We start from the raw sequence: 72089 nt of genomic DNA, 5'->3' as shown, positions 1-72089 counted from the left end.
TAAATAGCTAATACAACTCATCATCACAAAAACAAACAGCTAGATTAAAAAAATGGGCAGAACGGAATAGACATTTTTCCAAAAAGGAAATGCAGACAGCCAACAGGTACATGAGAAGATGCTCAACATTACTAATCATCAGGGAAATGCAAATCAAAACCACAATTAGATATCACCTCACACCTGTCGGAATGGCTATCGTCAAAAAGAACACAAATAACAAATGTTGGCGAGGACGTAGAGAAAAGGGAACCCTCCTACACTGTTGGTAGGAATATAAATTGGTGCAGCCACTGTGGAAAACAGTATGGAGGTTTCTCAAAAAACTAAAAATTAAAAAAAAAAAAAACACCTAAAAATAGAACTACCATATGACCCAGCAATTCCACTCCTGAGTATATATCCAACAAAAACAGAAACACTAATTCGAAAAGATACATGCACCCCAATGTTCATAGAAGCATTTTTTACAGTTCCCAAGGTAAGGAAGCAGCAAAAGTGACCATCAACAGATGAATGGATAAAGAAGAGGTGGTATATATATACACAATGGAATACTACCCAGTTATAAAAAAAGAATGAAATTTTGCCATTTGCAGCAACATGGATGGACTTGGAGGGCATTATGTTAGGTGAGATAAGAGAAAGACAAATACTGTATAACATCACTTATATGTGGAAACTAAAAAATACAACAGACTAGTGAATAAAACAAAAAAGAAGCAGACTCACAGATATAGAGAACAAACTAGTGGTTACCAGTAGGAAGAGGGAAGTGGGGAGAGCCAATATAGGAGTAGGGGATTTTTTTTTTTTTTTTTTTTGCGATATGCGGGCCTCTCACTCTTGTGGCCTCTCCCATTGCGGAGCACAGGCTCCGGACGCGTAGGCCCAGCGGCCATGGCTCACGGGCCCAGCCGCTCTGCAGCATGTGGGATCTTCCCGGACCGGGGCACGAACCCATGTACCCTGCATTGGCAGGTGGACTCTCAACCACTGCGCCACCAGGGAAGCCTGGAGTAGGGGATTTTTAAAAAAGGGTTATTATGGGATTATATGAAATCATGTGTGAGAAACTTTGGGAAACTGTAAGCAGTATAGAATTTAAAGACTCCTTCATTCAAAAAAAAGTTTAAAAAAATAATAAAAAGAGACCCCCTGCCTTCATTGGGCTTAAATCTAGTGGAATTCCATTATATTACTGACAGCAAGTTGTTACTATTGGTTTTTAAGTTGTTTTGGAGACTTGTCTATATTAGTCAGGGTTCTCCAAAGAAACAGAACTAACAGGAAGTGTGTATATAGAGAGATTTATTTTAAGGAATTGGCTCACGTAATTGTGGGGACTTGGCAAGTCCCAAATCTGCAGATTAGACAGGCAGGCTTTAGGGCAGGGAAGAGTCAATGTTGCAGTTCAGGTTCATTCTTCTGGATGAATTTTCTCTTCTTGCAGGGAAGCCAGTCTTTCCCCCCACCCCTTTATTTCTTTCATTATGTCTTTGATTTCTCCTTTTTTTTTATTTTAATAGATCTTTATTGGAGTATAATTGCCTCACAATATTGTGTTAGTTTCTGTTGCACTGCAAAGCGAATCAGCCATATGCATACATGCGTCCCCATATCCCTTCCCTCTTAGGCCTCCCTCCCATCCTCCCTATCCCACCCCTCTAGGTCACTGCAAATCACTGAGCCGATCTTCCTGTACTATGCTGCTTCTTCCCACCATCCAACTATTTGATATTCAGTAGTGTATATATGTTGATGCTACTCTCACTTTGCTTCACCTTCCTTCTCCCACCCCATGTCCACAAGTCCATTCTCTATGTCTACCTCTTTATTCCTGCCCTGCAACTAGGTTCATCAGTACCATTGTTTTTTCTTTTTTAGATTCCATATATATGTGTTAGCATATGGTAATTGTTTTTCCCTTTCTGACTTACTTCACTCTGTATGACTGACTCTAGGTCCATCCACCTCACTACAAATAACTCAATTTCGTTTCTTTTTATGGCTGAGTAATATTCCATTGTATATATGTTCCATATCTTCTTTATCCATTCATCTGTCAATGGACACTTAGGTTGCTTCCATGTCCTGGCTATTGTAAATAGTGCTGCAATGAACACTGTGGTATATGTCTCTTTTTGAATGATGGTTTTCTCAGGGTATATGCCCAGTAGTAGGATTGCTGGGTCATATGGTAGTTCTATTTTTAGTTTTTTAAGGAACCTCCATATTGTCCCCCATAGTGACTGCATCAATTTACATTCCCACCAACAGTGCAAGAGGGTTCCCTTTTCACCACACCCTTTCCAGCATTTATTGTTTGTAGATATTTTGATAATGGCCATTCTAACTGGTGTGAGGTGATACCTCATTGTAGTTTTGATTTGCATTTCTCTAATGATTAGTGATGTTGAGCACCTTTTCATGTGCCTCATGACCACCTGTATGTCTTCCTTGGTGAAATGTCTATTTAGGTCTTCCACCCATTTTTTTAACTGGATTGTTTGTTTTTTTTGATATTGAGCTCCATGAGCTGTTTGTATATTTTGGAGATTAATCCTTTGTCTGTTGTTTCATTTGCAGATATCTTCTCCCATTCTGAGGGTTGTCTTTTTGTCTTGTTTATAGTTTCCTTTGCTGTGTGAAAGCTTTTAAGTTTAATTAAGTCCCATTTGTTTATTTTTGTTTTTATTTCCGTTATTCTAGGAGGTGGGTCCAAAAAGATCTTGCTGTGGTTTATGTCAGAGTGTTTTTCCTATGCTTTCCTCTAAGAGTTTTATAGTGTCTGGTCTTACATTTAACTCCTTAATCCATTTGGAGTTTATTTTTGTGTATGGTGTTAGGTAGTGTTCTAATTTCATTCTTTTACATGTAGCTGTCCACTTTTCCCAGCACCATTTATTGAAGAGGCTGTCTTTTCTCCATTGTATGTTCTTGCCTCCTTTGTCATAAATTAGGTGCCCATATGTGCATGGAGTTATCTCTGGGCATTCTATCCTGCACCATTGATCTATATTTCTGTTTTTGTGCCAGTACCATACTGTCTTGATTACTGTAGCTTTGTGGTATAGTTTGAAGTTAGGGAGACTGATTCCTCCAACTCCATTTTTCTTTCTCAAGCTTGCTTTGGCGGACTTCCATGGTTGCTCAGCGGTTAAGAATCTGCCTGCCAATGCAGGAGACACAGGTTCGAGCCCTGGTCCCTGGTCCAAGAAGATCCCACATGCTGTGGAGCAACTAAGCCCTTGCACCACAACTACTGAGCCTACACTCTAGAGCCCGCGAGCCACAACTACTGAAGCCCGAGTGCGTAGAGCCCATGCTCCACAATGAGAGAAGCCACCACAATGAGAAGCCTGCGCACCTCAACGAAGAGTAGCCCCCACTCGCCACAACTAGAGAAAGCCTGTGCACAGCAACGAAGACCCAATGCAGCCAAAAAAAAAAAAAATTGCTTTGGCTATTCAGGGTCTTTTGTGTTTCCATACGAAGTGTAAACGTTTTTGTTCTAATTCAGTGAAGAATGCCATTGGTAGTTTGATAGGGAGTGCATTGAATATGGAGATTCATTTGGCTAGTATACTCATTTTCACAATATTGATTCTTCCAATCCAAGAACATGGTATATTTCTCCATCTGTTTATGTCATCTTTGATTTCTTTCATCAGTGTTTTATAATTTTCTGAGTACAAGTCTTTTGCCTCCTTAGGCAGGTTTATTCCTAGGTATTTTATTCTTTCTGTTGCTGTGGTGAATGGGAGTGTTTCCTTAATTTCTTTTTCTGATTTTTCATTGTCGGTGTATGGGAATGCCAGAGATTTCTGTGCATTAATTTTATATCCTGCAACCTTACCAAATTCATTGATTAGTTCTAGTAGTTTTCTGGTGGCATCTTTAGGATTCTCTATGTATAGTATCATGTCATCTGCAAATAGTGACAGTTTTACTTCTTCTTTTCCAATTTGTATTAATTTTATTTCTTTTTCCTCTCTTATTGCTGTGGCTAGGACTTCCAAAACTATGTGCTGTTGGATTCTGTTTGCTAGTATTTTGTTCAGGATTTTTACATCTATGTTCATCAGTGATATTGGTCTATACTTTTCTTTTTTTGTGGTATCTTTTTCTGGTTTTGGTATTAGAGTGATGGTGGCTTCCTAGAATGAATTTGGGAGTGTTTCTCCCTCTGCAATTTTTTGGAAGACTTTGAGGAGGATGGGTGTTAGCTCTTCTCTAAATGTTTGATAGAATTCACCTGTGAAGCCATCTGGTCCTGGACTTTTGTTTGTCCGAAGATTTTTAATTATGGTTTCAATTTCATTACTTGTGATTTGTCTGTTTCTATTTTCTAATTCTTCCTGATTCAGTCTTGGAAAATTGTACCTTTCCAAGAATTTGTCCACTTCTTCACAGTTGTCCATTTTATTGGTATACAATTGTTTGTAGTAGTATCTTATAATCCTTTGTATTTCTGCAGTGTCTGTTGTGATTTCTCATTTTTCATTTCTAATTTTATTGATTTGCGTCCTCTCCCTTTTGTTCTTGATGAGTCTAGCCAAGGGTTTATCAATTTTGTTTATCTTCTCAAAGAACCAGATTTTAGTTTTACTGATCTTTGCCATAGTTTTCTTCATTTCTATTTCATTTATTTCTGTTCTGATCTTTATGATTTCTTTCCTTCTACTGACTTTGGGTTTTCTTGTTCTTCTTTCTCTAGCTGTTTTAAATGTAGGGTTAGATTGTTTATTCGAGATTTTTCTTGTTTCTTGAGGTGAGAGTGAATTGCTATAAACTTCCCTCTTAGAACTGCTTTTGCTGTGTCCCATAGGTTTTGGGTCATCATGTTTTCGTTGTCATTTGTTTCTTTGTGTTTTTTATTTCTTCTTTGATTTCTTCAGTGATCTCTTGGTTGCTTAGTAGTAGTGCACTGTTTAGCCTCCATGTATTTGTGTTTTTTACAGTTTTTTTTCCTGTAATTGATTTCCAATCTCATAGTGTTGTGGTCAGAAAAGATGCTTGATATGATTTCAATTTTCTTAAAATTTTCTGAGGCTTGATTTGTGACCCAAGATGTGATCTATCATGGAAAATGTTCTGTGTACACTTGAGAAAAAAGTGTACTCTGCCACTTTTGGGTGGAATGCTCTGTAAATATCAATTCAATCTATCTGGTCTCTTGTGTCATTTAAAGCTTGTGTTTCCTTATTTATTTTCTGTTTGGATGATCTGTCCATTGATGTAAGTGGGCTGTTAAAGTTCCCTACTATTATTGTGTTACTGTCGATTTCTCCTTTCATGGTTGTTAGCATTTGCCTTATGTATTGAGGTGCTCCAGTGTTGGGTGCATAAACATTGATAATTGTTATATCTTCTTCATGGATTGATTCTTTCATCATTATGTAGTGTCCCTCCTTATCTCTTGTAACAGTCTTTATTTTAATGTCTATTTTGTCTGATATGAGTATTGCTACTCCAGCTTTCTTTTGATTTCCATTTGCATGGAATATCATTTTCCATCCCTTCACTTTCAGTCTGTATGTGTCCTTAGGTCTGAAGTGGGTCTCTTGTAGACAGCATATATATGGGTCTTGTTTTTATATCCATTCAGTCAGTCTGTGCCTTTTGGTTGGGGCATTTAATTCATTTGCATTCCAGGTTATTACTGATATGTATGTTCCTATTATCATTTTCTTAATTTTTTTGGGTTTGGTTTTGTGGGTCTTTTTCTTCTCTTGTGTTTCCCACCTAGAGAAGTTCCTTTAGCATTTGTTGTAAAGCTGTTTTGGTGGTGGGTGCTGAATTCTCTTAGCTTTTGCTTGTCTGTAAAGTTTTAAATTTCTGTGTCAAATCTGAATGAGATCCTTGCTGGGTAGAGTAATCTTGGTCGTAGGTTTTTTTCTTTCATCACTTTTAGTATATCCTGTCACCCCCTTCTGGTCTGCAGAGTTTCCATTGAAAAATCAGCTGATAACCCAATGGGGATTCCTTTGTATGTTATTTTTTGTTTTTCCCTTAATGCTTTTAATATTTTTTCTTTGAATTTTTGTTAGTCTGATTAACATGTGTCTTGGTGTGTTTTTCCTCGGGTTTATCTTATATGGGACACTCTGTGCTTCCTGGACTTGGGTGACTATTTCCTTTCCCATGTTAGGGAAATTTTTAACTATAATCTCTTCAAATATTTTCTCCGACACTTTCTTTTTCTCTTCTTCTCCTGGGACCACTATAATTCGACTGTTGGTGTGTTTAGTGTTGTCCCAGAAGTCTCTGAGGTTGTCTTCAATTCTTTTTATTCTTTTTCCTTTATTCTGCTCAACAGTTATTTCCACCATTTTGTCTTCTAGCTCACTTATTCATTCTTCTGCCTCAGTTATTCTGTTATTGATTCCTTCTAGTGTATTTTTCATTTCAGTTATTGTGTTGTTCATCTCTGTTTGTTTGTTCTTTAGTTCTATATCTTTGTTAAATATTTCTGGTATTTTCTCAATCCATGCCTCCATTCTATTTCTGAGATTCTGGATCATCTTTACTATCATTACTCTGAACTCTTTTTCAGGTAGATTGCCTATTTCCTCTTCATTTATTTGGTCTTGTAGGTTTTTACCTTGCTCCTTCATCTGTGGGATGTGTTCCTGTTTTACTGGTTGTTTGACCTGAAGCTTCCAACACCGGAGTTTGTAGGCTATTGGGTAGAGCTGAGTCTTGGTGCTGAGATGAGGAACTCCATGAGACCTCACTCCTTTGAATATTCCCTGGGGTCTGAGGTTCTCTGTTAGTGCAGTGATTCGGACTCAGAGCTCCCACTGCAGGAGCTTCGACCCAACCCCTGGCTCATGAACCAAGATGCCGCAAGCTGTGTGGGGCGGCAAAAAAAAAAAAAAAGAGAACAATAACAAAGTAAAAAATAAAATTAGGCTAGGAAACTAACAGATATGTTAGAAAGAATATAAAAATAAAAATATAGATGAATCAACAACTGGAAGGTACATCAGTGCCACAATAGTAAAAAAGAGGAGGAGGGAAAAGAGAAAAAGAAAGGGGGGGGAAAGGCCTTGGCTGTGTAGGTTAGGGCCTAAGCAAGGGTGTGGTTTGGGTGGTGGGTGGGCCTACACTTAGGACCCACAGGGCTGGAGAAGGCCCTAGGGGCTGTGGGGGGTGGGGCTTAGGCTCAAGGAACAGAAGGGGCCCAGGTGTGCCCCCTACCCCTGGTCTCAGAGGACAGGGGACCTCACCTGGGAGCCCAGCAGGCTTCCTAGGCTCAAGTGGGCAGTGCAAACCCTCCTCTCCTCTCCTGCTCCTCTGATCTGGGAGGCCCCTCCCGCCTGCTTCTCCAGATCTATCTGGCCTCCCTCCTATGTCCCCAAGGACCCATGCGACCTGGTGGGGGTTTTGGAGGGCAGAGGATCAGCCTGGGAGCTCAGCAGGATCCGTGGGCCTGAGTGGGCGGAGCAATCACCCTCCTCTCCTCTCCTGCTCCTCCCGCCTGCCTCCTGATCTCCCTGGCCTCAGGGGCACTGATCCTGTCTGGCCTCAACTTCTCCTCCCTCCTCAGTCCCCCTATGTCCTACCGGTTCACTTTGGGGTTCATCCTGTCTCCTTGGGTGTCAGAGTCCCCCACCAGTGGCTGGCAGGCACCCTGGTTGTGGGGAGACACTAACTCCACAACTTCCCACACCACCATCTTGACTCTGCCTCCAGTCTTTTTCTATTAAGACCTTCAAGTGTTTGGATGAGGTCCAACCCACATTATGAAGGTTTATTCAATATCTATTGACTTAAATGTTAATCTCATCTAAAAAAATCTTCACAGAAATATACAGAATAATGTTTGAACAAATATATGGGTACTGTGGCTTAGCCAGGTTGATCCATAAATTTAACCATCACAAGTTCACCTCTTGTCAACTTGGCATCTAAACACATATCCTTAAACCACACTTAATCTTCAAATAAAGACAAGGTCATCATACTTCCACCTAACATGATACAAGTATCCCTCATACAACTGAAAACACACTGAGCTTTTCCTCAGAAGAGGAGGTAAAGCACTTGGGTAATGTTTACTCTCTCCTTGATATCTCATAACTTAAATACTATGATGTAAAATTAATAATACTTAAATACTATGATATAAAGCTAATACATCTTGTTACATGGTAAAGAAATTTAAAAAGGAAGAAGATAGATGTATTTGCTTAATCTGTGTGTGTGTATATACAAACATATTCACAACAAAATAAGGAATAAATTCTCATGAAAATTACACTCCTCATTTCTGTAACTGGTCAAGTGGTCATAAATGCTATTTATAACAACCTTCCACTACTCAATCTGTATTCCCTTTGCCCTCAGCAAGTACATCAGATGGTGTAATTCTCTCCTGGTGTGATGACCCAAACTTTCATTCTTGAAGAGTCTAGGACATTAGTAATCCTGCCTGAATTGAGTTATAGTTGTTCATTGATTTTAATCACAAGCCACAGTACTACCAAGAGATACTCTAAAGGATCTCCTGTATTCCACACTTACTCTTTCTTACTTCCACTGTAGAGTAGTACTCCAGTTTCCCTTTGGTAGTCATGATCAATCACTCTAGCCAACAGAGTAACTCCTTTCTTTGACTGTTGATTCAAAGGAATGAGAAGCCCAAAGTGGCCAGAAGACAGTCATAAATTCCAATTCAATGGAATCATTGTTGTGTCTCCTGGTGGAAGCATTCCTCCTTTTGGAACTAAGATCTGTAGGCAAGCAGAGCATAAACTTACAGAAACAGGAAGCAATAATGTTGGTAGTGTGTCACTAAGGGTAATAGTGAATGGTACCACCTCCATTTCCACCCCTTGATTCCTAGACCTGTGAATCCTGGCTATGGGAGAAACAGCACCAGATATTGGATGCTGACTCAGAGCATATACAGCCTTCTAGAGAACCTGGCCCCTGTTCTGCAAGGTATTTCCACCTAGCTGGTGTTTAAACTGAGTCTTCAAAACGCCATTCCACCATTCTACTAAACCAGCTGCTTCAGGATGTCAGGGACATGATAAGACCAGTGACTTCCATAAGCACTGGCCCAATGCCACATCCTACCTTTTGATAATAGATTCCATTTTTTCACAGTAGTTTTGGTCTTACTCCAACCTTTTTTTTAACTTGAAAGTTATGTAGTTGGATAAATGCACTTACTATCTCAACACTGCACTAAATTTTGTGAATCTCAAGAAAATGGAATAAGATGATTTATACCACAACAAGAAGAAACCAAGTATTTGGAATAATAGAGTTCATTGAGCTCTTTTGAATAGAAACAGCTTAAGTTAGTCAGGAGATCTGACTTTAAATCCCATAACCAGGCAACTTAAAGACCCTCCATATTTATCTTCTGTGAAATATGAATTCTGAGGAGTTCCTCCAAGTCACCATATCATTTTGAATGCAAATTGGGTTTAATAAATAAAATAAATAAAAATCATGGGGTATCCAGGTTCTTTCACATACTGTTTTATCACAAACAGAAATAAAATGTATGCTGTTTAAAATCATTAAATCACTTGCATTAAATAGTCCAATTTATTCATAAAAGACAATCATTGTGTAACTACAGGAAAAGAATCTGTTGACACACTACCTTTTGCTCAGAGAAAATTTTAATTCTAAAGGTCACATTCTTTAAATATTTTCTGTGAACTAAATGCAGACTTTTATGAACCAAAGCAAATTAATAGAACCTCTGACGTGAGCAAAAATAATCTGTAAACTGAGATTTTAACCACAGGGTGTGTGCAGTATATACCTATAAATACAGAGTAAGGAATATGAACTGCAAAATAAAATAAACTCACTGTGACAGAAAGAAACTTGCATGAAGACTTACACAAAGACATTTTAGATGTTAACCACTGAGGTACTTTTGCCTAGAGGGTTAGCCACAAATATTTTCCACTTAGCCACAAGATGTGTGTATGTGTGTGTGTACACATCTTGAGATAGAGAAAGAATCAGAAGAAAAAGACAAGAAGTTATCTAATAAAAGTATTAGATCTGTTTCCCTTTCAATATAATAGTAAAAATTTAAAAAATTCTAAAAGGCAGCTTATTACTGTCTCTATTTCATAAGTGGCAATGAAGCATGACAGGGGAAAATCTTGATGAAGATCATAGAGCCTTTTATTGTTGGAAAGGGAACTGAATTCAGGTCACCTAACTGCAACTGCCCCAGACTTTATCCTTCCACTGACACTTGCATATTATGAAAGATGGAATAAGAGAAAGCCCCAAAGCTCACTGAACTAAAGTCAACAGCTGTTTAGCCAATCATCAGTTTAATGAGAAAATGTTACATTTCATGGGAAGTCTGTTTTCAAATTTCATATAACATTTCCAAAAATCTGGCCTTCAGGTTTCTTCCTTTCTTGCTCTGCAGGGTGAGATAGCTTATCCTTGAGCCCGGCAGGAACTGAGCCCTGCCCTTGTACCTGCCTGGCCTCTACTTCTGCCTTAGCAGACATCAGCTTTCCCTGAGAATTAGCAAGATTCCCACTCAAGCAGCCATTCTATTACTTTTGAGCCTAATTTTGTGTGACTTCCAGAAATTAAATGTAGATATTACAGACAGGATTTGACATTAAACATCCTATGGACTTCCAAGCAAAATATTCAGAGGATATAAATTGCAGATGTATGACTATGGAAAAGCATGCTTGACATGCAGGTTAGGTTGGACATGTGGTCCAAGGGATTAGATTTACTGAAGGAGCTAGTCTCTTGTTAGTTTCCTAACAAGGAGAAGTTTGAGGATTCTATTTAAAAACAAACAAACAAACAAAACAACTTCTCAGTGAAACAGTGAAATGCAACAAAGTTTAATTTATTGTATTTCATATAATAATGTGTCTATAGAAGGCCAAAATGAACATTTCAGCGTTTCTGTTCACATCTGTCTCACACATTGCCAATAGTTTTGATTTTTCTCCTGGCTGATTTGTGTGGTTGCTTTATCAGGTTATCAGTTTTTATCACACCTATAATAATTCAACAATTCCTTCAGCCATAAAAAAGTATGAAATAGGGAAGAGCTTCAAATTGGCGGAGGAGTAAGACGTGGAGATCACTTTCCTCCCCACAAATATATCAGAAATACGTCTACATGTGGAGCAACTCCTACAGAACACCTACTGAACGCTGGCTGACCTCAGACCTCCCAAAAGGCAAGAAACTCCGCACGTACCTGGGTAGGGCAAAAGAAAAAAGTTAAAACAGAGACAAAAGAATAGGGATGGGACCCGCACGAGACTTTCTTGCCGCTTTGTTTCCCGGTGTGCGAGGAGACGGGATCAAGAGCGCCTCTTAAAGGAGCTCCAGAAATGGGTGTGAGCCACGGCTATCAGGGCGGACACCAGAGACAGGCATGGGATGCTAAGGCTGCTGCTGCCGCCACCAAGAAGCCTGTGTGCGAGCACAGGTCACTCTCCACACCTCCCTTCCGGGGACCCTGTGCAGCGCGCTACTGCCAGGGTCCCGGGATCCAGGGACAAATTCCCCGGGAGAACTCACGGTGCGCCTCAGGCTGGTGCAACATCACGCCGGCCTCTGCCGCCACAGGCTCTCCCCGCACTCCATGTCCCTCCCTCCCCCCCGGCCTGAGTGAGCCAGAGCCCCCGAATCAGCTGCTTCCTTTAACCCCGTCCTGTCTGAGCAAAGAACAGACGCCCTCAGGCGACCTACACGCAGAGGCGGGTCCAAATCCAAAGCTGAACCCCGTGAGCTGTACGAACAAAGAAGAGAAAGGGAAATCTCTCCCAGCAGCCTCAGGAGCAGCGGATTAAATCTCCACAATCAACTTGATGTACCCTGCATCTGTGGAATACATGAATAGACAACGAATCATCCCAAATTGAGGAGGTGGACTTTGGGAACAAGGATATATATATATATATATATATATTTTCCCTTTTTCTCCTTTTCCGTGTGGAGGACAGGCTCTTGGTACTCCAGCCAGGGGTCAGGGACGTGCCACTTAGGTGAGGGAGCCAAGTTCAGGACACTAGTCCACAAGAGACCTCCCAGCTCCACATAACATCAAACGATGAAAATCTCCCAGAGACCTCCAACTCAATGCCAAGACCCAGCTTCACTCAACGATCAGCAAGCTACAGTGAAGGACATCCTATGCCAAACAACTAGAAAGACAGGAACACAACACCATCCATTAGCACACAAGCTGCCTAAAATAATAATAAGGCCAAAGACACACCAAAACATACCACCAGACATGGACCTGGCCACCAGAAAGACAAGATCCAGCCTCATCCACCAGAACACAGGCACTAGTCCCCTCCACCAGGAAGCCTACACAACCCACTGAACCAAACTTAGCCACTGGGGACAGACACCAAAAACAACAGAAACTACAAAACTGCAGCCTGTGAAAAGGAGACCCCAAATACACTAAGTTAAGCAAAATGAGAAGACAGAGAAACACACAGCAGATGAAGGAGCAAGGCAAAAACCCACCAGACCTAAGAAATGAAGAGGAAATAGGCAGTCTACCTGGAAAAGCATTCAGAATAATGATAGTAAAGGTTATCCAAAATCTTGGAAACAGAATGTAGAAAATACAAGAAACGTTTAACAAGGACCTAGAAGAACTAAAGAGCAAACAAACAGAGATGAACAACACAATAAATGAAATTAAAAATTCTCTAGAAGGGCTCAATAGCACAATAACTGAGGCAGAAGAATTCATAAGTGACCTGGAAGATAAAATAGTGGCAATAACTACTGCAGAGAAGAAAAAAGAAAAAAGAATGAAAAGAACTGAGGACAGTCTCAGAGACCTCTGGGACATCATTAAACACACCAACATTTGAATTGTAGGGGTCCCAGAAGAAGAAGAGAAAAAGAAAGTGACTGAGAAAATATTGAAGAGATTAGAGTTGAAAACTTCCCTAATATGGGAAAGGAAATAGTTAATCAAGTCCAGGAAGCACAGAGAGTCCCATACAGGATAAATCCAAGGGGAATCACTCCAAGATACATATTCATCAAATTATCAAAAAATAAATACAAAGAAAACATATTAAAAGCAGCAAGGGAAAAACAACAAATAACACACAAGGGAATCTCCATAAGGTTAACAGCTGATCTTTCAGCAGAAACTCTGCAAGCCAGAAGGGAGTGGCTGGACATATTTAAAGTGATGAAAGGGAAAAACCTACAACCAAGATTACTCTACCAAGCAAGGATCTCATTCAGATTTGATGGAGAAATTAAAACCTTTACAGACAAGGAAAAGCTGAGAGAGTTCAGCACCGCCAAACCAGCTTTACAACAAATGCTAAAGGACCTTCTCTAGGCAAGAAACACAAGAGGAGGAAAACACCTACAATAACCAATCCAAAACAATTAAGAAAATGGGAATAGGAATATGCATATTGATAATTACCTTAAATGTAAATGGATTAAATGCTCCTACTAAAAGATACAGACTGGCTGAATGGATTCAAAAACAAGACCCATATATATGCTGTCTACAAGACACCCCCTTCAGACCTAGAGACACATACAGACTGAAAGTGAGGGGATGGAAAAAGATATTCCATGCAAATGGAAACCAAAAGAAAGCTGGAGTAGCAATTCTCATATCAGACAAAATAGACTTTAAAATTAAGACTATTACAAGAGACAAAGAAGGACACTACATAATGATCAAGGGATCAATCCAAGAAGAAGATATAACAATTGTAAATATTTATGCACCCAACATAGGAGCACCTCAATACATAAGGCAAATACTAACAGCCATAAAATGGGAAATCGACAGTAACACATTCATAGTAGGGGACTTTAACACCCCACTTTCACCCATGGACAGATCATCCAAAATGAAAATAAATAAGGAAACACAAGCTTTAAATGATACATTAAACAAGATGGACTTAATTGATATTTATAGGACATTCCATCCAAAAACAACAGAATACACATTTTTCTCAAGTGCTCATGGAACATTCTCCAGGATAGATCGTATCTTGGGTCACAAATCAAGCCTGAGTAAATTTAAGGAAATTGAAATCGTATCTTTTCCGACCACAACGCTATGAGACTAGATATCAATTACAGGAAAAAAACTGTAAGAAATACAAACACTTGGAGGCTAAACAACACACTACTTAATAACCAAGAGATCACTGAGGAAATCAAAAAATACCTAGAAACAAAAGACAATGAAAACACAATGACACAAAACCTATAGGATGCAGCAAAGCAGTTCTAAGAGGGAAGTTTATAGCTATACAAGCCTAACTTAAGAAACGAGAAACATCTCAAATAAACAACCTAACCTTACACCTAAAGCAATTAGAGAAAGAAGAACAAAAAAACCCCACAGTTAGCAGAAGGAAAGAAATCATAAAGATCAGATCAGAAATAAATGAAAAAGAAATGAAGGAAACAATAGCAAAGATCAATACAACTAAAAGCTGGTTCTTTGAGAAGATAAACAAAATTGATAAACCATTAGCCAGACTTATCAAGAAAAAAAGGGAGAAGACTCAAATCAATAGAATTACAAATGAAAACGGAGAAGTAACAACTGACACTGCAGAAATACAAAGGATCATGAGAGATTACTACAAGCAACTATATGCCAATAAAATGGACAACCTGGGAGAAATGGACAAATTCTTAGAAATGCACAATTTACGAGACTGAACCAGGAAGAAATATAAAATATGACCAGACCAATCACAAGCACTGAAATTGAAACACTGATTAAAAATCTTCCAACAAACAAAAGCCCAGGACCAGATGGCTTCACAGGTGAATTCTATCAAACATTTAGAGAAGAGCTAACACCTGTCCTTCTCAAACTCTTTCAAAATATAGCAGAGGAACACTCTCAAGCTCATTCTACGAGGCCACCATCACCCTGATACCAAAACCAGACTAAGATGTCACAAAGAAAGAAAACTACAGGCCAATATCACTGATGAACATAGATGCAAAAATCCTCAACAAAATACTAGCAAACAGAATCCAACAGCACATTAAAAGGATCATATACTATGATCAAGTGGGGTTTATCCCATGAATGCAAGGATTCTTCAATATACGCAAATCAATCAACGTGATACACCATATTAACAAATTGAAGGAGAAAACCCATATGATCATCTCAATAGAAGCAGAGAAAGCTTTTGACAAAATTCAACACCCATTTATGAAAAAACCCCTCCAGAAAGTAGGCATAGAGGGAACTTTCCTCAATATAATAAAGGCCATATATGACAAACCCACAGCCAACATCGTCCTCAATGGTGAAAAACTGAAAGCATTTCCACTAAGATCAGGAAAAAGACAATGTTGCCCACTCTCACCACTCTTATTCAACATAGTTTTGGAAGTTTTAGCCACAGCAATCAGAGAAGAAAAAGAAGTAAAAGGAATCCAAATTGGAAAAGAAGTAAAGCTGTCACTGTTTGCAGATGACATGATACTATGCATAGATAATCCTAAAGATTCTACCAGAAAACTATTAGAGCTAATCAATGAATTTGGTAAAGTAGCAGGATACAAACTTAATGCACAGAAATCTCCTGCATTCCTATAAACTAATGATAAAAAATCTGAAAGTGAAATTAAGAAAACACTCCAATTTACCATTACAACAAAAGGAATAAATATCTAGGAATAAAGCTACCCAAGGAGACAAAAAACCTGTATGCAGAAAATTATAAGACACCGATGAAAGAAATTAAAGATGATACAAATAGATGGAGAGATATACCATGTTCTTGGATGGAAGAATCAACATTGTGAAAATGACTCTACTACCCAAAGCAATCTACAGATTCAATGCAATCCCTATCAAACTACCACTGGCATTTTTCACAGAACTAGAACCAAAAATTTCACAATTTGTATGGAAACACAAAAGACCCTGAATAGCCAAAGCAATCTTGACAAAGAAAAACAGAGCTCAAGGAATCAAGCTGCCAGACTTCAGACTATACTACAAAGCTACAGTAATCAAGACAGTATGGTACTGGCACAAATATAGAAATATGGAACAGGACAGAAAGCCCAGAGATAAACCCATGCACATATGGTCACCTTATCTTTGATAAAGGAGGCAAGAGTATACAGTGGAGAGAAGACAGCCTCTTCATAAGTGGTGCGGGGAAAACTGGAAAGCAACATGTAAAAGTATGAGATTAGAACACTCCCTAACACCATACACAAAAATAAGCTCAAAATGGATTAAAGACCTAAATGTAAGGCCAGACACCATCAAACTCTTAGAGGAAAACATAGGGAGAACACTCTATGACATAAATCACAGCAAAATCCTTTTTGACCCACCTCCTAGAGAAATGGAAAAAAAAAACAAAAATAAACAAATGGGACCTAATGAAACTTAAAAGTTTTTGCACAGCAAAGGAAACCATAAACAAGACCAAAAGATAACCCTCAGAATGGGAGAAAATATTTGCAAATGAATCAACGGACAAAGGATTAATCTCCAAAACATACAAGCAACTCAATATCAAAAAATCACACAACCCAATCCAAAAATGGGCAGAAAACCTAAATAGACATTTTTCCAAAGAAGATATACAGATTGCCAACAAACACATCAAAGAATGCTCAACATCATTAATCATTAGAGAAATGCAAATCAAAACTACAATGAGATATCATCTCACACTGGTCAGAATGGCCATCATCAAAAAATCTACAAACAATAAATCCTGGAGAGGGTGTGGAGAAAAGGGAACACTCTTGCACTGTTGGTGGGAATGTAAATTGATACAGCCACTATGGAGAACAGTAAGGACGTTCCTTAAAAAACTAAAGTTAGAACTACCATATGACCCAGCAATCCCACTACTGGACATATACCCTGAGAAAAACCTAATTCAAAAAGAGTCATGTACTAAAATGTTCATTGCAGCTCTTTTTACAATAGCCAGGACATGGAAGCAACTTAAGTGTCTATCAACAGATGAATGGATAAAGAAGATGTGGCACATATATACAATGAATATTACTCAGCCATAAAAAGGAATGAAACTGAGTTATTCGTAGTGAGCTGGATGGACCTAGAGACTGTCACACAGAGTGCAGTAAGTCAGAAAGAGAAAAACAAATACCGTATGCTAACACATATATATGGAATCTAAAATAAAGAAAAAGAAAATGGTCAGAAGAACTTAGGGGCAAGACGGGAATAAAGATGCAGACCACAGATCTACTAGAGAATGGACTTGAGGATATGGGGAGGGGGAAGGGTAAGCTGGGACGAAGTGAGAGAGTGGTATGGACATTTACACACTACCAAATGTAAAATAGATAGCTAGTGGGAAACATCCGCATATACAGGGAGATCAGTTCGATGCTTTGTGTCCACCTAGAGGGGTGGGATAGGGAGGGTGGAAGGGAGGGAGACACAAGAGGGAAGAGATATGGGAACATATGTATATGTATAACTTATTTACTTTGTTATAAAGCAGAAACTGACACACCATTGTAAAGCAATTATACTCTAATAAAGATGTTTAAAAAAAAACCTAAAGAAACCAAAAAAGAATGACATAATGCCATTTGTAGCAACATGGATGGACCTAGAGATTACCATGCCAAGTGAAGTAAGCCAAAAAAAGGACAAAATACCACATGATATCACTTATATATGGAATCTTGAATATGACACAAATGAAGTTATCTAAGAAACAGAAATAGGCTCACAGACATAGAGAACAGACTTGTGGTTGCCAAAGGGGAGAGATGGATTAGGAGTTTGCGATTAGTAGATGCAATCTATTATATATAGAATGCATAAACAACTAGGTCCTACTACTGTAGAGCACAGGGAACTATATTCAATATCCTGTAATAAACCATAATGGAAAAGAGTATGAAAAAAATAATTCAACAATTCCTTTCACAAACGTATTTTTAGCAAATGTATTATACGCAAAAATTGTACAGACGTTAGCCCTGCCACTAGGAGTTACAGTCTACCAAAGAAATGGATGTATATATGAATCCTAAGTATTTAAAACAGAATGCAGTATTTGGGGTGGGGGGGAACTGTCAACTAACTTATTTGTAAAGTCACTATTTTTCAGGACATTTTACATGTCTCTATATGAGAGCTCTCTCACGTTTAAACCAAAAATAAGCTTATAATTTTTCCTTAACTTTTAAAAATTCAGAGCGCTGCCTCTTTCAATCCACTTAACGACAGGAATGATGCATCCAATCTAATTCTTAAAATCTCAGATTTTTCAGAGCCCAATAAATGGTTTCATTTTAGACAAAGTACACATCTAGGTAGAAATCATCAGTATAATGCTTACTGTTGAACACTTACCCTGTAATATTTCTCAGCATGGAACTTGAATAGATAAAAATGACAAAGGGAGATTCTGACCCACAGTTTCATAACCTGGATTTTGAGTAGAAAACTACCTGCACAGTCAGAAAAGGTAAGTTTTCAATATTACTATAATGGTTGCTAATGTAATGCCTTTTTTGTCCCTACAGTGTTTACAATTATGTATATATAGCCTCCGTCTTTAAAATATAATGCAGTCTAATTTCCTTCAATTATATGATTTCAGGGCAGGCTAAATTAAATCAGTAGATATCAAAGATTTTTAGTTTGTTCATTCTCTAAACATAAAACAGTATTATTACCCACATTAGGAAGTCAATACACTATTACAACAATATTACATATGATTAAGTATTTCCTTTCATTCAATTATGCAACTCTCCATCATAAAAGAGAGACGTGTTTTATTAATATGTATATGGCATAAGTAAAACTGCTTGGATAATACCTCAGTATTTGAGGAAGTACCTTAAACAGCAGTAAGCATTTCTCTTTTCATCATGCATGCTCACTGCTTCTACATCCAAACATCAAAATACAATAATCAAAAGCTCCAATTTTATTAGAGTCTGCATTTAAATGGCTGGTAGATCTTTTGTTGGGTTTTCAAGGTACAGACCTAAGACCACTTTCTTGTTCATTATTTTATTCTTCTATATTCATTTACCTAATGAAGGAAAATAACATAACAATAATGAACTCATTAAGTTTCCCACTGAGCAGTACAAGTTCAGTCTGAGTCTCTGGTAAAAATCTTTTCCTTTTTTTTTTTTTCTTAATTTTAACAAAACATTAAGGAATGGTTTAGGCTTTGCTAATTGATTATTTGAAACCTACATTTTTTTTTTTTTTTTTTGGCATTACGTGGACCTCTCACCGTTGTGGCCTGTCCCATTGCGGAGCAACAGGCTCCAGACGCACAGGCTCAGCGGCCATGGTTCACAGGCCCAGCCGCTCTGCAGCACGTGGGATCTTCCCGGACCGGGGCACGAACCTGTGTCCCCTGCATTGGCAGGCGGACTCCCAACCACTGCGCCACCAGGGAAGCCCTGAAACCTACATTTGCCAACTGGTGTTTTTAATACCTTCAGGCTTAAGTGAAAATGAGACAAGAAATCTCATATATCCAAAAATAAATGGATTTTTCCTGATGTTATTATGTATTTTTAGTGTAAATTATTATTACCAACATTACGCACAAAGCCTAAAACATTAACTTTTAGTGTTATAAAAATTGTCTTTAATGTTAGTTACCTCGTCAGATAATGTAACACGTTTACTTTCCTGAAAAGTCTCCTTTTCTATGTCTAACATCAAACCATTTAATTCCACAATAAAAGCCATTACCACTGTGAAATTTCTACATTCATGGAGATTGGACACACCCCTACACTCTACCTTCCTGGGTGGTATCAACAAGGATCAGTGGGGAATCTTTTTCACACAATCAGAAAATAACTAAGAAGCAATAATTACAGGTTGAGCAATGGACTATTATACAGAAAGGAAAGAGTCAGTCAGTGTTCTCCAGGGAACAACAGCTGGATGCAGAACTGGTTCCCTACTTTACAGGCCCAGCACCAAATAAAATTCAGGGCCCAGTGTCCAAAAATTATGAAGAATTTCAAGAGACAATAGCAGAGCATTAAACAAAGTGTGAGGTCCTTCTGAACACGGAGCCCCATCTAACCACACAGGTCACACACCCTTGAAGTCAACTCTGGCTCAAAGACTACATAGTTCCAAGGAGGAAACTTCATGAGGAGATATCATCTAATAGGTGTTGAAAGGAGACCTTTACAATCTCTTCAAAACAGAAGATACTATGGAATTGGAGATTCTAAGAAGTGTGTGTAAGAAAAAGAAAACAACATGCATGATAAGATGAATATCAAAGCAAGAGATTTGTAACAAGACAGAAGCTATCTTAAGAAACCTGAAAAACAACCTTGCACAGACAGGTCTCTTGGTGTTGTGTTAAGTGCCAAATGAATAGTTTGGTGGGTGCAGAGAGTAGAAATGACCTAGTCTTTATTTGCTTTATTTTCTTTATTTTCTTTCTTTCTCTTTCTTTCTTTCTTTCTTTCTCTTTCTTTCTCTTTCTTCTTTCTTTTTTTCTTTCTTCCTTTCTTCCTTCCTTTCTTTCTTCCTTCCTTTTCTTTCTTTCTTTCTCTTTCTTTCTCTCTTTCTCTCTCTCTCTCTTCCTCCCTCCCTCCTTCCCTCCCTCTCTCCCTCCCTCCCCCCCCCCCCTCTCTCTCTCTCGCTCTCTTTCTTTATGGCTGCATTGGGTCTTCATTGCTGCCCGTGGTCTTTCTCTAGCTGCAGCGAGCAGAGGCTACTCTTCCTTGCGGTGCATGGGCTTCTCATTGTGGTGGCTTCTCTTGTTGTGGAGCATGGGCTCTAGGTGCATGGGCTTCAGTAGTTGTGGCATGCAGGCTCAGCAGTTGTGGCGCATGGGCTTAGTTGCTCCACGGCATGTGGGATCTTCCCAGACCAGGGATTGAGTCTCGTGTCCCCTGCATTGGCAGGCAGATTCCTAACCACTGCTCCACCAGGGAAGTCCAGAAATGGCCAGAGGAGTTTGATTTAGCTAAGTTCACCCTGATTTCACATGTAACATGGCTTTTATAATTGGCAGGTATTTTTTTCTGTTTTAAATAGAAGCTCTTTCTAAAACCCTTAAAATATTTGATTATGTCATAAAGTCTCCAAGATAGAAATTTAGAAATACTAAACTCTAATGAAGTAAACATGAAACAAATTTCCATCATGGATTGCAGTGAAACTTCTATTTGGGTAAGCACTTCATAAAAAAATGAATGCGTTATAACACATTAGTACCTAGAGGTTTACGTTGAGCCTAGGTCGGGCTTCTACAGAATGTTTTAGATCAAATTTACCTACTTCTCTTTAGACATGTGAGATGTAAAATACAGACATCATTTCCTTTTGTTCCACCAAATTCACCATCACTTAAAACTTATCAGGAAGAAATAGCATTGCATTCTATCTTTCAAACTTCGGGCACTCATCTCCTACATTTGAATATTTTTAAAGTAAAATCTTACCAGAACTGAAAGTCTGAAAAATATTGGAAAATAAATCTTAAGTGAAGGTTTGACTTTGTCAGGCAGAAATATTAATACCCTGTGTAAGTAGCTTTGGATGCTTAAGCAGTGGTGTGCTGCTAAATGTTTAAAAATGGGCTGGAGGATCAAAAAAATGGTCAGAAGACCTAAATAGACATTTCTCCAAAGAAGACATATAGATGGCCAAAAAGCACATGAAAAGATGCTCAACATCACTAATTATTAGAGAAAACAAATGGAAACTACAATGAAGTACCACCTCACACCGGTCAGAATGGCCATCATCAAAAAGTCCACAAACAATAAATGCTGGAGAGGATGTGGAAAACATTGGCCAGCTCAATCTCCTGCCCTGTGAGGAAACTGCCCTTACCACATACTTAACCTGTAATAAGCCATTTCTTCTATCTTGGCCTCAAAACTTCTACCAATGAGGATGGTCAACAGTACAGGATTGTGGGCAGACATGGTTCAAATCCTTTCTCTGCTACTCACCATACATGTATGTAACTTTGAGAAATTCACTTAGCCTGAGTTTAGTGTTCTCATCTGTCAAATGGAGGTACTACATATTTGCAACTTCAGAGAGTTGTTTTGCTGAGCAAACAAGATGCCATGTGTAATGCATTTAGCACAGGGTTGGAACAAAACAAGCACTCAGTATATGCCAGCTAACACAATTTAGACAATGATTTTCAAACTTGGCTGCAGGTACGTATCACCTGGGCGGTTTTAAAAATCCCAAGGCTCAGGATACACACTGGCCTACGTAAATTAGAATTTCTGATGATGGGATCCAGGCATCAATATTGCAAAACTCCCCATGTTGGGCTTCCCTGGTGGCGCAGTGGTTGAGAGTCCGCCTGCCGATGCAGGGGACATGGGTTCGTGCCCCGGTCTGGGAAGATCCCACATGCCGCGGAGCGGCTGGGCCCGTGAGCCATGGCCGCTGAGCCTGCGCGTCCGGAGCCTGTGCTCCGCAACGGGAGAGGCCACAACAGTGAGAGGCCTGCTTACCGCAAAAAAAAAAACAACAACAAAACTCCCCATGTTATTCTATGTGCAGCTAACATTAAGGAACACTGAATAACCAGCTAAGAAAATTTGCAAGGCCACGTAATTCAGCAGCTAGATGACTACAATTACTACATTGTATTTCCTTTTAAAGAGGCAGAGCTACAACAATCATTAGTAGTATCAAGATGCAAAGTTTAAGCACCCAGTGTGTTCAAGATAATAAAAGCTCCTTTTCTGGGAGGTCTTTGAAGCATTAGGAAAGTTATTTACATGGATAACCTCTTTGCTTAAGCTGCTTGGGTATACATTTCTTCTTGTTTATAGTTTCAAATTCTTAGATAACTTCTTGTCACATCTGTGTTGACTATTGTGAGTTGCCAGCTGAGCTTTGTCTCTGGAGAAATCACTGAACACAGCTCTGCTCCAATGCAGATAGCTAAGAGAAGGATGGAAACATTCTGAATAATAATTAGAAGGGAAAAAGGGAAAGTGAAATTCCATTAGGAAAGCGCTCCTGTCAGAGCCAATGGAAGTAGATGCTTCAACAAAACAGGGCTCAAGAGGATCAAGCGTGAACCTTCTTCCTGTGTGACAAGAGATGGTCTAAGAGGATCGATTCCATGTACAGCCATTAACACACAGTTTTTGATCAAAGGCATTATTCTAATTTTACCTGTCCCTAATCTTGAGATACTCATGACATGGTCTATGATTAATCAGCATGACAATCACAATTATGGGAAAATGGAAATTAAGATATATTATTTCTATCAGTTTTACTCAAAGTTTGCCCCTGCTTCTGCCCATGTGACTGTCAATTCAACCTTCTGCGAACACACTGGATTAAAATCTTGTTTCGTTTTTCAAATCGCTTTACATCATCTGACTCCGAATTAAAGGCAATCTGCCATTACGTTTAAGTTAGAGTGATAGTAATTAGAGTGACCTAGAATTCTCTACAAACTATTTCACTTTAAGAAACATGGGATTACACTCTTGCTGTCTGCCTAGCTGGCAATCTGTATGGAGAACACAAAGGATAAATGAGCTTGGTGACTCCTTCAAAATGGTATTGATTCAAAGATATATTGGTTGACAACCCACCCTCAGAGGACAAAGGACCCACTGCCATTCATGGGGTAAATAAATACTTTACAGGTCAGTAACACTAATATTTCCAGAGGCCTCTAAGAACCTGGCTTTTTATGAAACTGTTACCATGTTTGACGCCCTGGTATTATGAAGTGATTATTTTCATGTATTTTGTTTCAGGACTTTTACCTGTTTTTGCTATAAGCAATAGATTTTCTTCTGCTCTGGAAGAAAATATTGTATAGTATGAGAAAAACACTCATATAAAGTAAAATAGCTTTTGCTTTGGGCCATGTTTCCACGGGCAAATCAAAGCGCAACCTTAGAAATTTTGAGATGCAGAAATAACTTAACTAACAAAAAATGGGATATGGAGTGGTAGAAAGAAGGTGGGAAAAAGGTTTAGTGCCCTGATTCACCCACATTTTATAGCAAGGGATCAATAAGCACTACTTAAACTGATGAATCAAGTAACTACAGTTCAAGTACATTATTTAAAGACATAATGCATGCTTTGATTTCTTTAATTTTTTAAAAATAGCTTCCATGCACATAAAGCTTAATGACTACACTAGTTATGTTCCTGGAAATAAATAAATAAATAAATATATACACACATTTATTTTACATAGAGACAGTCATACAGAGTCAGAAAGAGAAAAACAAATATTGTGTATTAACGCATATATGTGGAATCTAGAAAACTGGTACAGATGAACCGGTTTGCAAGGCAGATATAGAGACACAATGTAGAGAACAAACATATGGACACCAAGGCGGGGGGAAAGCAGGGTGGGGAGGTGGTGGTGGGATGAATTGGGAGACTGGGATTGACATATATACACTAATATGTATAAAATAGATAAGTAATAAGAACCTGCTGGATAAAAAAATAAAATAAAATTCAAAAAAAGATATTTTATTGTTATATTTGTTTTATATATATACTATATAAAATATGTATAACATGCTGATATTAATGTATATTATTTACCATATAAAATAGATAATTTATGTGTTATGTTATATAGATAATATATTTATGTATAATATATATTATTTGTACATATAAAATTATGTATAATCACACATATACATACATATTCCTATATACATACATCTGTATACACACATGTTCAAATGGTCTAAGCTAATAATCATTTTGATGCCCCATTCCAAAAGTTAACCTGCTCTCCTAGTCAGCAGAACCTCCACAAGTCTTATTCTTTCACTTCCCTCATATTTATTCTATAATCATATTTTATTTGTCATTACTAACCTTATTTCCAATTGAAAATAATAGGTTTATCCAAGTCAAATTTTAGAGAGTATAAATTCTACTTCTATATGTAGTGATATATTTATGCAGTTGTTGAGTCAAATAATAACATAATACTGAGAAAACATAACAAGATTATTATTAAAAACAAAATATTGAATAGAAACAAGTGCCTTTCTAACACACCATCATCACATTTCTTCTTCTGCTCTGGTTGTTTTCTGATTTGGACTAAAATTTTTAATAAACTGGTATATTGCTATCCTTAAAATAACAATGTGTAAAGAAAAATATCCCAAGGAAACATGAAAAGGTCAAAATAAAGGTTTAATTAACTACAAAATAAAGTAGTATCTGTTCTATAATTATAACATTAGAAAGATATTTACTCAGCAATATCAAGAATGACTTTTTTACAAGAGGAAAGTTTTTTTTTTTAAGTAACTGCTACGTTTCAAGGAAAAAAATTCCTCTTGAAATCAATGATACAGGATGAATAAATAAATGAGAAATACTTAGAAGACAAAGGAGAGCTTTTAAAATTAGAGTAATAATGCTGATCTAATTCTACATGTAGATAGTTACTAATTAGAACAACTAAATTACAAAAATGCCTCAAAGATTATTTTGAAATGATATTGCCAGCTCCAGTAGGTCAAATCTTTGGGATAAAAGTCATGCCATTTGTTCTCTAACTTTCTGCACTTCAAATTGATCTTGGGAGTCTGAGGTCAGCCTCCAGATGATATTTAGAAATATTTGTCAATTTATTGCACCAAGGTGCTCACCTATATGTTACGTGTTTTTCCTACTCTTTCTGCCAATATTTTAGGGCTGGCTCTACCATTACTTTATCCCTGATCTTCTCTTCTCAGGACTCACTTCATAACACTGGCTTTGGATGATTTTAAAACTATTGCTATACTACTACTTAAATGCCATAACAGACAACTCATTAAAATACTACTCATCCTTTCTTCTGCAGACAAAATAGTTATTACTAAAAATAAAATGGATTTTTAAAAAATTGCAACAGAATGACACTGCACTTCTCAATTCAACTACCTTGCACAGCGTGCCATGGTACTGGGCTATAAAACCAAAAAATTAATGCTCACAGGAATCTAGTTGGTGATTCAAGTAAGTGAACAATAAGATTTAAATATGATATAATAAAAGCATCAACAGAATTCCATTCAAGATACCATGAATCAGAGGGAAAGTAATTGGTGCTGTCTGGGAGAGCTTCTTGGGGGAATTGACCTCTGCATCGAATTTTATAGAATGAGAAATAGTTCACAAGGAGAGCAAGAGATAAAAGTATATTCCAAGCAAAAAGGCAAAGAATGGAGATATAAACCATGACTTTTTTTTGTGTTCTGCCATAATGGAATGTAACAATTGAGCATCTGTTTAAGAAGTAGAAGATGGAGCTTGGGGACATGAGGCTGGAGAGATATCCAGGGGCAAAATGATTAAGGTATTCAATTCCATGATGCAGGGCTTGAACATATGGGTTTCAGGAGCCAATGAAGGTTTTCAATCATGAGATGCATGTTTTAGTCCTACCACTCTGGCATCTAGTATGGCAGAGGGGTGGGAGGTATGGGAATAGTGACAGATTAAATAGCTAACAGGCTATTCAGATAGCCAAGGCAAGCCTTGACCAGGCCATGGGAAGAGAGTGGCACTGGAACTGTAGGAGTTGATTTTATTAAGGCCAAACCCCAAAGCTTTAGGAAACTCAGAAATATTTAGCTTATGCGATTCCATTACTCTCAAGTGTTCCTTGTATTCCTACAGTAATTATGTGCCATGTGGATTCTTGAGGAAAGAAGCACTAGTCCACGTTAGTCCAAGACAAGGAAAGGGTCCAAAAAACTGATGGAGACTCCATTCAAAGGTTTCAGTGAAACCCCTAAAACTGTGTGTGTGCATTCTTCTAAGAGGATCCACACTTTGCCTATGATATATTGTGAAAAGAGCGAGAATCACCATTCTATACACAGTTCTCAAGTCTGGTCTAGTCTCATTCAGAATGCCTGAAAACACTTTTGAAATTTCTACTGCTATTCATTACCTACTGACCAGATTACAATTTTAAATGGATTCCAGACTTTACATTTTGAATAATTAATTGTTCCTGCTTGCACAGATAAGTGTGCAAGACTTTGAGACTGGATCTCATTATTTCTGAAGTGTTGATAAATGGAAGAAAAGAGGGACAATTCATTATAACACTACCAAGAATTTACTTCCTATAAGTCAATTAGTAAAAGTGGGAAATCTGACTTTGAAAGAAACTTTAGCTAGAAGGAATAACTTTCATGAGTCTTCCCATTCAGGTATCCATTTATTGGATTTGGGTTGTTCTAGACTTTGGAGATGTAATCTAACGGAACGTACTTCCTTGAGAGGTTTGGTATTCTATTTTGTAATGTGAAAAGCTGCTTGAAAGTGCCATTATAGTAAGAGTGGGTAAAACGCCTGCATTTCTCCCTTATTTAGTGATACTTTTGATTCGCTTCACCCAGTATGGGCATAATTTCACCACATATTCTCATGCTTATCATTTCCTAGACTGGGTTCCTCTAGGCCAGGGACTGTGAATCTTTGCTCATCCCTGGATCCTTAGTGTTTTATCTTGGACATTGTTAGGGACAATGAAAAAGTATGTTGAATGAAAAAATAAGTGCCTACAAAATAAAACATTTCATCAAAGGGTAGCAGAGAGATTTGAATGAGGAAGAAAGCACTTCTGAAACATAGAAGTATAGTTGCCCCTGATATTAGAGAGACTCAATGAATTTTCACAAATTTGTGAGTTTCCAGGGCCTTAATAGGAATCCTTTACAAAGCTGAGTTCTTCACCTCATTTCCCCTGTTAGCTATTGGAGGCTTTCAAAACTCCAGGCCTCAATATCATTGTTTTAATTCATGGTACACTTTGGAGAACTCTTGTTATGAGCCACCTACATTACTTTCCAAAACTCACTATTGGGCCATTTTATTACAAATGAAACAACAGCCTGAGAGTGAGAATTGTTATAAACTGGAATGGGTAACTAGGAAAATTGTTCTGATGCTTTCTTTAAACACAAAAATACTGTTTTTAATTTATCTTGATTAATTAGAAGATAAACATGCCCAATACCATGGGTTCCTCCCAAGTTCATCCCAGGCCTCTGATTTTCTTAGTGCAGAGGGATTCTTTTCATTCTTACAATGCTAGTTCCTCAGATGAATAGCGTAATTCTTAACTGAAGTACTCTTCGCTATACACCTGAAACTAACACAACATTGTTAATCAACTATACTCCAATATAAATAAAATTTTTTTAAATAAATAATTAATTAATTAAAAGAAAGAGAAAATGTATGCCACATATATCATGACCCCATTCCGCACAAATCACTAAATTAACAAAATCAAAATAGCCCCTCTGCAGGAACGGGATCTCAGAAATGAAATACAGTGATACTTGATAGAAATTATCAACGCTTTATCAGTCAGCATCTCTGTTTCACCAACTCACATGCCAGAAGACACAGAATGATTACCATTACATCTAAAACGAATGTGAAAGGAAATATCTTCACCATGGGGAGAATGCTAGAAAAAAAACAACTCAAGGAAATGGGGTGCTTTGATAATCTCATGTATCTAGTAATGAGACAGCCTTTCAAGACCATTGGCAATGTTCAAAGATTTTTGTTCTTCATCAATCTCTGCCAAGGGACATGACTATAAACATCTAACTATAAAGCTACATGGAACAGAGAGAGACAACCTCTGGAATCTGCATACTGGTGGTAGGAAGTGGCTTAGCCACTTAAATATAGAGAATGTTAGAGTGTTGGGGAATATCAGAACTGTACCACTGCAACTTTGAGAAAGAAAAATACTAAGAGACATTTGAGAAAGCAGAGATTTTTCTGCATTATTTTGTAAAATATCAGATAAAAGCTGGAATTCCAAGGAACATCAATTTACTAATTCTGCACTCTCTATTAAAAACCGGCCCACAACCCCTGAAGGGCAGCAAATAACTCTTCTCCACCTCTCATCTTCTGCAGGGTTAGCACACTATCTTGCACAGGTGACATTCGTTGGTTATCTGCATGAATAAATTAAGAACCAATGGTTCAAAACAAATTAGTAGCTGATAAAGACAATATTTGAAATAGATAAAGGGCCTATTCAGGGAAATGGAACCATATGACTCTCCCATTAAAATACTACCATTTTATAATACTGTTGCAAGGATAACACCCATCCGATAAATATTCTGCTGTATAAGGAAAGAGCTATGTTAGGTCCAAAGGCAACTTCACCATGAAATATTGAAGCATAATCTTAGGCCCTTCTCACTTGCAGAGGCCGCTTCCACAGTTCTTGGAGGAGTTCCAACAGTACGTTCACAAGGTCATTGGATTTTTTTATATTTAAAAACATAGGATACGGGCTTCCCTGGTGGCACAGTGGTTGAGAGTCCACCTGCCGATGCAGGGGACACGGGTTCGTGCCCTGGTCCGGGAAGATCCCACATGCCACGGAGCGGCTGGGCCCGTGAGCCATGGCCGCTGAGCCTGCGCGTCCGGAGCCTATGCTCCGCAACGGGAGAGGCCACGACAGTGAGAGGCCCGCGTACCGCAAAAAACAAAAACAAAAAAACAAAAAACATGGGATGCTGTACACATAACTATGTATCTCATTCTACTCTTACTTGTATTATGCTTCCCTTCCATTCATGTGGGAGGTCATGGGGATTTGGGGAGTACAGTTAAGGGAGGTGAAGTTGAAAATATGTTTAGTTTGGGTTTAATGAGATATATAGTTTCAGTTATTTACCCATATGGTTAAGTTATCACTGACCATCCAGTGTAGGAATGGTTTCAGGAACACATTTACCCCTAGTTCTGCCAGCTCATCCAGCACCATGACACGTAGGCCCAGGACCTGAGATAGGATCAGAATATCAACTTCTATTCTAGTGGCTGGACGGTACGAGCAGTTGAAGAGAAAGGTGGTATGAAATGGACTGGACCAGAGAAAATTCTTCCAAACTGTATAATTCGTGTATCAAAGACACTTGATAGAAGTTTCCCCAATTTGATAGGAATCCTAAAAAATGTATATGACAACCTCAGTAGAGAGCTATGAAGTTGAAAGAAACATTTCTAAATTAACAAAAAGCAGTTTTTGGGCTTCCCTGGTGGCACAGTGGTTGAGAATCCGCCTGCCGATGCAGGGGACACGGGTTCCTGCCCCGGTCCGGGAAGATCCCACATTCCGCGGAGCGGCTGGGCCCCTGAGCCATGGCCGCTGGGCCTGCGCATCCGGAGCCTGGGCTCCACAACGAGAGAGGCCACAACAGTGAGAGGCCCGCATACCGCAAAAAAAAAAAAAGCAGTTTTCAATTAGCCATGTTTGACAAAAGATTGAATTCTGCTGTCTCTATAGAAAGTGATATTAAAAAATTATTGCCATATGGAGAGGTGATCAAGGAGTAGGCTGCCAAAATTATAGAAAAAAAATCCTAACTTTTAGAGAAAATTAATTAATAAAGCATTATTTTTGAATTTTGTGATGTTTGTGGTATCTGATGCCTTTTTAAATATTTGTCATTTGATTTATTATTTTATTCTAAATCTATGTTACATTTGAACCTAATTTTGTATTTTTGATACTGGATTCGCTTTCTTAAACAGACCCCCACATTTGCATATGCTTCAGGCACTACAAAAGCTGAATCAGGCTATGACTAGCAAAACTAGTGAGTTGCCTTGTTGGAAATTAGTTATTGGTGAGACAGTAAAGGCTCTGCTTGAATCACGTGACAGTTAGGTACTATTATTGTAGTTATTTTTGATAGATTCTCTGAAAAGTAGAGATTTTCTTAGAGAGCAGATACTGTCCAAACTGGTCTAACATTGACAAGGTGCTCTTTAAGGTATTTTTAAGACTAAGACTAGAGCACTGAATATTTTATCTCAAAAATAAAATAGATAACTACTTCATCTTTACATTTTTAGTAGTAACTACATGTATTTGATTTAACATCTTTTATACATCCAAAGTGCTTTTTCATACTCTAGATTACAGCTTCTTAATGGCAATAATGAGTCTTGTTTCAGAATAATAGCTTAGTGCCTGGCACTAAGTAGGTACCCAAAAAGTTGTTACTAAGTAAATCAATGACTGTATTTAATTCCCCAATAAATTTTTAATTTCAGAATAATTATCCTCATATTACCTATGATGAAACAGATGCAGAATGTTTGCCCAAATTTCCCCAAATAATAGGATTCAGAATTTCAAAATCTGTAGGCTTTTTACTACACTGATGGCATCCTACTACAGTAAATAAAACCTCCAACCTTCCTCTACGAAGGCTATTTATTTCAAAGAAATTCAGTTAACACTAATAGACACAAAAAAATTATTGTTGCATAACATTTTAATTAATGCATATTTGTTATAAATGCCATTAAAGTTGATAATGGTCAAGTGTTTGACAAACATTTTCAGCATTACATTCATGTGAAAATCTATTTATTGAATTTAAATTTTATTAACTTGAGGGCAATGATTCTGAAAAAGGAAACATTTCTAACCATCTGAATTTTCCTTTCACTTGGAAAAGCATTTGTCCAATTGACATACAGTTGACACTTCCACAGTTAAAGCCAACATTTAATATTGCCTGTTCCTATTAGAAGATAACTATTGTCCTTTACTAGACTGAAATGACCATTTACTTTCTACCAGATAGCAGACATTAATAGGATTGGCTCACCCAGCCAACTGTGCTGAATTGTTTAAAAGGACAAGATCATCCGTGTGGGTGAGGTAACAGCCTATTTTGTAGACCTTTGATAACGCCTGATATCTTACAAAAAAAAATCACAAAGGATTCAGAATTTTTGAAGTAACAATTGACATAGCTTTCCTACTAGTTTGTCTATTTTATAAGGGAAACAAAAATGCTCAGAAGCCCTCTACTAAGGGCTACTAGATATTTCTTTGAAAATACTTGTTCCAAACACTCCAATGAAGCCTAAAAATATGTCTCCCAATACTTGCAGTGTTGGGAGGGGGACGAGGGTGGCTTTTCCAATCTTGATCATGATATCTCAGTTTCTCATACTTAAAGATAATTAGAATCAAAAGAGCATCAAAAGAAAGCTCTAAAAGAACTCAGTGCTTTCAAAATGCTTCCCTGCCTGCAGAGAGCCAGTCTTAGGGAGACACAGACAATGGACCAAGTGTGCAACATGACTAGGAGAGAGGCTGAAAAACAGCTCAGAAAGTGGATACTCATACCCCAATTTGCCATTCAAACACACAGCTTGCTGATGGGCTCAGCTGTGCACTAGGCTTTGGGTCTGAGTTTTAGGGAGAAACTAAAAATTCAAGGGTGGGAACAGATGCTCCTCATCTTGAAGACCCTGTCCAGATGCTGCCACTAGAGCAGAGGAAAGAAGCAGCTAATTCAGCAGGGCTGGGGAACTAAGAGCTTGGTGCAGGACCATAAGATGTTTGCTAAAATCTCACATTCTGGTCCCTGTAGTTGAACCAATGCCAAATCCCACCAGTTTTTGAGCATTCCCCAAGCAGACATTCCTGGTAGTAGCACGAATCTCTGCAAAGAAAGCTCCAAATGCATGAAGTGCACACCTCTGGTAAGGAACCAGTTTAACCCTCTTCTTGTGTAGTGGTGATGGCAATGTATTTAATGGTGCAATTGATGCTAGTTATATAGAAAATGAAAGGGCCACAGAGATAACTATTCCTCACTCACAGACAAAAGCTTTCTGTCTTGTCCAAGGAAGGTAAGTGGCTTCTGTCCTCTGCTAAGAGGTTGAATGAGCAAGATAAAGAGATAAAGTCAAGAAGATGTTTTATGTAAGCGACTGCTCATGAAGAAAGCAGGGCAGAAATAGGGATATAAGGAAACTGAAGAATCTAAAGATCTCACCAACATGAATCTGTCTGATCTTAGGATCATGGCTTCTGTTAATCCCTTCCTGTTCCTTCCCATCTGTCTCCCTTGCCTCTATGCACCTCAGCCAAATCATCAGATATTTACTACCCACACATCAGGAATTTAATCTGAATTATCTGCTCCTAAGGATGTCACATATCAGATTCTTAAATTATTAAAATATGTGCACCTCCAGGCCAACGTGGCAGACGCTGTAGCTGGCTCACTCAGCAGTCATTCCAACCCGCTTCTACCTGCCTTCCCATCTGCAGTGGCTTGAAGGCCAAGGGCTAGATTTCCCAGATTCCTTTGCAGCTAACATTCCAAACAATTTAGGTCCTGTCAATCAGATGTAATCCCAGGAGACTCTGAATCTAAGCTGAGTTTCATAGGAGGAGAGGAGGAGGGTATACGGCATACAGTTCTCTGGTACAGATAGTGGCAGAAGTACAGGGGGCTGGAGTCGACAGTTGTGGCAATAGCTTCCTGGGTTCCTGAAGAGTTGTCTGCTCCCTTTGCAGTCCAGCTCTGCTGTACAGTTTGGGAATCTATTCCTGTAAACTCCCAGTGTCTCTTTCAACAGGTCTACAAATGATTATATGAGTCATAATAATCCCTTGATTTTAAACCATCTAGAATGGATTTTATTTTCTGCATCTAAGACCCTGACTGATAAACTTACTCTGGTTGTGGGAAGAAACCAGACTACTTAAGTATACTTTCCCCTTTCAGACATTCCATTTATGCTAATGAGAAATTTACTAGAGGATAAATCTGTACAACTATGGATGTCACCATTTTAATTCCCAAACTAGATTGCACTAAATTCATAAAAATCTGTCATTCAAGCTACTGGATCACATTGATTCAGAGAATTTTTTATCCTAAAAAATTATGTTTCCATGTATCACTGACAAAAACATTTAATGGGCTTTTACCCAAGTGGCCCACTCAAGACTCTGGTTGATAGAAGTGCTGTCGGGTCCACTAGTTTGCCTATGCTCTAAAAAATATTCTTGAATTCTAAATCAGTTGTAGGCTTTTGTTTAGGTCCTAGGAGCTCAGACCCTAGAGTACAGTAGAAGCTGTTCTGTTTGAAGACCTATAAATATAATTTTCTTCAAAATAAGTCTACAGGGTTTCCCTGGTGGCACAGTGGTTAAGAATCTGCCTGCCACTGCAGGGGACACGGGTTCGAGTCCTGGTCTGCGAAGATCTCGCATGTCGCGGAGCAACTAAGCCCGTGTGCCACAACTACTGAGCCTGTGCTCTAGAGTCCGGGAGCCACAACTACTGAGCCTGCTCGCCTAGAGCCCATGCTCCGCAACAAGAGAAGCCACCGTGATGAGAAGCCCGTGCGTGCCACCACTAAGAGTACCCCCTGCTTGCCACAACTAGAGAAAGCCTGCACGCAGCAATGAAGACCCAAACACAACCAAAAATAAATAAAATAAATTTATAAAAAAATAAAAATAAAAAAATAATTCTTCATTATTGGAGTTTTGGTGGGATATGAAAAAACGTCAGTTACACACACAAAATTTTATTATGTAGAACAAAAGTAATTGGAAAATCTTGCCTTAGGATTACCTTATATACACAGATTCTCATTAATCACCCAGTAAGGAGAATAAAGGAGAGTCCCAGGTTACTCTACTTATTAAATTCTCACTGCCTAGGTTATCCCATTCTCCTCAGCATGTGGTCCATTCTAACTTAAAATCATGCTTTTGGTACATGCTAACACAAAGTGATGAGAGATAGTTAACACATAACCAGAGAATTCCAAACCCCCGAATATATAATTACCAAAAAATGAGGATAAACCTTAAATACAAAAAATATATATATGAAATTGTTCTATCAATGCAAAAGGAGTTTTAACTTTACCTTGTGAAGATAACATAACTGAAAACACAGTAGAGATCTATTTTTCTACCTGTTCTAACATATATTTCAGAAGCATAAAGTGGTATTTATTAGGCAAAAAAAACAATTATTGGGATCTCTGAAAATAAAACTTGCAAGTAGCATCGTTAGAGATTGTATAAGAACAAGTTGGAAATAAAAATAGATGGAATAGACACAGTTTCTCTGAGCATGTTTTATTAGCAGGCAGGCTGTCCATTAAATAGCCTGGCCATGCAGAAGGAAATCAAGGATGGACATAAAATCCCAAAAGGGTCTTTTGAGAACAATATGAGAAAATGAGAGCCTAAAAAAAATTGCCTAAATAAAGGTTACAACATTGGAGAAGGACCAGAATGAGAATTAAAAAATAAAATCTTTGAAGGAGAGAATAAAGTCAATTCTTCTAATCCCAATTTTTAATTAATTGATTGATTGATTTTATTTATGGCTGTGCTGGGTCTTCGTCACTGTGCATGGGCTTTAGTTGTGGAGAGCGGGAGCTACTCTTTGTTGCAGTGCGTGGGCTTCTTATTGCAGTGGTTTCTCTTGCTGCGGAGCACGGGCTCTAGGTGCATGGGCTTCAGTAGTTGCAGCACATGGGCTCAGTAGTTGTTGCTCACAGGCTCTAGAGTGCAGTCTCAGTAGTTGTGGCACACGGGCTTAGTGGCTCCATGGCATGTGGGATCTTCCCAGACCAGGGATCAAAACTGTGTCCCCTGCACTGGCAGGCAGATTCTTATCCACTGCACCACCAGGGAAGCCCCTGATCCCAAATAAAAACAATCTTTCAACTTGTCATTTAGCTAGCAATGACTAAACAATTGTTAACATAATATTAATCACCATAGCATACTTCTGACTGTTTACCATGTGCTGTGCTCTGTTACATGCTATAGGCATGTAATCTCACTTAATCTTCACAAGGATCCCACCAGGCAAGGATAAATATCATCTTTACTGTGTGTCTGAAAGAGCTAGAAAGAAGTGAGTTTCAGGAAATTACTGAAGATCCTAGAAGTAGAAAGGGGATTTGAGTTCCTGGTTTTCTACTCTAAACTTGGTATTATTAACCTCTATACTATACTAAATTTTGGAGGTCGTATCATTAGAACTAAAACTAGTTCCACCAAATTATACCAAACAGACACACTCACCTATGTGACTGCCCTTATGTCAGAGTTCAAGAAACACATTCAAACACCAAACAAGTAGGAACTGAACTGGAAATCCACCAGTGTATCAGTGAGGACATTTGCATTGCAAAAACAAACAAACCCAACCTTTAGTCCAAGCATGTATAAAAAGAAGGGGGGAAAAAAAGGAGCTCAATGGCTCAGGAAACTGGGAAGTCCAGGAGGCATTGCTGTGTTCCAGGCACTGCCTGGTACAGAGGTTCCAACAATGACACCAGGCTCTGAGTCCTCCCTCCTCCTGAACTCCAAGCCCTCAACCTTGGCTCCAGTCGCAGATAGGCTCTACCTGGGGGCAACAAGATGGCTGAAGCAGCTTTAGTCTTTCATCTTTCAAGTTTGAGTCAACTAGAAATAAAGAACACTTCCTCGTGGGACCAGGAAAAGACTTGGAGTAGCAATGTGTCACTTGAGTCACCTCAATGTGTCCAGGGAGATAGCTTATTCTGATTGGGTTAGGCTGACATCTCATACTCCACCCCTGGAATCTGGGAATGAGGCTCACTATTCCACAAGAGCTGGGGATATAAGGAAGGCAGATCCCTAAGCAAACTCAGGGTTTGCTACCAAAAGAAAAAAGTGGCTGTTGAACAGTCATAAAACCGTAGCAATTAAATACTCACAGTTCTAGCAACTGACCATAGGTAAGTCACCAAATATTTCTCTAGACCTTATTTTCTTCATATTTAAGATGCAGGGTTGAAACAATCCCATTTACCATCCCATCAAAAAGAATAATATACCTAGGAATAACCTACCTAAGGAGGATAAAGACCTGTACTTAGAAAACTATAAGACAATAATGAAAGAAAATGAAGATGACACAAACAGATGGAAAGATATACTGTGTTCTTGGATTGGAAGAATTAATACTGTCAAAATGACCATACCATTCAAGGCAATCTACAGATGCACTGTAATCCCTATCAAATTACCAATGGCATTTTTCATAGAAGTAGAACAAATAATTTTAAAATTTGTATGGAAACACAAAAGACCCCAAATAGCCAAACTAACAGAGCTGGAGGAATCATATTCCCTGGCTTCAGACTATACTACAAAGCTACAGTAATCAAAACAGTACAGTACTGGCACAAAAACAGACACATAGTTCAATGGAGCAGGATAGAAAGCCCAGAAATAAACCCACACATTTGGTTAATTAATCTATGACAAAGAAGGCAAGAATGGAGAAAAGACAGTCTCTTTAATAAGTGGTGCTGGGAAAACTGGACAGCTACTTGTAAAAGAATGAAAATAAAACATTTTCTAACATCATATACAAAAATAAACTCAAAATGGATTAAAGACCTAAATGGAAGATCAGATACTATAAAACTGCTAGAGAAAAACATATGCAGAACACTCCTTGACATAAATTGCAGAAATAGGTTTTTGGATCCATCTCCTAGAGTAATGGAAACAAAAGCAAGAATAAACAAGTGGGACCAAACTAAACTTACAAGCTTGTACACAGCAAAGGAAACCATCACCAAAATGAAAAGACAACTTACTGAATGAGAGAAGATACTTTCAAATGATTATGACTGATTAAGGGTTAATATCCAACAAACATAAACAAATAATACAACTCAAAATAAAAAAAAAAACTCGATTAAAAAATGGACAGAACCAGTAGAGAAAGACTATTAATTGTGTTTTCACATTTTTTATGCTTTACTAATTTCTTGTCTGCATAGTACCTTAAATATGAAGAGAAGTATGTTTACATCTCTCCTATTTGAATGTATTTATCCTTCTTGTAATTTTCTCCATTTTTACCTTTTTAATGAGAATATAATTAGATATATACAGGTTAAGAATTTTTATACTTTCTTAATGGATTGTTCATATCATCATAATGTAGTGACCATATTGTGCCTAATAGTGTTTATCTTAAAGTGTACTTTGCCTGATACTAATATTGTGGCACCAGTTTTTGGGGGGTTGTACTTCCTGGGTATATATTTTTTCTGTCTTTTTACTTTCAACCTTTCTGTGTCTTTATATTTTAGGTGTATTTCAATATACAGCATATACTTGGATTTTTAAAAATATAATTTGCCAAGATAAAAATAAATTCACCATGCAGTATGATTTAAAAAAAAATAGACAGAAGAACTGAATAGATATTTTTCCCAAGAGGAAATGCAGATGGCCAACAGGCACGTGAAAAGATGCTCAACATTGTTAATCATCAGGGAAATGCAAATCAAAACCACAATGACATATCACCTCACACCTGTCAGAATGGCTATCATCAAAAAGAACACAAATAACAAATGTTGGCGAGGATGTGGAGAAAAGGGAATCCTCCTACACTGTTGGTGGGAATGTAAATTGGTGCAGCCACTACGGAAAACAGTACGGCGGTTTCTCAAAAAACTAAAAATAGAACTACCATATAACCCACCAATTCCAGTACTGGATATATATCTGACAAAAACAGCAACCTTAATTCAAAAAGATACCTGCACCTCAATGTTCATAGTAGCATTATTTACAGTTGCCAAGGTAAGGAAGCAACGAAAGTGGCCATCAACAGATGACTGGATAAAGAAGAGGTGGTGTGGTGTGTATACACACACACACACACACACACACACACACACAATGAAATACTACTCAGCTATAAAAAAGAACGAAATTTTGCCAAGTCGAATTAAGAAGTCAGACAGAGAAAGACAAATCCTGTATGATATCACTTATATGTGGAGTCTAAAAATATACAACAAATTAGTGAATAAAACAAAACAGCAGACTCACGGATACAGAGAACAAACTAGTGGTTAAAAGTGTGGAAAGGGAAGGGGCAGGGGCAATATAGGAGTAGGGGATAAAAAAGGGTTATTACGGGATTATATGAAATCATGTGTGTGAAACTTTTGAAAATTGTAAAACACTATAGAATGTAAAGAACCTTTCATTCAATAAAAATAAATAAATTTAAAAATAGAGGGACTTCCCTGGTGGCACAGTGGTTAAGAATCCACCTGCTTGGGCTTCCCTGGTGGCGCAGTGGTTGAGAGTCCGCCTGCCGATGCAGGGGACACGGGTTCGTGCCCCAGTCCGGGAAGATCCCACATGCTGTGGAGCGGCTGGGCCCGTGAGCCATGGCCGCTGAGCCTGTGTGTGGTAAGACTGAGACTCCTAACAAAACACTATGCTCCACCTAGACTTCTCTCAGCCCTTAGCCTCTGCCTTCCACAAACCTGATCTTCTCCTGTGCCTCTTCTAAGTGAGTAGGTTCAATAAAAAAATTTTAATGAAAATGTGTTATTATTAAGTGCCATTGCATTAGTAAATTACCACCCCTTGCTAACATGTTTGCATTCAACAACAGCTGATACAAACAATGGCTTAACTCGTAAAAGTACTTCTCTTATGGGGTTTGTGGTCAGTATCTTTCATGACATTCAAATTCAGCCTCTTACTCTGTAGGTAAAGGAACCTCTTTCTAGTTATGCAGTCTTAAAACCCATCCCCAGAAAATCAGATTAACAGAATGTCCTATGAGTTGGTAAGTTCTGTGTGGGCAGGAATTCTAATTCATCTTCACTTATCCTAATGCCTAGCACATAGAGTGGGATAACTGCTGAAATCCACTGCCCTGGAATTGTCGACCTGTAAGAGAATATATATAAGGAGCTTCAAAGTACTTATAATCTCATCATTCTTCATTCATCCGACAATAATGTGTCAGCCAGTGTTCTAGTACTAAAGATACAAAGGTAAATAAAATAGACAAAATCCTATTTTCATAAAGCTTACATTCCACTGGAAAATGATAGAGAGAGAGTATTAATAATTAAATAGTATGTTAGGGAGTGATGTGTGCTAGAAGGAACATAAGCAGCGAAAGAACGTAGAGAAGGATGGGAAAGGTGTTGGTTTAGAAAGGGTGTCCAAAGGTTGTCTAAATGAGGGGATTTGGAGCAGATGTTCTCTCTGGTCCTTACTGTACAAGGCAGGAAAGTGTGCTTGTCCTATTTCATATAGGAAGCTCTCCAAAAGCTAGAGTTACACTTGAGTTAGACAATATCTGAATTGCTCCAAATTCCAGTCTACTGATTCTTTTGTAATTACTGACAAAAAAGTGTCAAGACTAGTTGTAGTATACTTATAGAATGAATAAAACTCATTCTCAGAGAAATTTAGAATGAAAGAAGCAATGAAAGTGGTGTCAAAAAGGTAATGATCCCTGCAGCAACACACTGATTGCAGATTTGCTGTGCTGGGGGCGTAGTCTGAGATGTCACTCAGGCAGTGGTACCTGGACACTGTGGATTCTCAAGGCCTTGCTTCCCCGGGGGGCATTCACTGTAGATGCAAATATATGTTCTTTCCTCATTATTATTCATAACAGCCCCCAACAGACTCTTATAAAGCAAAACATCATTCACTAAGCTCAGTATCCATGAACTTAAAATATGGTTCTTCACTCATGTGTCACTAATTACCACTGAACCAACTAAAATGTATTTATAAACCATTATCCCGTAGAGGTTACTTGAGGCCATTCTAGAAGATTCTTTCCCAAGGAGTGATGCTGTTATAAAATTGTAAAGAGGAACTTAAAACTAAGTAATAGATAATTTTTCCTTTCTCCTTAAAATGTCACAGAAAATTCTGAAAGTTAAAAAAATCTAACACTTTAGTGTCAAGCATTTTGTTCTAATTTTTTATATTTTTATATAAAAAAAATATATATATATACACAAAGTTCCTTTTAAAATATATAAAATGAAGAATCTGGATTTAACAACCCGTAGGGTTCACTGCAACTCTAGAGTTCAGTGACTCTGTTTGGGCCTTTGTTATAATTTTTAAACTATGGGGATAATGATAAAGTTAAGCCCAAATGCTCAATGTAAGTAATTAAGAAATATGTGATACTGAGGGACATGGATCCGTTTTTCAGGTTCTTGCTTTTAAAATGAGAGAGAACTACCCAGTATCATAATGAACCCTCAAAATATATTCTGTTGCATTGATATAATTGAAAAGGTGATACAGAAAAGCTATTTATGATTAGGCTTTATTGCATAAATAAATTGACTCCACAGATGCACATATACACAAATGCACACTGGGAAATGGAAAACTAGAGCTATTAGCCACATAATTGAAGCCAAATAAAAATATAGTTAATTATCTAGTTCTTTTAAATGAAAGGAACTACTCAACTGAATTATATACAATATATTTTCTCTCATATAAAATACACAGTAATATAATTCCTGTAGAATTTATGTGATTGTATATATATATATATATACACACATATATGAAAATGTTTATAATGTATGTTTATGTATACACAAGTATTTATAACCCCAGATAGATATATATCGATACATATAGTAAATTTTGTTCCAATTATGTTTCTTAAACGTGTGTGTTTTAATGAATAAACTTTCAGTGTGTAATGGATACAAACAGAATATGTCATTACAGAGATTAAACAAGTAGTCTTTTGACCTTTGTTCGCCCCCTCTATTCCAGAAAAAATTCAAGGTATAATAATTTAAGGAGCACTAAAACTAGCAATGAGCATTCATTTCACTCTTACAAGGATAACCAGGAATATCCCTAGGACAAAATAGCTTTCACTCTTTTGAAAACAACCCACACCTCAAGTTTACAAAACCTCATCATGATTCCATATCTGCGCACAATACACTGGGCATTTATAAAGAAAAAATGAGCCATAACATGAGACAACAAAAGGTTATGCTCACCTTGGAACAAAATGACTACAAATACCTGAATAATGACTAAGAATATTCAGGAAACATTTTATATGATCTATCTGGGCTCTAATATCCTCCTGTGGGAAAAGTTATTGAGGATTTTAGCAAAATGTGGAGACAGAGGCAAATACTAAAGTAATATTACAGCAATACAAAAATTATATTATGTATATTCTGTACTCTAAGGGTTTTATGGGGGGAAAGGAGTATGGAGTCAATGAAAAAGAAGCAGCAGAAGTGTGGAGATGTAAATTGGGGTGGGGAATAATACAAATGAATGGAAGGTTTGATGAACTAGGCACAGGAAGCCTAAGGAAATCTTATGGGCATGGAAGGATAAATGACCCACATATACCTCAAACAGAAATAAAATTGATTCTATATACTGTATTAGCATCTGATAATTGAAAGATTATAAATCTGTCAAAAGTATGTATAATTCCAGAGGATTTGACAATGAAGGGAGGTATTGGGCTTAAAGTCAGAATTCAAGCACAGAAAAGTACATGCCATCAAAGATAATCAATGTAACAATAAACAAAGCCAATTGTAGGTCTAGAATTTCAACCACCAAGACAAGTAAAAACTCATTAACTCCAGTATTAATTTTTTTTTTTTTTGCGGTCCGCGGGCCTCTCACCGCTGTGGTCTCTCCAGCCGCGGAGCACAGGCTCCGGACGCGCAGGTCCAGCGGCCATGGCCCATGGGCCCAGCCGCTCCGCGGCATGCGGGATCCCCCCCGGACTGGGGCACGAACCCGCGTCCCCTGCATCGGCAGGTGGACTCCCAACCACTGCGCCACCAGGGAAGCCCCTCCAGTATTAATTTTGAATTCTGATCATTCAAATGTCTTTTATTGAATATCAAAGCAATAATGATATTTAAGTAATCAACTATTAATCTATCAGATTCCAGATAATTTTCTATATCCCTATAGGTAGGAACAATGCACTTCAGTGGTTCAGCTTTTTCTGTGTGTGTAAGTCAGACTACCAAGATTCCAATCCTGTTTCTGCAATTTGTTAGGTATATGATCTTGAATATTATGTAACTTCTCTTAACTTCCAGTGCTTCATCAATAAATTTAACAACCTAGCTACCTACCTTAAAGGTTTGTCATAAGAACGAAAAGGAACAGTATGATCCTTAACACCCTGCAGGGAGAGTGAGCACAATAAAATGATCAGTAAATGATCATTTTTATTATCAGCAATTTCTTCAACAATGTATAAGGTAGTACTTGTTACCTCCCTTTCACAGTTCAGCTAGTAAGAGGTAAATCTGCAAATTGGAACCAAATCTGGCCAAAAAAAAAAAAAAAAAAAATCCCAAGTTAAAAAAAAAATACATGATATTACATAGTGGGATTTTATGCTTATGACACTATTGTCAACTGCATTTGGTCATTAACTTACATAGTTTTAATTCATTTTTATCTTTTGACTACACAGAATAAAGTAACAAATGGTAAATAAACAATTCTGAAAATACTTTAAGAAGAACAGCACTCTAAGAAAATATTTGTTAACCTTATTAATAAAAATACATTTTAATATAAGCAAATCAGCACTAAAAGGTGAATTTATGTATAAAAAGTAAGGGCATTTAAAGGCAGATTTGCTACTGGAGTATGAAAAAGAGTTAAATTATTTGTCATTTTTGCAATACATGGAGCGTATAATCATCTTTTAAAAATGTTTTTCTCAGTTTTTCTGTGTCAGTAAAGATACACCTTTATGGAATATATCTTTACGTAATTAAACAGGTATGTTGTCATAGAAGAAGCTGTAAAATAATCTTTAAAAATACAAATCGTTTACTTCACTATGGCAATCGTTTTAGGATGGAGGTCCCAAATTCTTTCAGACTTAAATTCAGACTATATATTTTTCCCAGAGGTTTAATCTATTGTACTACATTGAGTGATCCCAAGTGTGAGATTTTCCGATAAATATGATTTTGTTCTTTGATCAGCTCTGGGAGAACATGATAGAAAAACATGGAGCAATATATGAATCAAATTCTCTCTTTTTATTTATTTATTTTTAGTCAAGTAGGCATCTTCCTCAAGCACAAATGAATGTAAATCAAGCATTGCTAGAACTCTGACCTTTGAAATTATACTTGCATAGTCAGATTTCCCTAACAAAGTGAATGTTTACAGTATCTTTTATTTAAATCAATATCCTTTATGCATGAGCAGCAGGAGGAAAAGAGAAAGGCCAACAGCAAGTAAAGAGAACCCAAATGATTTAGCTCAGCAGGTTGGAATAATAAGCCAAGCTTTCCCCAGCGTCCAAGTCACTCTGTGATATTTAGCAAGGTACTTACAGAAGGGTATTAGCTCTTTCAGGTCATTAAGATGCCATTTTGTGCACTTCCATAGTCAACACACTCTCAGAGGCATCCAAGTTGCTACTGGTGGATGACTGCAGGGGGGGGGGCTGTGAATAAACTGCATGATTAATTTATGGTTTGATCACAATGTTAGTTAATAGGTAGACTTAATTTTCAGGGAAGAAGCAGTTATCGGATGTGTGTTGGATAGAAGTGAACTGAAGCATTGAGTTGATAGTATGAAATGAAAAAAAATCTTTGTTAGTATTCCTCAAACATATAATCGCATAGATAGAAAGATCCCTGAACTGTATCAAACTATACAGCAATTCTTTGGGTACTACTAATGAAGATGCTATTGAAGTATTAAATCCTTGTCAATTTTAACTACAAATCAAAATAACTACACATGCGCCACCTATAGTTTAAAAAAGAATCTTATAACCATCACATTTTGCCAATTTTTAGGTATGAAACTTTATAGTTTGAGTCAATTAAATCACAAATTCAGCTCTGTTTGGGACCTCTACCTTGTACTAACCTATCAAATAAAAGTCCATGTTCTTTTCCCAAGCAAATGCTCTGATCCATCAACCTGACTGCCCTTGTAGGAATGATGGAGCTTCCAGTGTCCTGTTTGCTCCCCCAATTTCTTCTACTAAAACACTCTGGTGAGCTGAGTTATCTAGCCAACAGACTGTTGCTATTCACCAGCGTTTTTTCCTCTCTACCATGTATCTAGTTATAAGTCTGGCCCAAGAAAAAAATTTTTGAACTTTTATAATACTCATCCAGAATAAGCAATTTCTGCTTACACAGTGATGTCAATGAGAGTATGAGACTTTTAAGGGAAGTCCTTAGCGCTATGGATTTTACGTGAATAACTGTAAATATATTGTACTTATTTATAAATAACTATAAATATTTGTACTTGCTTATAGTGTATTGGAGATGAATGCATCTTAATGATAGCATACTAAGTGTTAGAGACAAACTTTCTTTCCAATTCTACAATAATTGAGCTTATTTCTCAACAAGAAAATAAATTATAATAGTAAATACTTTCATCGCCTTGACTGTATATCAGGCATGTTCTAAGCACTCTGGCTATATTAATTTACCTTCTCAGTCCAATAGGCTAGGTTCCATTATTATCTCCATTTTGCAGATAAGAAAAGTAAAGCATAGAGAAGCTAAGTAATTTGTCTACTGCCACACAACTAGTAAAGAACAGACTAAGGATTCAAACTCACACTCAGCACATCAAGTCCAGGCTCCCAGCCACTATACTATGACACTCTCAGCTTCTTTGTAGTTCTCTTGCACGTATGCCTCATGGATTTTTACACCAACATGCTATAATTCACTGCTTCTTGAATTTTTTCACATGATGGCCAGAAAAAAAAAAAAAAAAAGATCACATTTAAACAGCAGATTGGAATATAAGTCTGGGATTGCTTGTGGCCAGAGGTACCAGCCCAGGGGTTTTTTTCTGGCTACGCTGGGGATTGAAGAAATCAGTACCTCAGCATAACACCATGGAATTGTAGACACACAAATGTTTCTTAGCACAATAGTTGAGAAGCGCTGACATAATTCTCTATAACTAGCTACTATAGATAGAGTTTTCCAAGGCAGAGGCAGATTCTGAAACATTCCATTTAAATTGCAACCAATTTTAGAAAGAGAAGCTAGCATACAAAGAAGGACGGGCGAAACAGTGAAGAGGATGAGTTCGTGAGCAGATAGATCAATTAGGTCATGGGTTAACTGTGTTATTTTGACTCAGAATAGCCTCTTAATCAGCCCACAGACATGTTTGTGAATACCTCAGAAGTGGACGCTCATTTACAGATACACATTAAGTGCATATTAAGTTCATTTCCATTAATACTTAACTGGAGACCCGAAGAGTTTTTCTGTGAAATCAAGGACATTCCTCGTTGTATGGATGATTTTGATAAGCGCAGTATGGATGAGAGTGATCAATGCATTCAGTATAAATACTTTGCAGCACTGCAGGTGGATCACAGATGGCAGGGAAAGACCATACATGTACACATACTATGAATTCTTAATTTATGCAGCACTTTTACGTAGCATTATAGAAGATGCTGCAGGAGTACTCTTGCAGTACGCCGGCCTCTCACTGTTGTGGCCTCGCCCGTTGCGGAGCACAGGCTCCGGACGCGCAGGCTCAGCGGTCATGGCTCACGGGCCCAGCCGCTCTGCGGCATGTGGGATCCTCCCGGATCGGGGCACGAACCCGTGTCCCCTGCATCGGCAGGCGGACTCTCAACCACTGCGCCACCAGGGAAGCCCAGGAGTAGTACTCTTAGTGTGGTTTTTCTGTCTCCCCTTTGGAGCTTCCAGGTTAGCCTTTTAGGCTCCGGTAAGTGTTAACGAAGCAAAATAGTTATGTCAGTGTCCTCAGTCTTTTTTCATATCCAATCCAGAAAAACGTACACAAATGATTTATATTCTTCTTTAGAAGGGACTATATACAAATATCCTGTTCCTGATACAAACAGCATAAAACAGGGATTTCTCATCTATAAGGAGAAAGTATTGCCAAGTACCCAAGTACCCTTGAACAATAGCTGTAACTCTAATTTTCCATTGTTCTAGAAAGCCCATCTCCCAAAGGAAGCAGCGCAGCACTCAAAGTTTCTTTATTTCTGAATAAAACAAATGCAGTTATATGTCCACCTATCTTAGACAAGTTAATTTAACTCTATGTTATGGAGGTAAATCTAACATTATAGGATTGTTTTCTTCACTCCTTCATTCATTTAACATATATGAGCTTCTACTACAGACCAAGCACTATTTAAGGTACTGGAGATGCAAAGCTGAATAAGATGCAGTTCAGTCCTCAAGGAACATGCAGTTTGGTAGGGACAGACATGAAAAAGACAAACATTGTAAACAATGTGGTAGGCACTGGTGGGCTTGGTGAAGGTGATGGAGGGGCGTAGGCACAGAGATCATAGCAACTTCTACTGTTTACTTACAATCGGTAAGAAAATTTAACGGAAGAGGGGACATGTGAACTGGGCTCTGATACATGAGGAGGGGTTTTTCAGGCAGGCAAGAATGGGAAAAGCATTCCAAGAGAGGGATTAGCATATACAAAGGAGGAGTGCTATGAAAAGAAACGTGTGTTCAGGAAATGATCCACAGCTCATTGGAGATAGATCATAGGATATACACATGAGGTGGTGGCCTCATATGAGAGGAATGAGAGACTTACTCTCAGAAGGTAAACCAGAGAGACCCCACAAGGAACCAAAATTTGAAACGTCTTCTTTTCCCCCTCCCACACAAATACTTTGCTTTTGCACCCTAGGCTATTATTCTCATTTAAAAATTTGCCACGATGAAATAGCTTTCCTTCTCCATTCTTTATGGACTTACCTCTTAAACATCATAGATATTAATTTTCAATTAAATGAACTATTGAACTTGGCAAATAATACTATCTCAGTAACAGGATTTTACCTATTAATCCCAGACCCCCAGTTTAGTACTGAATTGTTTAAATCCCACTGATGTTTTCCAGGAGTTATATATCCTTTCTGTACTTGCAGCCAATATTATGAACTTGCTAGTACTCCCTCAGAAGCCAGGGATTCAGTCACATTCTGTAGAATCAGTTTTATCAAAGGTACATTATACTGGATAAATCTAAGAGGAGAAAAATATAAGCTCTGAAATATATGATCGAAATAAAGAGTTTTAAAGTCTTAGGTATGCCACAATTCCCTAAACTGATTCTGAACTTTCAGCTTCAAAACCATAATTCTTAAGCTGCTCTACTACCTCTACACATTGCTGTGGGTGTTCTCTTTGGGAACATAAAGGCTATATTTCCTGCACTGGTCAAAGTGGTTTTCTGGGTCTCCTCTTTTATAAATGCAAGCATGTATAAACTTTAAAAATTCTGTCAAGAAATTGTTATAACAGTACATTTATTCAGATTCTTACATTAACTCCTTTAAAAGAAAGAAAAATAAAACTGCAGGAATTCATTAAACTATTCGGTACCCTGAAATTACAGGATTACTCAAGAGCTTCCTTCTAACAGCTGCAAGTCTTTAAAATTAATCCACACACACGTATATGCACACCATTGAACACACTTGCATGCACATACACACTTCTTGCTTATTAACACTTCTTCTAGATATGCATTTAATGAGAGTAAGAGTTAAGGGAATTTAAATCAATAAAAAGCAGAGAATTGAGGGAAAGATAATGACATGAGCATAGATGGCTCCACACCACCTTCATTGATGTGTATGGAAATAAAAAATAAAATAAAATAGAGGAAAACCTCTACCCAGTTGGAAATTAGAAAGGGTGCCATCAAAACTTGAAAGCTTTGACGAATTTCTTCAAGAGGGAGTGCAGATAGGACTGTACTAAAAGAGGAGTAGAGACCTGCAAAAATCAGTTTGTCTGGGAAATAAGGGTATGAGACTTTAAAAAGATCCCACATACGGACTTCCCTGGTAGCACAGTGGTTAAGAATCCACCAGCCAATGCAGGGGACATGGGTTCGATCCCTGGTCCAGGAAGATCCCACATGCCGCAGAGCAACGAAGCCCGTGCACCACAACTACTGAGCCTGCGCTCTAGAGCCTGCGAGCCACAACTACTGAGCCCACATGCCACAACTACTGAAGCCTGCGCACCTAGAGCCCGTGCCGCACAACAAGAGAAACCACCCCAGTGAGAAGCCCATGCACCGCAATGAAGAGTAGCCCTCGCTAGACGCAACTAGACAAAGCCTGCACACAGCAACAAAGACCCAATGCGGCCAAAAATTAATTAATTAATTAATTTAAAAATAAATAAATATAAAAATAAAAGATCCCACATAGTTCCATTTACACAGGATCAGGGTGCAGGCAGAGAAAGGAGATCAGGCAGGGTAGACCAGATGGCCACACCAAGCAGGATGTCAATGTTAATAGGGTTTTATCCCAGACTAAACAGCCAGAAGGAAAAAATATCAGTAAATGGGGACTTCTTTGAAGAACAGATCTCTGTCCCAAAGAGAAAACCTAATTGATCAAACTTCCTCATGGAGTGAGCAGCTGCAAAAAGCTAACTATCATCATGGTTGGTGGTGGCATGACTAGAATATTTGACAACCAAAGCAGATTTATATCTCCTTCCTCTATATGACAAAAACCACAATCATGTAGTATGAGTAATAATCATTATTTTACTGATTTTTTAAAAATTATCCTTTAAAAGAATAGATTTTATTTTTTAATATTATCTAAATGCAATAAACTGTCTTATGTATAAGCTAAAATTTTCACTTACCAACAAAAATATCACACCTGTAGTTCACACTCTGTTTCACTGCTTTAAATTCTAGACACAAATAACAACTCCATTGGCCATGTAGAAAGAAAGATTTGACATAACTAAAAGTCTATTTGTTAATTTTTATACTCACTGTTTTAGTGCAGAAATGTGTAGTCCTACTAGGATTGAAGACATAATCTGTACCCTAAGCCAGCATTATTATAGTTCCTACCACATGGTGATAAGAAAAAGCAAAGTAACTTTTAGTTGGTTTTATTATTTTTTTTGTTTTTTTTCTTTGTTTTTTTTTAACATCTTTATTGGGGTATAATTGCTTTACAATGGTGTGTTAGTTTCTGCTTTATAACAAAGTGAATCAGTTATACATATACATATGTTCCCATATCTCTTCCCTCCTGCGTCTCCCTCCCTCCCACCCTCCCTATCCCACCCCTCCAGGTGGTCACAAAGCACCAAGCTGATATCCCCGTGCTATGTGGCTGCTTCCCACTAGCTATCTACCTTACGTTTGTTAGTGTATATATATCCATGCCTCTTTCTCGCTTTATCACAGCTCACCCTTCCCCCTCCCCATATCCTCAAGTCCGTTCTCCAGTAGGTCTGTGTCTTTATTCCTGTCTTATATTATTGTTTTTTAAGTCTACAGAAAACATACTTCCTATTTACCTGCATTCTGAGTCTTGATAATGAGAGTGAACAGTAGATTGGGTTTTGCATATTTATTTTAATGTAGTAGAAGACGAACCCAAGAAATCAACCCTGAATCCAGAAAATAAAGACAAAAAGATGAAAATAACGCCAGAAAATATGTTAGTTATGGAGGAAAGAGTCAGAGAATCTAACCTATAAGAGACATCCCAGGAAAAAGAAAAACCGTTTTTAAGAAATCACAAAATCAGTAATAGATGAAATTTTAAAAAAAATGTTTAAGCTGAAGAAAGACTGAGTCTTTATCTAAAAGATTGAACAAATATAAGATACAAATAATGAAAAGAGATATTATTGTATTATATCCTAGTTATGACATATTTTATAGAATAGAGGGGTGGGAGACATTCAACTATGATATAGGAAAGCAGATAATCTACAAAAGAACAAAATTCAAATTGAATTTAGAGATCTCCTTCCCAACACTAATGCCAATCAAGCAATGTTTGTGGAGTTTTGAAAAGTAAACAACAACAAAAAATTGAACCCAAGATTTATTTATCCATCCTTGATTCTGTTCATGTGAAAAAGCTATAAAAAGACATTTTCGGTCAGTCAAGTGGTTAAAAAATATGTATCCACCCATGTACCCATTCTGAAAACTATTTGATATTTTAGATTGAAAAAAAAACTAGGCGCAATTTGTATGAATGGAAAGGTAGGATGGAAAAACAAATACGGATTAAAATGGCATAGAATGATGTGATGGTAACAAGTACAAATATATCAGACATGATGATTAACATAAGTAGATTATGCTTCCTATTAAAAGGCAAAGATGGCCAGGCTAGGTTAAACAAAAATTTTAAACATATGCAATCTAGGTGTCAGGTGAGGTCATATTCTCTGATGAGATGAAATCAAACACTTATTGTATTATCTCACATTTTACAGGAAGATCAATGCTCTGAGGTGGGTTTCCCTCACCCCAACTCCCTAGACAAGCAATGGTGTGGCTTGCAGACAACACTGAAGCTTTGGGACCATGGCAAGATCACAACACACCTATTTCTTTCATGTTCTTTTGTTCTGAAGACTCCCTGCATATCTCCAGGCCCCTCGGATTTCCAAGAACCCCTCATTATTGTTCTTACAGAAATCTCAGCTATCCTCCCTTCATTAAACGGGGCAGTTTATCTAGTTCTGAACCACAAATAGTCTTTTATCCTGCCTTTCTTTTTCCAAAGTCTTATTAATATCACTACTCAAACAGCCCTTTTACTCTAGGTCTTGCCTTTTAGCAATCCAGAAGAATGGGCTTTGAAATTTCACTACCCATTTTCCCTGTTCCCATGTAAATGCAAGGGAGTTAAAGATTTTCCTTTCCCCCCGAATATAAATTAGTCCATCACCCGTTCCCATATCCTCCCTTAGTTCCTCAAGACAGTTGCTGTTTTAGTCTATTTGGATTTTAAATTAACTATATTCCTCTGTTATAAAAAGACTTTTTACATGAGAAGTACCTAAAATTAAGTAAAAGATTCAAAATAAAACAGTGAGCACAGACTTATCAGGAAAATGTAAATAAACAGAAAGCAGTGATATAAATAGCCTACAAGAGAAACAAATTCAAGGACAAATATTAAATGAGATAGAAATTCACTATTTTATATTGCTAATAGTTCTCAACAAATATACAATAATCATTGACATTTAGATGTCACTTAATAAAATAGCAACATAAATGGAATTAAACTGTCAGAAATACAAGAAATTTATAAATAATAAAAGACCAATATATCTTATATACTTCTCTCTGGCATTTTTAAAAAATAGAAAACTTATTGATAATGTGTTCCAACTCACAAAGGGATGAATAGGAATCAAAATAACAAACATAAAAGTGACTGCTAATAATAAACTAAGAAGTGGTAAGGGAGAGCAGAGGGAAAATACAGAAATTTGTAAAACAGAATTAACAGTAATAATTCTACCCAAAAAACCCCCATATTCTTCTAAGTATTCATGAAGTATTTATAGGGGAAACCTCATTAAATTAAAAAAATACACATCTTTCAATGTCATAAAATTATCATACAATTAAATTAGAAACTAGTATAATTCCAATACAAAGCCTAATAAAAATTATTTTTTGAATTTCTTGATATGATTTTCCAGTACATCTTAAAGAATAAATGATAGACAAACTCAAGAAAATATTTTATAAGCATATTAATGAGGGGAACATACTGCACTTAACACAGGAACATATGCAAGAGCAACAATTAGGAAAGAGTGACACCATCATAAGTATAGAATGTATAGAATATAAAACAAAGCCCTCAAATCCAACTGTGTATATACATTACACATACAGTGTATATAGTGTGTCTTTATATATCTGAGGGGAGAGGATGGAATGATTATTCCATAAAGCATCTTAACTGATTCAACATACTATACTCCAAAATACATTCCCAATGGGGTATAACATTAAATTTAAAGAAGAAAAATGCTAGAAGAAATACTGAGGGTATATGATCCCACTGCTGATTGTGGAAAATATTAAAGATAGAATAGTATTAAATTTTAAAAAATTTGGTTAACCCAAAGTTTCAGAAGCAAAATCAGTAGGCAACTGATAAATTTTGTAGGAATATCTGCAACATACACAATGAACAGAAGGTAACACTCTTAACATACACAGATTTTATGAATGTGTGAACGTATATACACATCCAGAGATCATTAAAAGACACTAATAGTGGACTATAAGAGCAGAATTAAAAATAACAGACACAGCAAAATGATCAGCCCGACAACTAGTCAAAGTAATGTAAATTACAACAACAATCAAATACAATCTCCAGTCTATCAAATTGACCAATTTTTATTTAGGTTTTTATGTTGTTTTGTTGTAAGATAAATTCTAGTGTTGGCACAGCTGTTGGGAAATGCCTGTTCTCTTACACTGCTGGTGGGATTGTCAATAGTAATAACTGTCTACAGTGAAATTTTCTCAGTATTAAAAGTCTTAAATTTTTCCCATACAGTTTGACTCAACAATAGTTCCACCTTTAAAATACAACTAATTAAATATAAAAGAAAAATTAGAAGCAGTCTAAATTAACCAAAAACAGGGGATGTGTAAATAAATGATGACATGATAGGCAAATACAAAATGTATAATATAGAAGCATACGGATTAGTGATAAAAGAAAATGTTCAAGATTCATTGAACATTGAAAAAATATTTATAGAATGATCCAATTTCATCAAAGGAAAAACAGTAGTGTAGCAAGGACAAGACAGTGGTAGTGGGCCTCTTTGGAGAGGAGGAATATTCTATTACTGACATTCTTTGGAATTGTAGGCAAATGGTGTTAATAAAAAGCAGATACACTAAAGGTTTTAATATTGCTCTTAAATTCTCCACAGACAATGGATCCCTGATAGCCTGAATCCTGGGCGGTCTCTCCCATCAGTCTCCACCTGGGCATGGTTCTGAAAATGTATTCATACAACAAATAGGCAGGAAGACTTTAAAATGTAACCGTGTTTTATGATGATCATGTGTTTATTTTTAAACAAAAGAAATATCTACTTTAATTTTTAAATATAGTCAAAGGTTATTACTACTAAATTATTACAGGGAGGCATAAAAAATGAGAATTTATAAAGACACTCTTTTCTCTCCCAATCCAGTTTGGTGCAATACCCGCTTGCTGAGTTGAGTGGTAACTTCTGAGTCAGCCCTGGCCCCTCCTGCTCACTTCTCTCCCTTCCTCATAGTATATTCCAGCTCTACTCTAGCCCACCCCAGAACTTATGTGCTTCCTGCCATAACTACCTACCATGCTTATTCTTAGCCCCAAACTTTACCACCAGCAATGCCATCCTAAAGTCTCAAAAATCCTATCTTTGCAAAGCAAACATGGCTGACAGTAAAGGAGAGGGAAATCTGAAGAGGTGGAGTGGAATGGAGCTAAATTGCCAATGACAATCCTTTAGCCCCTTCACCCCAGTAGTCATCTATTGAGCTCTATTGATGAGAATAGCCTTGAAATGGTTTTTGTGTGTTTTATGGTTCATGCTGTCTTTCTTTTGAGGCACTAGTAAACCTGGGTTCAATATATAGTAATTCCTCAAATAATAAAGATTACATTCTTGAAGAAAAATTATGGTTGCTAAGAAGGTACAAGTTATAGAAACTTCCAAAACAAAACTCATATATGAACATTAAAACTCTACTCCATGGTGTCAAAAATCTATTGAGGAAAACCTACCTGTCACATTAGAATTTACAAAGGCAGAATCTCTCCTGTCTTTTCTGTTATATACAGTGTCTCTTTTAAAAGTGTGTTAACATCTGTATGTTTGTTATCGTCTTGATGTTTAAGTTTTGGGGCTGCCTTCCTCCCAGGAAAGGTCTTTGTAAGTCTCAGCAAAACACATATGCCTGAGTGGACGCTTACGCAGTTTGTCCAAAGCTTGGAGACTCAACCCTACCTCACACCCTTGCCCATATGGCTTAGAGGATGGAAGAACACCTTTGTAAGAACCTGTATGGGAAAAGAATCTGAAAAAGAGTAGATATATGTATATGTATAACTGAATCACTTTGCTGTACACCTGAAACTAGCACAACATTGTAAATCAACTATACCCCAATATAAAATAAAAATTAAAAAAAAAAAACCTTTGTGATGTTTAGAGAGCTGAAGGGAAACACATGCATGCAAAAAGGTAAGAGAATTTTAATAATAAAGGCTTGCCTTTTCTCAATCCCCAACCAAACCTACCTTCCCACATCTTGCCTAACCACGCCATAAAATTCAGAGTATTAATTAAGGTATTCTAAATTTCTTTTAAAAGTGTTTCTAAGATGTTACTTCTCCATTATACCTACAGGATAGGTATACATTTGCCTTAATCATTCCCTCTTCCCTTTTTAAAATACACACTGCAAATAATAATTAATACTTGACTATTCCTAATGAAGACAAAGCAAGCACGTGTTCTGGGGAAAATCCTTTATCTTTCACTTCAGAATGTATTTTGTTTCTCAGGTTTGAATACGAATGATTTGGAAATTCACTTCACTTCGAACTGAAGTGCTATAGTTGAGAACCACAGCCCTTGGGAACTAGACTTGGATCCACTACTGAGTAACCTCTGTAAGTGATTTTGCCCCTCTCTGGCCTCCTTTCCTCTTAGGGAAAACAACAAATGAGATCAGAGAACGAATCTAGGGCCCCTTACAGCATAGCAAATCAAAGCATCTCTGAGTTTGTCTTTAAATAATAAAGTCTTGCTGTGAAGAATTGTTGCCTGGGTCTCACAGCACAGCTTCATCTTACAACTCACTCCAAACTGGAAATAGCTCTTCTCTCAGGCTCATACGGAACTCAGCTGCAAGCGGACTTGCACTGTCTCATTGACATGCATTAAACGTGGCGTCTTCAACCTCTCTCATGTAGGAATGAAAGCTACATGGGATGTAAAACAAACAAAAACCAGAGAGGAACCAAACTAAGTGATTAAGACTCTTCTGAAAGAGATAGGACGTCCCACCACTTCATTCCCAGCCCCATCTCTCCAGCCACTTGAAAGCTGGTTGCCACTTTCTGGCAAATTCAGTAAGAGCAGCTGAGTGTGTCAAGATCTGAGGCTCCAGCTGTAGACAGGATTTTGGGAGCTAGTTCTTGCTATTCGGACTGGACTCACAATGAGAGAGGCCCAGGGCCAACTCTAAGAATTGCAGGCACATTTCCAGGCAATTAGTGATTGCGCTTAAAGACCAGAACATCCGAGCAACTCGATTGGAGCCTTTTTCTGTGTGTGTGATCCTCTTGGTTGATTAATAAATGAATATGCCCTCATTTATCCTCTTTGAGGACGCAGCTGTGGAGAGCTAGCACACAGGCACATCCTGTCTCAGCAAACTGCTTTGCTTTCCTTTCAGCTGCTTCCCTGCTCCAGTCCTAAAATGGCACCTCCGGTGGACAGCCTGATGCCTAACTTCCAAAATCATGAGACAACAAGGTTGAAGGACTCCATTTTAACTCTTATTTTGCTTAGTGTCACCCCAATGTTGGAAACATTCCAAAAGTACACTTCTCAAAAGGGCAACTTTGTTTCTAAATAACATGCCTATTTAACAGGATACAGTTTTCTTTGGCTGCTATTTCAAACTCCCTTCCCAGGCCTCATGCCTGTGGTCATTTGTCTTTGGATGTCTTACAAATGGCCTCCTGATTGAGGTGTTTGGGAGAGGATCTCCTGAGTATTAACGTGGGGTTAAATTTAACAAATTAGATGTTTCAAATTTAAATGAGTGTTTTTTAAAAATGTGTATACCCAACAAGGTGAAGTGTTTCCAATACAAGGTCAAATTGAGTTACAGGTGTGATGGAAACTGTACATACCCTTATTGGGAAAGTCTATAATGTTAAGTGAGTAAGTTTATTTTTGGACTTGAAAGGGCTTTGTAGTTTGTATTGATAGCCACTTCTTAAAAGATTGCCAAATAGCAAATTACTTGTAAGAAGAGACAGTCTCTAGATATTGCCTATGATTAGCTGAATAGATCCTCTGTCACCCATCAATTGCTCATTTCAAATGGCCCAACGTTTATTGAACTTCATCAACTGGAGGGTTCTTTTTTTATTTTCAAAAAATGAGAACATTGTGACTTATATTGAGATTGCCATATTCAACCTGAGAAGTACTCAACCAGTGCTGAATTTTTTAAAGAAGTACTGTTAGAACTGAGATGTTGCCATTCCTCTTAATAATGTTCTTATATGCCACAAAAGCTTAGAAAATAGCGATGAAAAATAGAATTGCCGCTCACATATTGGGTCTAATATGTACTATATCACATTAGATTCTAAACCTGATTTGCTAGGCAATGTGGATTCTCAAATTTTAGTAAAGCAAAAGAAAGATTAATAAAACATTCTTTAACCTTTTTAGAAAGGAATATGCAGAGTGAATCATTTTTATTACTTATATTTTGTGCCACTCCCCAGGGCTAGAAATGGTGGCCACGTAACCCACAAGACAGATATAAGAGGAAATCTCTGTAAGATTTTTAAAGCAGCTATAAAATGGAAAGAAAATGTAATGTGATTTTTAAAGCGCAATATTAGAAGTGTAAAGAATGCCATTTTGTCAAAATTTCTGTTGTCTTTTGTGATCTTCTGTTCTTGCTTCTCTTTCAGTGCTTCCTAGGACCTAGCCTTCACTAGTTTCTAATCTGAAACCTGAAATCAAGAGCTCTAGATATAAATAAGTAAAGACAAACACACAGATTGGGGGGGGGGGTGAATACAAAGGGAATTATAAGACACCTAAACAAATGCACCACTTCATTTTGGTTCTCAAAGTGTGGTCCATGTATCGATAGTATCAGCACCACCTGGGAACTCGTTAGGAAGGGAAATTCTTGGGCATTAAGCCAGGCGAATGTTATCAGAAACTCTGGGGATAGGGCTCAACGATCGGTGTTTTAACAAGTATTCCACATGATCTTGATGTATACTGAAGTTTGAGATCCACTTATCTATAAGAAATACCTGAAGTTCTTCCAGTGAATAATGAAGTATGCCTTGGATTCTAGATGTGTTCACTAAAATGTATTACCAGAGATAAAGGTAAAGAACTGGATTTGGGTAGAGTAGCAGAGACATAATTTTTTTTTTTTTTTTTTTTTTTTTGCGGTACGCGGGCCTCTCACTGTTGTGGCCTCTCCCGTTGCGGAGCACAGGCTCCGGACGCGCAGGCTCAGCGGCCATGGCTCACGGGCCCAGCCGCTCCGCGGCATGTGGGATCTTCCCGGACTGGGGCACGAACCCGCGTCCCCTGCATCGGCAGGCGGACTCTCAACCACTGCGCCACCAGGGAAGCCCTGGAGACAATTTTATCTCCAAAAAATTGTTCACTTGCAGCGTTTGGCCAATGGCAGTGTTATTACCTGTGACGTTATATTTAGAGCAAGTTCATTAAACAGAAAATTACAGCCACTCCAACACTAAAATTGATAATGCTCACTGAGCACACACTGTAAGCCAGGCATAATTCTAAGTGTTTTCCACTTATGAAATCATTTAATCTTCACAATCACCTTAATATTTCCCATTTTACAAATGAGAAAACTGAGACCCAGAGAGAGTAGTTTGTACATGGTTTCACAACTGGTAAAGTGGATGGCCATTTTCCCTGGAATACGTTTTCTTGTCTCCAACAGAGGATAAAATTATGTTGAGAAAACAAAATATACATGTAAGGCTCACCCTTGCTAGTCTCTGGTTTTCTAATATGAAACAAAGTCCTGTATACAATTGCTCAAGTGTAATTAGGTAACAGGAATGACAATAACTATAGAATGAACCAGATAAACAAAACTAAAGCTGGCATACACAAGACATATTCAATCCTTCTTGACACACCTAACTAGTTGGAGCCCACAGACCTAACCTCAGCCCTGATGAGAAAGTCAGCCTTCATATACCACCCTTAAAGTTCCCTTTCAGGCTGAGCAGACAGAGCTTGGCTGGAGAGCTGCTCTTCAGAAAGTAATGGGCCATTTCTGCTGCCAAAGGGTCAGTAGGAAGGAAAGAGCACCAAAGAAGAGAGACTTGCAAGTGAGTTCAGAGCATCCACGTTTGCAAATTTCCCAAACCAACTGAGGCTCATTTCTGTACTTCTTGCTTTTCCCTCCAAGATTGTAGTCATTTGAATTTTGCAATTTCTTGCCCATGTACTTATAACTTATTTTTAATAACTCATTTTACATTTGGTGTTAAATTACTGAATCAGTAAAAGAACTATTTTTTTCTTCTTCAGTGATAAAACAAAAATTCATAATGACAACAAAACACAATAGAAAATCAATCTGGTTTCTTCCCAAGTTCTCTTACCACTAATCTCTGTAGCCACTTTAGTAATTAAGTATTAGAGACTTATAATATGTATTTTTAGAGTAACTGTTGTCTAAGGACCACTAACATTCTCCTTATTCACTTCCCCTGCTATCAAAGAGTCTTATATTCTACCCTTACGTATTCATCTTTTCTAGCTATGTATTTGTATTTTTGGAGTTCTGTACAGTGTATATGCACATCACCTGTATTCTGAGCAAAAGACTTCCAGTAATAGAATTAAGATACAAATTGATGTTTTTAAGACTGAAAGATATGTTCTGAATGGATACAATTGAGAGTGAATATTTTTAAAATAGTATTACATAATTTATACTGTATTTTAAAATACTGAGCAAATGAGAAAGAATGAAACAGCAACCTGGCTATAGATTTAATTCTTGAACGGTAATAACAATGGAGTGATGGGAAAGCCAACTCCTGTAAAGGCTGGCTGCAACTTGATGCTGCATTAGAATTAATTACTTGTTCAAAGCCCATGTAAATATGACAATGCTTCTTGGAGTGAAAACTGGTCATGGGTGATTTAAACATTTTGATGAAAAATTCTTATGATCAGAAGCCCAAATAAAAATTTCACAACTGCGAAGGTAAGTTCTACCTTCTTTCAAGCCTCCAGACTCAAACAAACAACTGAATGTCAAATAAATAATATCTTCTACACTTTTGAGCTGTAGACTGTTATGGGTGTGGGGAGGGGGAAGCATTAAGTAATAAATACCTTCATGGGGGTTTCTGAAAATGATCCTGGTATGAGCAGTGAAAAACCGTAGTTCCATAGAGTAGAAAGACTTGTTCACACAGGAAAACATCTTTCAAAGTCATTTTTAAAGATAAAAACTGATTAGGTAACCTTTTAATTCAGTTCACTCACTGCAAGGTATTTGCATAAATTAAACTGGTATTTGCTGAATATCTCCTGTAAATGAAACTATGAAGGGATTCAGGGGAAGGAGGAAAACCATTTCTTTTTTCTTTCAGTGATAATTCCTGAGCACGTACTAGATGCAGGCACTGTTCTAGGTGTTCAGGATTCGGGTGGTGAATGAAAGACACAAATGTCTACATCATAAGGTCTACTCTAGTACAGGGAATAGACAATAAACAAGATGCACAGCCATAACAAGTGCTATAAGGAAAAATAAAGGGAATTCCCTGGCAGTCCAGTGGTTAGGACTCGGCGCTTTCACTTCTGGGGCCTGAGTTCAATCCCTGGCCCGGGAACTAGGATCCTGCAAGCCACTCATGGTGCAGCCAAAAAAAAAAAAAAAGAAAGAAAGAAAGAAAAAGAAAGCTATAAAGAAACATAAAGCAAGAAAATGGGCTAAGGAGTAACGTCAGGAGGAGTAGAGCAATGGTAGGTGACTGGGGCTGGTGGTTCTTCATTGAAAAGATGGTGGAGGAGATAAAGGAAGAATCCAGGAGGGAAGGTCATTCCAGGGAAAGCGCAGGCTCGAAGGCAGAAACCACTGAAGTGTAAAACAACACAGAAGCCTGTGTGGCTGGAGGAGAGTGAGGGAGAGAAAGAGTGGTAGGAGGCGAGGACAGAGATATAAAAGAAGCTAGATTACCTAGAGCCCTGTTATAGGTCATTGGAATGACTTTCACTTTTACTCTGAGTAAGAGGGGAGCCACGGTAGAAGTTAGAGGAGATTGAGAAGTGCTGTAACTTAGGCTTTTAAGTGTTCACGCACAGATTCACAAAGCTCCGTCAGTGGATGAAAGCACTCACTGACATATTGGCTAATAAGCTCTGAGTGCTTACTCTGTGCCAGGTTATTTCAGAAATGTGCTCAGTCCACCTATCCTATAGTATAGTTGAGGAACTTGAAGCTTGGAGAGTTTACCCAACTAGTCCAATATCACACAGTAAGACAGAGCAGAGCTGGCCTTCAAACCCAAGCATTCTGGATTCTGACTCCTTGGAAGGGAAGCGTGCACTTTCCGGCTTCCTCAATGCTCGGGGAACACAACAGAGGGGCTAGTTTGCTCTGTCTGGAAAGTTGAAGAAAGAAGAGCCTGAGGGCAAAGTTATTCCAAGCAAAGGAAGGCATGAAATGGTCAGGAAGAGGTTTTGTGTGCGGGCAACTTGGTACTCACAGCAGAAGCCAGGGATGAGACCAGACAGGTGGCTTCAGCAGGTCCTGACCCAAAAGGAAGATTTTCCTCTTTGCTGAGATAATTTTTTCCTATAACCAAGCAAGGGTAAGAACTTCACTAAAATGTTTGCTTGTAAATAATAACTGTGTCTAATTATATATTGACTATTTGACTTCTCCCAAAGATGGCAAGCCTTCTGAGGGCAGGAACCTGCTGTCCTGTTCACTGTTGCTTCCTGGCTTCTAACACTGTGCCTGCAATAAGTCCCTGGGAAATAAGTGCTGGGAAAATGTGGCATCTGCTACATCTAGTGACCGCCAAACTCTCTCAGCCTAGATGTCAGTGATTCACTCTGCTCCTGGTTACCACTCTTGGAGAATAGTTCCCACAGATTCCAAGGCCTGTTATCTGAGAGGGAAGAATCAACTCAACTAGGAAATGAACAGACTTTGCTGGGTTATCAGTCCCTGGCAGGGGACACCCCATTATCACCCTGTCTTAACTAATCAGCAGTAGCACCAATTATGTCACACAGGAGACAATAGAGGGATGAAACAAGTTCCTGTTCCCATAGGCTTAGCATCTGAAAGAAAACACACTTCTGGAAAAGGAAGTTAGTTGTGCCTGATTAATCTGGAGGGATATGAGGGTCTCAAGTGAGCATGAACTACTGAAATTCCATCAGTTTCAAAGAGGGCTTAGGCCTTAAAAGGGACATGATCAATGTTCTCCACCAAAATTTTAAAAGTAAAGCTCCATTGAATGGGAGACTAAATTTTCAAAGAGTGGAAAGTGATGTACAAATAGGAATCAATGGATGAGACAAAAATTGGAGTTTTCTACAGGAAAAAGTGTAAATGAAGTTGTTCTATGGAAACCATCTTAGGAAGTCTTCCTTGGAATGTTTATAAGTGATCTAGATTCCAGAATAATTGTTTATATAATTTGACTTCTCTGGGTCCCCGAATCACCTTAAATTTATATTCGAATATGTATATCTATTGAAAAATAAATTAACACAGTGGTTAAGAGTAGCTAGGGTTTATATCAGAAATTCCAGCTTTCTAGTCTCAATTCTGCAAATTACAAGCTACACGATCTTGGAAAACTACTTAACCTTTTAAGATTATCAATATCCTCATTTAGTCCTCCTTTACAATAATATGTCTCTCACTGTTTTCCAGTACAGATTATATAAGATAATGTGTCTAAGATATTTAGTATATACTTGCCACATTAGATGCCCTAAACAGATGGCAGTTCTTACTATCACAGTAATTTTTTAAATCAATTTCTCAATATTACAGTGTTATTTGTTTTTACTCTCAAAACAAAGATAAAATTCATTGATATAGAGCAGTAAGTAGTTCTCAAAGTGTGTTCTGTGGAGTCCTTAGTCCCCCAGACTATTCCAGGGTATCTGAGAGGTAAAAGCTATTTCTATAATACTACAATGTTATTTTTATTTTCATTGTGTTGATATGTGCACTGATGTTGCAAAAGCAATTGTAGATAAACTTACAGATGTGTTGGCATAAATCAGGGCAGCAGCACCAAACTTTACTCATGGTCAGTGTATTCTTTACCTGTATGTAATCCCAGTTTAAAAAAATAAGAAAGTCAGTTTTACTTAAGGTCCTTGATAAATAAAATGAATTTCATTTTTTAAGGTTCTGCTCTGGAGTGAACATCTTTTTAACATTCTGTGCAACTCAATATGAAATACACATAAAGCATTTTTACTGCACATAGAAGTATAGTATGACTGTTCTCCAGGAAAAGCACCTACGCAATTTCTATTTTTTTCTTTTCTTTTTTTGCAGAATACCACTTTTCCTTGAAAGAATGACTGAAGAAAAATTATGGTTATACAGACTTGAGTATTTGGCATATGTTTTTTCAAAAGTGAATTAAGTGAATCTGTCAGTTCAGGAAAAACAACTTCCAATATTTGTTGCAAGTGATAAAATATGACTTCCAAGTGGAAATTTGTTTTGAAAAACTGTATCCACTATGGTGAACTTGAAAGTGTCCCTAAACTTACAGACATTTCTGAAAGGATTGGTAGGGATATTAATGAATGTGATTTTTTAACATTGTAAAGTGAAAAATTTTTGAAAATGTATATAACTCAATAAACCAATAGTTTACAGGTAACCAATGTATGATGTTACAAAATCAATCATACATGTGTAACAGATCTATTCAAAATGCTAGACAAACCTATGGATTTTAATATTACAAACTATAAAAAAGCTCATTGATATGATTTCAAATTCTACACTGCAACTGATCTTAAAGAAATCACCAAGTATTGGTATAGTATCAAAGAATAATATTCACAATAGGAAAGGCTGTTAAAATGCTCCTCCTTTTTCCAATGACATATCTGTGTGAAGGCAGATTCCTTTTATATACAACCAAAGCAACATATGGCAACAGGAATGCAGAAGTAGTATGAGTATCCAGCTGTCTTCTTGGGTCTGCTCTTGGCCTGCTGTGTGTGATAATTTATACAAATTGATGATTGATTATTTATATAAATTGAGCCCTAAAAGAACACAGAGCTTAAAGAAGAGATGGTATGAGAGTATGTGCCTATTGCTAATGAATGTTGGTTAAGGTTTAATGCATACACACAGAGAATTTGGTAGGATGGCATTCTTATCCACCTAAAAGAACTTAAAGGTCCCTGATCAAACTGAAAAAGGTTAACTCACTAGAGGGTCCTGAATTGATATCACTTAGATTTTTCTCAATCACATTTAATTGAATTGCATATGGTAGGTGTTTTATGTTTTGAGACTTTTTTAATCTCTGAGCAAGATATCACATTCAAGTGCATGATTCATTTCAGCTGAGATAGAATTAAATCTTAATGTAATTTAATATGAAAAGAAAACATGACCAGGGGCTAAGTTAGTGTTTGCTATCTCCTATAGCGAACCATTAAAAATTTCGGAAAACCTAGTAATTAATCATTAATTGCTATTTAACAGACATTTAAGGGCAAGTTATAACATTATTATGGGCCCTATTAATGAGGAGAGAAAGTGACTTTCCAAGAGTCAAACACCTATGTAATTTTAAATATAACTCAGAAACTAAATTTGGTACTTTTCTCACACTTCCTTAGTCTCTGGGTAACAGTAATATTTGTAATGTAACCTTACCTTTCACTTCTAGGTTATAGAAGGACAGGGGAAAAAATCTGTATGTGTGAATTACCTTTGTATGTGTGAATTATCTTTCATAATTTATCTTTCATAAATCCTTGAGGAAATTTACTTTTAGTCATGACTCTAAGTCAGACCATGTTTAACAACTGCTTTTTTTTTTTTTTTTAAATCCTGCATGTTATTCTTGGAAAAAAATACAGTGATCACTTTCGTGGTATAACAACTGTTTTTGAATCAAACTTTCTACATCATGCTATTCAGAATTCCACAAAAGAAAAAAAGTATTTAAATCATACCAAAAAGTTCATGTAGGTTCTTTAATTGTCCCTCAGATAATTCTATGCTGGTCCAAAAAATAAATTAATAAATATTGTAAAACTTCCATATGCTCTTTTTAAAATAAAAGAATAAAATTTCAGGTGATAAATAAATATCACCACCATGGTGAGATGTCAACTTTGATTTTGCTTAATATATTGCCTAGTGTACCAAACATTATTGAAAGTTAGGCAAGCCCGAGGTGGGCAATTTATTTGCTTGTGTTTGTGAATCTTAAGGGTCTTCAAGGCAAATTGGGGCCCCTGTGATGTCAGTTTCTTGAGTACTTGCTTGTACCCAACCAGAAGACTTGAATGCCAGTTGTGTATGTGTCTTGCCACATTCTTTTTTGTAATTTTTCTTCCTTATTCTGATACTCTTCGTGGAAAATACAGATTAGTATTTCAGTCACATTGCTTTTATCACTGAGTTCATTTATTAACATAGCAGATACAGCTTGTAATACAACCCCATATGTGTGCTTTCAGAAATTTGATCCATTTAAAAAAAAATTTATGAGATATTATAGCCAATGACAGACTTACGACTTTAAAGTGTTTACATGAAAGTGATTTTTAAAATGTGCTTAGACTTGACATATTTTCATACTATTGAAGAAATAGATTCTTAAATACTTTGAAATCACTGCTATTACAAATAAATATGATATAATTTTGTTTCCAGATATCAAGACAAGTAATAGTGTTTGATGATGCTGCCCTGAAAGTGAATTTTAATCTTCCATTTCATGATGGTAATTCACCACAAAACTCTTTATCCTTCAATTGTTGCAGCTGTAAAGCTGAATGTTAAGTTCATAGTTTGCATATTTGTGTAGATTTGTTTAGAAAATGGGGTCTGTTGAGAACTTGTTTTGAAATTGCCAAATGGGTGTGTAATGAAAACACATCTGCTAAACAAAAGAGAGAGACCAAGTTTGAGAAAGGAATTAGCAAGCAAACATTAGTTTAAAAACTTCTTTTATAATTAAACTGTTGCAACTGTGTTGCAAATGAAGTGGATCTTTTCCCAAACATGCTACTCATAGCATCCATAATCATCAAATAGCAGGCGCTCCAGACAGAGCCAGAAGTAGATCAGCCATAAGGAATTAAGAATAAAGCAGAAGACGGGGTGGCAGTTGGAGGTGAGGTTGCAGTGGTATAATCTCTCAATATCAAACACCAAAAAACCATTTCAGTATGATGTTAAAAAAAAAATAACAATTAAGGCGACTCTGTGTGTCTTTCACCAATTGGTGGAGAGAAAATTCTGAAAGTGCTTTCTCTGATTTTCTTTGATTTAGGGTGTCAGCATGTTGACCTGCTCAAGTGCCACCTCGTCAGTGAGATTTTTCTCTCAATATACATATGTACATATACAAGTATATGTACATATACATATGTGTATGTATGTGCTTACTGAGAGAAAACCTTACTGGTAATGTATACACATATACAAACACCCTTCAATCACAGTCATGAAATCCTATCCCCCTTTGTTTATACCATCTAACATACTATATATTTACTTGACTATTTAATATTTACCCTACCCAAAATATAAGCCTCATAAGAACAGAAACTATCTCTAGTTCTCTACTATATCTCTAGAACCAGTACTTGACACAGGGTTGACATCCATAAAAATGTGTTTAATAAGTGAATGAATCAGTCAATCAAATATGAGCCTCTTTTCACACTAAGAGAAATCTTATAAACATCTGTCCAGTGTGTTTCATGTACTTCTCTCTGGGTAAAGAGATTTCATATTCCTATAAAACAGTCACGTTTCTTAGAAGAACATTCTAAAGATGACTAAAATACTTTTGTAAATAAGAAAGCATATCACATCTCCCTGTACAACATTATAGTCACATGAGAAAGAAATTTGCTCCTAGCTTATAAATCTGTATTTGGCCACTGATGATTATTTAATCAGTCTTTCTTCACATTCTGTATGGGAATTCAAAATTTTCTATACATCTTTATAAGTGAAGCTTAGTGATGCCTATTCTAAGTAGATTTTTTCTATTTGAATAAGCCAGCTTTGATAGTAATAATTAAAGAAAAAGGAAGAAAGAAAGAAAGAGAAAAAGGAAGGAAGAAAGGAAGGAAGGAGGAAAGAAAGAAAGAGAAAAAAGGAGACGGAGGGAGAGAGGGAGGAAAGAAGAAAGGAAGAAAGAAAAAGAAAGAGAGAAAGAAGGGAGGAAAGAAGGGAGGGAAGGAGGGAGGGGAGAAAGAAAGAGCAGAAATAAATTCCCTGATAGCATTATGGCATATAGCATATATATTATAGCATATATATTCTTCATTTTTCTCTCCCATTAAATCTTAACAGTAATTGGACACTAGAGAACAAAATTGATAATTGAGTTCCCAGGAGTCTGCCAGGAGCAGAAAGGAATCTTTTCAAAATGCAAAGCCAATCAATCATGTTACCCCCAAGCTTAAAACCCTGCAGTAGCTTCCCATCACTATTAAACTAAACAACTACATCCATAGCACTGATTCAGTGTTCACTGGGCCTGCCCCTTGCTTACCTCCCTAGTCTCATTAATCATCACTCTCTCACTCAGTCTATGAGCTCAGGCCAAACTGTCTTCTCTCAATTTTTGAATTCTCCACTTTCTTTGCAAATGCCAGGCCTTTGATCTTACCATTCTGTCTATAAAGCTCCTCTTCATCCCACTGCCTCATATGAACACTGGATGCTTTCCCTTACCTCCTCACATTCTCATTCTAGGCCAGGTTCCTTCGTTACATAGAAAGTTCCTCCCTCCTTCCCTTCCTCTCTCCCTTCCTCTCTCCTCCCCCTCCCTTCCTTCCCTTCCTTCTTTTCCTTCCCTTGCTTCCCTTCCTTCCCTTCCTTCCAAGCACGTATCTTCATTTGTAGTCATACATTCTTTTGCATTCTCATTTGGCTAATACCTATTTCCCCAACTAGTCCATAGGAGAGCAGGGCTGCATCTTTTACTCATCAGTGTTTCCTTAGCTCTAAAACAGTGCCTGGAATGTGTAATATCGGAGGCTATCAATACTTGCTACATAAATGAAAACAGTTTTCAAACTGCATGACCTGCATTGCTAATGGAAGTCATCTATTATTTTAAAATACTGTTTGCATAATACAGCAATAATTAAAGTATGAACTTATGTTTATGGCCTGTCCTTGTTAGGATGGACATAGGTAATTAAAGAGCAGTAAATGCAGAACGAATGTCAAACGTTGAGAAGTTTCAATATCAAGGGCTTCTTATCTGTTCTGAGTACCTATAAGTCCATCTAACAATAGGACACTCATTCCACAGGGAATAGAGAAGGCAGTAGCCTTGATGAAAAACATTGAATTAGTTTTACGTGTGATTTTCAAGAAAAAAACTTTATGACAATATGTTGACAGTAATAACAAAATCAACAAAAGGGGAAAAGTTGGAAAAACAAAACAACCCAGACCCTGCTGAACATTTCCAAGGAAATAAATATTTAGTTACTCCATAGTGAGAATGCCATGTTTTGTGATGTGAAATGTTTCACGCCTCACAGCACAGAAGTTATGAAAGATCAGTCAGCAATCAAAGAGTAACACCATCCATTAACAAAAGCAAGAATGACACAAAGATGATAAATGAAGTGTCCCTTTAGAAACGGAAAAAAAAAAATGAATGAAGACTTCAGACATTAAAATCAGTCTGGGAGGACCTTCAAGATGGCAGAGGAGTAAGACGTGGAGATCACCTTCCTCCCCACAAATACACCAGAAATACATCTACATGTGGAACAACTCCTACAGAACACCTACTGAACGCTGGCAGAAGACCTCAGACGTCCCAAAAGGCAAGAAAATCCCCACATACCTGGGTAGGGCAAAAGAAAAAACAGAGACAAAAGAATAGGGACAGGACCTGCACCAGTGGGAGGGAGCTGTGAAGGAGGAAAGGTTTGCACACACTAGGAAGCCCCTTCACTGTTGTAGACAGGGGGATGGCAGGGGGGAAGCTTCAGAGCCACGGAGGACAGCGCAGCAACAGGGGTACAGAGGGAAAAGCGGAGAGATCCCCACACAGAGGATCTGTGCCGACCAGCACTCACCAGCCCAAGAGGCTTTTCTGCTCACCCACCGGGGCAGGTGGGGTCTGGGAGCTGAGGCTCAGGCTTCTGAGGTTAGATCCCAGGGAGAGGACTGGGGTTGGCTGCATGAACACAGCCTGAAGGGGTCTAGTGCGCCACAGCTACCCAGGAGGGAGACCGAGAAAAAGTCTGGACTTGCCAAAGAGGCAAGAGACTGTTGTTTCGGGGTGCATGAGGAGAGGGGATTCAGAAGACCACCTAAACAAGCTCCAGAGATGGGCACAAGCTGCAGCTATCAGCATGGACACCAGAGATGGGCATGAAATGCTAAGGCTGCTGCTACAGCCACCAAGAAGCCACAAGGAACTCTAAGGCTGCTGCTGCAGCCACCAAGAAGCAACCAAGAAGCACAGGTCACGATCCACACCACCCCTCCTGTGAGCCTGTGCAGCCCGCCACTGCCAGGGTCCCATGATCCAGGGACAACTTCCCTGGGAGAACACACGGCACACCTCAAGCTGTTGCAACGTCACGCCGACCTCTGCTGCTGCAGGCTCACCCTGTGTTCTGTACCCCTCCCTTCCCCAGGCCTGAGTGAGCCAGAGTCCCCTAATCAGCTGCTCCTTTAACCCCATCCTGTCTGGGCAGGGAACAGATGTCTTCAGGCGACCTACATGCAGAGGCGGAGCCAAATCCAAAGCTGAGCCCCAGGAGCTGTGCGAACAAAGAAGAGAAAGGGAAATCTCTCCCAGCAGCCTCAGGAGCAGCAGATTAAATCTCCACAATCACCTTGATGTACCCTGCATCTGTGGAATACCTGAAGAGACAGCAAATCATCCCAAAATTGAGGCAGTGGACTTTAGGAGCAATTGTAGACTTGGGGTTTGCTGTATGCAACTTATTAGTTTCTGATTTTTCTATTTATCTCAGTATAGTTTTTAGTGCTTGTTATCATTAGATTCCTTTAATGGTTTGGTTGCTCTCTTCTTTTATTTAATTACTTTTTTTAATTTAATAACTTTTTTATTTTTTTATATTTTATTTTTCTTTCTTTCTTTTTTTTCTCCCTTTTCTTCTGAGCTGTGTGGCTGACAGGGTCTTCGTGCTCTGGCCTGGTGTGAGGCCTGAGCTTTTGAGGTGGGAGAACTGAGTTCAGGACACTGGACCACCAGAGACCTCCCAGCCCCACATAATATCAATCAGCGAGACCTCTCCTAGCTATCTCAATCTCAATGCTAAGACCCAGCTCCACTCAACAACCAGCAAGCTCCAGTGCTGGACACCCCATGCCAAACAACTAGCAAGACAGGAACACAACCACACCCATTAGCAGAGAGGCTGCCTAAAATCATACTAAGTTCACAGACACCCGAAAACATATAACCAGACACAATCCTGCCACCAGAAAGACAAGATCCAGCCTCATCCACCAGAACACAGGCACCAGTCCACTCCACCAGGAAGCCTACACAACCCACTGAACCAACCTTACCCACTGGGAGCAGACACCAAAAACAACGGGAACTACGAACTTGCAGCCTGTGAAAAGGAGACCCCAAACACAGTAAGTTAAACAAAATGAGAAGACAGAGAAATATACAACAGATGAAGGAGCAAAGTAAAAACCCACCAGACCAAATAAATGAAGAGGAAGTAGGCAGTCTACCTGAAAAAGAATTCAGAGTAATGATAGTAAAGATATCCAAATATTGGAAATAGAATGGAGAAAATACAAGAAACGTTTAACAAGGACCTAGAAGAACTAAAGAGCAAAAAAACAATGATGAACAACACAATAAATGAAATTTAAAATTCTCTAGAAGGGGGCTTCCCTGGTGGCGCAGTGGTTGAGAGTCGACCTGCCGATGCAGAGGACACGGTCTCGTGCCCCAGTCCAGGAAGATCCCACATGCCACAGAGCGGCTGGGCCCGTGAGCCATGGCCGCTGAGCCTGCGCTTCCGGAGGCTGTGCTCCACAAACGGGAGAAGCCACAACAGTGAGAGGCCCGCGTACCGCAAAAAAAAAAATTCTCTAGAAGGAATCAATAGCAGAATAACTTCGGCAGCAGAATGGATAAGTGACCTGGAAGATAAGATAGTGGAAATAAGTACTACAGAGCAGAATAAAGAAAAAAAAAAAGAAAAGAATTGAGAACAGTCTCAGAGACCCCTGACACAACATTAAACACACAAACATTAGAATTATAGGAGTCCCAGAAGAAGAAGAGAAAGAAAAGGGAATGAGAAAATATTTGATGAGATTATAGTTGAAAACTTCCCTAATCTGGGAAAGGAAATAGTCAGTCAACTCCAGGACATGTAGAGAGTCCTATACAGGATAAATCCAAGGAGGAAAGAACTGAGGACAGTCTCAGAGACCTCTGGGACAACATTAAATGCACCAACATTCGAATTATACGGGTTCCAGAAGAAGAAGAGAAAAAGAAAGGGACTGAGAAAATATTTGAAGAGATTATAGTTGAAAACTTCCCTAATATGGGAAAGGAAATAGTTAATCAAGTCCAGGAAGAAAAGAGAGTCCCATACAGGATAAATCCAAGGAGAATCACTCCAAGACACATATTAATCAAACTGTCAAAAATTAAATACAAAGAAAACATATTAAAAGCAGCAAGGAAAAAACAACAAATAACACACAAGGGAATCCCCATAAGGTTAACAGCTGATCTTTCAGCAGAAACTCTGCAAGCCAGAAGGGAGTGGCAGGACATATTTAAAGTGATGAAAGGGAAAAGCCTACAACCAAGATTACTCTACCCAGCAAGGATCTCATTCAGATTTGATGGACAAATTAAAACCTTTACAGACAAGCAAAAGCTGAGAGAGTTCAGCACTACCAAACCAGCTTTACAACAAATGCTAGAGGATCTTCTCTAGGCAAGAAACACAAGAGAAGAAAAAGACCTATAATAACAAACCAAAACAATTAAGAAAATGGGAATAGGAATATACATATTGATAATTACCTTAAATGTAAATGGATTAAATGCTCCCACCAAAAGACACAGACTGGCTGAATGGATTCAAAAACAAGACCCATAAATATGCTGTCTACAAGTGACCCACTTCTGACTTAGACACACATACAGACTGAAAGTAAGGGGATGGAAAAAGAAATTCCATGCAAATGGAAACCAAAAGAAAGCTGGAGGAGCAATTCTCATATCAGACAAAATAGACTTTAAAATAAAGACTATTACAAGAGACAAAGAAGGACACTACATAATGATCAAGGGATCGATCCAAGAAGAAGATATAACAATTGTAAATATTTATGCAGCCAACATAGGAGCACCTCAATACATAAGGCAAATACAAACAGCCATAAAAGGGGAAATCGACAGTAACACATTCATAGTAGGAGACTTTAACACCCCACTTTCAACAATGGACAGATCATTCAAAATGA

The sequence above is a fragment of the Globicephala melas genome, chromosome 3 (assembly GCF_963455315.2).
Source record: "Globicephala melas chromosome 3, mGloMel1.2, whole genome shotgun sequence".
Taxonomy (NCBI): domain Eukaryota; kingdom Metazoa; phylum Chordata; class Mammalia; order Artiodactyla; family Delphinidae; genus Globicephala; species Globicephala melas.
The sequence above is the reverse complement of the archived record's forward strand: the minus strand, read 5'-3'. Positions refer to the sequence as shown.